This window comes from Engystomops pustulosus, chromosome 2 (assembly GCF_040894005.1).
Source record: "Engystomops pustulosus chromosome 2, aEngPut4.maternal, whole genome shotgun sequence".
NCBI classification, from domain to species: domain Eukaryota; kingdom Metazoa; phylum Chordata; class Amphibia; order Anura; family Leptodactylidae; genus Engystomops; species Engystomops pustulosus.
The window spans coordinates 199,974,062-200,046,150 of record NC_092412.1 but is presented as its reverse complement, the minus strand read 5'-3'; the positions used below and the strand labels follow the sequence as shown (position 1 = coordinate 200,046,150).

Here is a 72,089-nt window from a genome sequence, read left to right as displayed (position 1 = left end):
AGACCCCTATGTCCTCCTCCTGGCTATCCTCTTCCAGTACTTACCTTTGGCAGCGTTCCTTTTCCTCTGCAGCTGGGCCAGGCACCCTAGGTCAAAGTGGGATGTGCACCTCCCCGCCACAGCACACTGTCATTGTCAATCTCAGAGATTCCGATGCCATTGATTGTTTTGCTTCACCAATAGTACTGGAGAAGCTGGTGCCGACCGCATCCAGTACTGTTACTATAACTGGCAGGGACCTTCTATGGGAACAGAGGCCCTTGCCACAGAGCCAGGTGTCAAGGTCCACCGGTGGATTCATGAGTCAACCGGTGGGCAAGTCCAACCCTGTGCACATCACCTTACATATATGTCTTTTTAATGATGGCTAGCCCTCCCTACCCACCTACAGTGTCTGCACTCTCAGCTAAGAATGTATGTATTCTCAATGAGGGGAATGAGTCAGCCACTGAAAGTCACCACCAACATGGTCTTCCCATCATCTGTTGTTGGTGAACAGTCTTGATACCCCTATACACACCAAACCGTTTGCTGCATTATGTATGCCTACAGTGCTATTAGTTTGGGGCTGTGTTCACTAAATTAACACAATTCAAGCACAACGGGTAAAGGCTTCTCCTGAAACATTTGCCGTCGCTATTGAGTAATTCATGTTTTACCAGTATGTGAAGTTCAATCGCGTAACGTGTGAACCCGGCCTGTCATGAGGGGAGCACTGCAGCCATTGGAGCCGTGCCTCGACTTTCTGCTTTATCCTTTAATATCATATACATAGTCCATTGAGCTTCTAGCTAGAGAAGAGTACCATTATCTACACCTATGAACACAATCATGTTAAGTCATAAGCTGGTTATAGACATTAGATAGCTGTTGACCAAACCGTCATTACTTCGACAGCTGTCAGCCTTGATTTCCGCAACAGCGTGCCTGTTTCGGCTCGATCGAACATGTATGTTATTTTAGTAGGGCGAGGGAGATGAGCGGCTGCCAGATGCCTCAGGCACAGCTTGTCTCCCTGGGGAAACTGTGGGACTGGACAGGTAAGATCCATACAATACAATAGCTGTCCCTGAGCAAGGTTTATGCATTGGCTTCACCATAAAAGGCTACAAAATATCAATATAATAAACTAAACAAACACACATATATTATATTTATATATATTATATATATATATACACACACACACACACACATATATATAGCCATCTCGTCAGTAGCAGACTCCAGTGAGGAAACTCCCCCTGTTGTGTTGCGGAGAGACGCGTTCTCTCACAGGCAGTGTGTGTGTCTAATTCCGTGCATGTGTTTGTGTGTGGGTTTTTCCTTTTAACTTCAAGTTTCCTGTCGGCTGAAATGAGAAGGGAGACGAAGGAGCGTGTGGGGGAGGGAGCAGTATGAATTCAAGGCTTCGCAGCAGACAAGTGCCGGGAAGCGCCGCGTCTTGCTCAGGCGCAGTCTCCCACGTTCTCCTCTCGTCAGTGTCAGGAGGACGCCGCACACATGGCGCGCTACCCCACGCTCAGCCCCGTCCTCCGCTCGCTGTCTACACTTTGTCTTTAACAGGGATTTTACTTTGTTTAGAAAGGGAAAGACGTGGGATGCGGTTAGATTAAACGTATATGGATTTTATAATAGTGTGTGAGCAATTGTGTAATAAAGCATGGCGTTTCATATAACTGAAGCGATAAAGTCACATTCACACTGCCAGTATTTGGCTCAGTATTTGTGAGCAAAACCAAGAATATTCTATATTTGAAAACATCTACTTTCATCCTTTGCACTTCTTTTGTATTCTGGAGCCACTCATGGTTCTTATATTAGGTACCACTGTGTGAAACTGGTCTAATATAGCCGATATGTAACGTCCTTATTCTCGTCACTACAGACCTACATGGATGAGATACGCGGGACACGTCCATAACGCTGCCTGAGCGAATGAGTGGCATGTAAATAAATAACCTCCTCCCTCCCCCTGCAGCTGCGCTCGCAGAGACAGAATTTTAACACTACATGTGCTCGTTTTTTCCAGTTCTACTCATATCGAAGTATAGAGCCACAGCATTACTAAGGGCTTATGTCCCACCCCGCATATGTATGAGCCACTTACTCATTTATCGGATAGGAATCACTGGAATGTGGGCCGCAAATCTGCCACATGTGAATTCACCCTAAGGGTATGGTCACACAGCATAAAATACCTAGATTGGAAAAATGAATTTTTGCTGTTGAGCCCCTGTCAGAAACCAGAGGCTGAGCCCCCGGTTTCTACCGTAGTTAGCATTGTGCATTGAATGCCGTTGTGCTCATGAGTTTCATCCAGTAAGGTCTGGATATTTGGACCTGACCTACAAGGTTGATGAAGGTTTTCATGGACCCCATTTCTTTGAAAGCCTAATCACTCAGGGTGTGTTCACACGTTCAATTTTACAGATGCAGCTTTTGGCATGGATCATAATGGTGGAGAACATATCATGAGTGAGAAGCTGCACCTCTTTTTTCACTCCATTGCTGATTTGGACATCAAAAACTGCATCTGAAAAGCTGAACGTGTGAACGCAACCTAACAGTAAAGGTTCAGTGAATTTTCAGATGTTAGCCCTTGCTTTTATTGGGTAAAGGGACTCTGGGATACTTCATTCCTCCAGTTAACCACTTCGAAAATTATACTTATAAACATTTACTAACATTGGATATTTCCAGTGGATTCTATTTGGAAGCATAAAGTTGGAAAGGGAACACATCTCACAGAAATAGGACGACTTTTAGCTAAAGCTGTCCTCAGAAATGGGGGAATTGCAAGCTGAAACATATGATTGGGACTGTTTATCCCAACTGACAATTAACTGGTCACATTCTTGTGTATAACACACTTAGAGCAATCGCGCCAAAACATGGTGTGCTTTATTTCACTCACCCTTTTAGTATTTTATCTTATTTCATAAAAATTGGGCTATGTGCATTTAAACCTAATTGATTTTGTTCAGAAATTAGCAACAAGGCAAAACTTGGAGATCAGAATCATCAAGGTAAATATTCTCTAGGTATGGAGAGAGTTAATCATGAGCCTCCTTATCTGCCTGAGGTGAACAGACCACAGAAAGAATTCAGATACACTGCTCACTACAAGAGAATGAAGCAGAAAAAAGGCAAAGCATACTACAAAATGTACTATTATCTGACTGAAGTTGTCAGATAATTTTAACCAAAAGGATCTTCCCAGCAGTAAACTATAACAACCAAGGATAGTTTAGTAAGATGTAAGGTGATCATGATCATCTGACTAGTAATAGGCTTTGTTTTAGGTTATAAGCACACAACGTCTGCATAAACGGGCTGCAAACAGGGTTGCGGGCTATTTCGGCCAGGAGGAGATGTAAGGGGTGAGCGGCTCCCCAGCTCAGTCACGGTGCAGTTAGACATGGTGTGCTCACCACACTATGACTGTGCACCATAGACCTTGGTGGGGGCTGTGAGCTAGCCACAATTTGTGCATCCAGCTGACCTATACATGGTCATGTGCACATAGCCTTAAAAATGATATTCCAAAACAATCATCCATGCCCAATGCTGTCGAAACTTGGTCAACATTGGCTGAATTGTCAATGGCTGCATTAGTAAAACAGCAGTATATCTATTAACCTACTTCTGTATATGATGGTTCTAAATGTCCTTGGTCCCAACATTGATAATTGGGCAGTAGCTTTCCACCAGTACCATGTTATGTAACTGGGATTGTATTATAGATGAAGACATATGACAGGTTCTGACATATCATTTGGATCATGTTTACTATCACGTATCTGCACTGGCATGATTTCCATGTTCGGTTCTTTGTGTGGGAGAACTTTATGTACAGATTTGCACACAGCTATAATTCAAATCTTTACACACATAAAATAATTAGATATTTTCATTTATTTTTGTACAATGCAAACTCCTTTTTTTCCCGCACCCCTGATTTATATTCCCCCAATTCATCCTGCGTCTGGTGATTCATGTATTGCAGGCTTCCACACACCATGTACGGTATATTACATCTCTGCATCCCTCTTACTCTGTGTAATTATATGTCAATGAGACTGATGTATCGGCACTGCTGGTTTCTGTCACAGTTGCAACAGACTGACATACCCAGATGCTGCATGTACAGCACATACCTCTATATATCATTAAAATCACATCATTACTGCTGTCTCCTTTCTCTTTGTCTCCTCCTTCAAGTGCAGAAGTCTCAAGCAGCGGCTGGCTAATATAGCCTAGGACAGAAAGTGTTAAACCTAGTTAATGCAACTCTTTAGAGACTTTGCTCCAGGCCTGAATTGCTTGCATAATTACCTGAAATGCACATTACTGCCAGACCTGCCCCCCACTGCATATAATTCTTCTCCTAGCTGTCTCCAGCAGCTGAAATCCCTCCACCCCCATTCTCCAACACTCTCTTTAAAATGGCGCAGATGCTTAAGAACTGGGAGCATTTACAGACATTAATCCGTCAATAATAAAGGGGGTGTGGGGGATTCCTTTCCAAGCCACAAGAAGAGAGAGAAAGTTCACTATGAGCCATGCCGTGATTACATTGGCCTATATGTTCTCCGGCCCAGACTCATATCTACTTTTTATTGTAGAGGATCAAAGTTTGCAGGTTATTGACCCTGTGGAGCTGCACTCGGCCTTATTAGGTCCTGGAATTCTTTGGATTTTGTAAACAATTTGTGAGAATTATTCCATGACACAAGACATAATACAATCATAATGTGACCCATAATCACAGTAAAAATGTTCTGCATTGAACATTGAATGAATGGGATACATCATAATATTGAAGCATTCCTTGATTTGCCAAACCTAGCAGAATATTGTACCTTATTGGAAATGTAAGAGAATTTTAGACCAAGCCTCAGTTAACGCATGCGTTGGGGATTTCTTTCACGCTCTCCACTTCAGGACTCCATCCACCTTCCATTCCCCCATTGGCTTCCATATACAGAAGGTTGCTTTCTGGTTGCTGTGCTATTTCATATTGTAACGGGGAATGGAACCTGACGAAGGCAGTTGTGAATTCAGCCTTAGTTGTATGGAGGCAAAACTTTAGCAGAATAAACACTTAAAGAATAATAGTACTCCAGAGAGAACCATCCTTTAGCAAGGCCTAGTGGAGATCTTAGAGAGGGTGACAGAGATCAGCATTGGGCCACAGTCACATGTTCCGGTAGCGCTGCATTCATAACGCGACAATAGCGCACAGGGGTGGGCCTCTTCCCGATTGCATATGCGTTCCCGGTGTCTGGCATTTAAACAATATAAGACACCAGGGCCTGGTTACTGATGCGAGCGTCGAGAGCCAGCTCCGGTAGTGTTGCATTATGAACGCAACACTACCGGAACGTGTAACCACGGCCTTAATGTTATGGCTCATGTACAGCCAAATGGATAAATCTGACACTTTTCATGAACTGTAATCTGTGAACCTAGAAGAAGAGGATTTTACCCAAACTCTAATGTATCATGGAGCATTGGTGCACACGAGGCGTGACGGGAATTAGGAAACACGAGGGCATTATGCCACTTACACACTGATCTGGCAAGAACGGCATAACAATAAGACCTGACATCTTAGGACTGACGGGTGTTTTTCACTACCTAGATTTGGTCTAATACACCAAAAGTTACGTGTCCACCGATCCTCCGTCCCTGATGACTGACCACACTAGTTAGTTGCTGCAGCTGGCTAGCCTGGATTTAACCCTCCGCATTTCCTGTGCAGAGAATGGAAAGAGCTGCTCAGCTTCCTGCTTGTGGTGCTCGGGATTAGCGTCACAGATAAGTAAAGTAGCAGCCTGCATGTGGTAACACCTGCAGTGCTCGATAAGATCCCTAGAAGACTGCGTCCAAGTACTTGCCGTCTTCCCTGATGTAATGGCATGTGCCGGCTCAGACTGTACAGTCACAGCTATACCCTGGCATCAGCTCCCTGGACACTTGAGGTCACTGCGTGTAAATGGCCCTCCAGACCTCCCAGCCGGAGGCTCTTAGAGGGAAGAAGTGCTCTTATATAGAGCAGGGGTTATGCCTCAGCTGCCTGCCATGGCGTCTCCTCAGCACAACGTGTTCTCTCTGCCTCGGAACAAACACCCAACATACTGCCCCTCCCCCACAAACCTATTTTATATGGTATCCTTAAATAGGGGATGACCTTCTATATAATATGTAATGCATAGAGCGCATAACACCGACAGTGTGAAGTAAATAATGCATTCTAGTTTTACTAGCAGTATTACAGACTTGGGCTCCATGCACACGAATGGAAATTGTGTGGCTATATACCCGTCCCCATAGATGCTTATAGCGCCCAGCCACGGTACGGTGAGCACACACGTGTGTCGCTGTACCATACCATCCACGGGAAAAAGATAGAGCATGATCTATCTTTTCCCATACATATGGCAGGGCTGCACGCATCTCTACGGAGCGGGGAGGGGTAAGCAGCGCTCACCTCTCCAGCCAAGCTTATGCTACACCCAGGTATCAGCCTGGGGATAGCAAACATTCTGTGCATGAACCTTGAGGGCGCAGTCACACGTTCCGGTACATAATGCGATGCTAGTGCACAGGGGGTGGGCCTAAGCCCAATCTCATATATTTGTTTCCAGAAAAACATTATCGATCGCATGCCTTTCCTGGGAAAAGAAAATCGGTTATCGATCGCATGCCTTTCTGGGGAAACCCATATGCGATCGGGCCGAGGCCTGCCCCCTGTAACTAGCGTTGTGTTATGAACGCAACACTAGGGGAACGTGTGACTGCACCCTTAGGTTGCGTTCACACGTTGCGTTTTGTTTCCGTTAACACCTGCTGGGAAGAGGAGATTTTCCCAACCACATTGCTCTCCGTAGCTGTTCTGATGCTACCTACACAAAAAACGTGTGCTGTTCTCAGGCCCCAAAGAATAATAATTATAATCTTTATTTATATAGCGCCATCATATTCTGTAGCGCTTTACAAATCATAGGGGACATATACAAATATAATATTACATTACAGAGTACAGACAATAGGAGCGAGGACCCTGCACACAAGAGCTTATGAGGAGCAGGGGGATCTATGGTCTGATTTTGTGCTCTGTATGGCATCAGTATGTAGTCCATTGCAGAGCCATATGTCCACAAAAATGGTCAGCATGTCATCAGTTTTCCGGATCCGCAAAAAATGAAAGGCTGGCAGATGATGTTACAACCACTTGAAAGGTCATATGATTTGGTTACCTATAAATTGATCTGCAAATATGAACCGCAAACTGATGACACCTTTCATGATCTCAAAGAAGGTCCGTTTTTTCCAGCAGCTTGTACACATTCCCACTTACTTCTATGGGCTCGTGCACACGGCCATTTCCACCAATAACAGTTGAGCCCCAAACAATAGTCCAAAGGACCGTTGTCTGTAGCCTGTGGAACTGCACATGTCGTGTGCAGGAAGCCTCAGGGCGGGGTCACACTTACCTTGGCCCGATTACATATGCGTTGTGTTTTTGAATCGCACCCTAAAATCCATAAGTAGGGTAAATAGCAGGTTTAAAAATCCACAGCATTTCCTACAATTGAAGGATGTATGAGTACAGTACGCAGGACAAAAAAGCGTAATGGATTTAGTAGACTTGTATCTACTATCTCACACAGCTAAATGCAATTTACCCAGGTTGACGTTATACAGTGGATATATATACACTCACAGGCCACTTTATGAGGTACACCTGTCCAACTGCTCGTTAACACTTAATTTCTAATCAGCCAATCACATGGCGGCAACTCAGTGCATTTAGGCATGTAGACATGGTCAAGACAATCTCCTGCCGTTCAAACCGAGCATCAGTATGGGGAAGAAAGGTGATTTGAGTGACTTTGAACGTGGCATGGTTGTTGGTGCCAGAAGGGCTGGTCTGCGTATTTCAGAAACTGATGATCTACTGGGATTTTCACGCACAACCATCTCTAGGGTTTACAGAGAATGGTTTGAAAAAGAAAAAACATCCAGTGAGCGGCAGTTCTGTGGGCGGAAATGCCTTGTTGATGCCAGAGGTCAGAGGAGCATGGGCAGACTGGTTCAAGCTGATAGAAAGGCAACAGTGACTCAAATCGCCACCCGATACAACCAAGGTAGGCAGAAGAGCATCTCTGAACGCACAGTACGTCGAACTTTGAGGCAGATGGGCTACAGCAGCAGAAGACCACACCGGGTGCCACTCCTTTCAGCCAAGAACAGGAAACTGAAGCTACAATTTGCAAAAGCTCATCGAAATTGGACAGTAGAAGATTGGAAAAACGTTGCCGGTCTGATGAGTCTCGATTTCTGCTGCGACATTCGGATGGTAGGGTCAGAATTTGGCGTCAACAACATGAAAGCATGGATCCATCCTGCCGTGTATCAACGGTTCAGGCTGGTGGTGGTGGTGTCATGGTGTGGGGAATATTTTCTTGGCACTCTTTGGGCCCCTTGGTACCAATTGAGCATCGTTGCAACGCCACAGCCTACCTGAGTATTGTTGCTGACCATGTCCATCCCTTTATGACCACAATGTACCCAACATCTGATGGCTACTTTCAGCAGGATAATGCGCCATGTCATAAAGCTGGAATCATCTCAGACTGGTTTCTTGAACATGACAATGAGTTCACTGTACTCAAATGGCCTCCACAGTCACCAGATCTCAATCCAATAGAGCATCTTTGGGATGTGGTGGAACGGGAGATTCGCATCATGGATGTGCAGCCGACAAATCTGCGGCAACTGTGTGATGCCATCATGTCAATATGGACCAAAATCTCTGAGGAATGCTTCCAGCACCTTGTTGAATCTATGCCACAAAGAATTGAGGCAGTTCTGAAGGCAAAAGGGGGTCCAACCCGTTACTAGCATGGTGTACCTAATAAAGTGGCCGGTGAGTATATATATATATATATATATCTACACAGTGCTGCTACAATGATGGGTTTTTGTCATGGACAAAAAAGGCAAATTTATAAAATGTGACCCATAGTCTGTAGAATTCCATTGAAAAACAAACTGAATTCATTATGGGAAGCAAGGGGGGGGGGGGAACAAAACTAAAATTATGGTTACAAAGGGGGGGGACACCCTTATAATTGGGGATGTGGTAATGTTCAGAATCAGCCAATCACGTTAAATCACATAAATAGTAGTAAGTGTACAGCTGCCATCAGTTAGTGATTCTGGTTAACCCTATATATAGTTCAGCTGTTCTAGTAGCATTTTCGTGACTTCTCACTGAAAAGTCATGGTCTGTAAACAACTTACAAAACATTTTCATGGAGTGAAGACTAATGATTTCAGTCTTAGGGCTCTTCCACGTTTGCGTTGTTTTTCACATCTGTGATTCAGTGATTTCCACGGATGCCTCACAAAGCCTTGGTTTCTATGGGTGTTTTCACATTGGCTTGTATTTTCATTAATCCATAGTCCGTTGGAAAAAAAATTTAAAACATATCCTATTTTTTTCATTGATGCGGCTGGCAGAAGGCAATAGAAGTCCATAGGTCCACAAAAAAAACAGATGCAACATCCGTTTTTTTTCACTGATGAGGCTGAAAAACCAGGTGTGATGTTTTCAAAGAAAGACTGAGACACAAGGCAGACAAAAAACTAAACGGATGCGCAACTGAAGCTGAACATAAACGCCAATGTGAAGAGAAGGAGAGTGGAATAAAACAGGCTGTTAGCACAATCCTTGTCTTCTATTTTAGAATATGCATTCTCCACTTTATGGCTGGCTGGAGTTGGTGCCAGGCCACCCTCCCATGTTTGACCTATGGCTTTCCAGTCTTTCTTATAAGATACTCGCATTCCAGGGCTGATCTATTAAGGAAGCAATAAGTGAATTGGAATGTAAGAGAATAGAGAAATTTTAATTACTGTATGTTTCTATTCCAGAAATTATATGACAATGTAAAAACTGCCCATAAAAATCTCTGATTTTAAGTTCTTTTTCAATGTGCAATGTGTCTTTCCAATCGCAATTCCAGCTCAAAACTTTGCTTCTTAGAAATGGAGTGGTGATAGCGAATCTCTACAGCCCTTATTGTGGGATCTCAGCCTTTTCCCGCACACGTCTCGGAACTCATCCAAGCTTTTAACAACGCGCATTCCCCCGGCTGGGAACAGCTTTGCAACAACAAGCTACGAAAACGCCTCTTTCAGGACAGATGGCAGACTATTTCCGTTCAATCATAGCCTGTTACGCTGCATCTACTCAGCTAGAATGCTGAATATTCCCCGTGATTGTTCATCTGTCCTACAACCCTTTTTTCTGCCAGAGAGGCCTGCAGTGTATCGTAGGGTAATGTTCTCAAACTCCCTCTGACAATGCTGGCTTAACCCTAGAGCTGCTGTCTGGCTCACTCTTCACAGGTCACATTATGGATATAGGAAACAAAAAAAAAAATCAGCAAAACTTAGGTGCCGTGTTGAAATCTGCCCAGAGTGCTCAGGGTCAAGTGATTCTCTAGGCTACTGATTCCAATGACCTGTTTTTCAGATAGCTAAACAATATCTGATCAGTGGTCTGACACAATTCAAGGGAATACAAGCTGAGCTGTAGCTCCAAGTCCAGGGCTTTACACAGAAAACTTAACTGGACCTCTGGTTCTGTTTTCTGTCTGGATTCCAGAGGCAGGCAAAATCTTCTGATCGGTTGGGTCACAATTATGAGTGTGCTGTGTGTGGAGTGTGTGCAGTGAATGAGCAGAGGGTGTACTGTGCGCGTGTGTTCGGTGACCGTACTGTGCGCAGTGAGTGTGTAGAGTGCGTGCGGGGTGTGCGTGTTGTGGGTAGTGAGTGTGCTGTGTGTAGTGAGTGCGTTGAAGATTATTTTCATGTATAAATAGCGTCTGTTACCATTATATAAAGCTAAGCGTTAAATATTTCTATGAGGGCGCGTTCACCCGTTCTGCTAGCGTTGCGTTCATAACCAGAGAAACACATGCGGTTATCAATCAATCAAGTTCACGGGAAACGCATATGCGATCGGCTCAAGCCCCGCCCCCTGTGCGCTAGCGTCGCTTTATGAACGCAACGCTAGCAGAACGTGTGAAAAAGCCCTTACAGAAAATTTAATACTCCATCTCGGCTAAAAATACTCCCCAAAAACAGTACGAGGATTGTTGTTACCCTTCTGTAAAAATGTTAGTGTGACCTCTGCTGTTATTTATTACCTATCAATAGGAAAGAGCACAATATCACTAGCAAAAGCAAACGCAGACCAAACCGCACCCATCGGGGCGGGCCACGGCCCGATTGCATCGGCGTTTCTATGAAAATGCCTGCGATCGTGACCGAGCCGCCAGTGTTTTGCATTAAAGTGTTTTGCATAGAAACGCCAATGTGATCGGCCCGCCCGATGGGTACAGCTTGGTCTGCGTTTGCAAATGCAAACGCAGCCATAAACGTCCCGTGTGACATTGCCCTTAATCTTTTGTATTCCATGAAATGTCAGAGCCATTTCATACCATAGAGGTCATTGCAGAAGGACTCTTGTACATCCACTGGTGGGCACTGACACCCCCTGCCACACGCTGTCATGGTACTCCGGACGCAGATAGATTTGAATAAGAGGATGATGTAGAGCCGTCAGCACCCTGCATCATCCCTGCTGCATGCAGCAAGCGCAATGCAATGATGTCTTCACATCAACTAGCATCACTGCACAATGTAGCAGCAGAGAGAGGAGAGCTGCTCTACAATGGGGAGAGGTGAGTACTTGGAGTTTATTATATTTTAATTATGCTGAAACTAGAGAAGCAGAAGGATAGGAGGTCCACAGGATGGCGGGAGGACCATATGAAAGGGAGATGATCAGATCCCACAGGATGAGGGACCACAATATGAGGGAGAGATGAGAGGGGGCCCAATATGACAGGGAGCCAAGGGACCACAATATGGCAGGGGGTTGGGACCACAGTATGAGGAAGAAGTGATGTGGTCACAATATAAGCTGGTGGAGACACTGATTGCTTTTAATAAGAGGCCCTTCCTAATGCTGGACCCTAAGTCCATACACTTTTGTTACAGGAAAAGTTATTACAGATGCGCCTGAAATGCATTTCAAAACCCTATTCAAGCACCTCATGTGAAAATTTAACGCGAAACACCGGCGGCTCGTTCCCGATCGCAGGCGTTTCCATAGAAACGCCGATGCGATCGGGCCGAGGCCCGCCCCGGTGGGCGCGACTTTGTCTGCGTTTGCAAGCGCAGACAAAGCGCCCTGTGTGGCGCCGGCCTCAGGACGCGGTCACACAGTGCGTTTTGAAAAGCATTACAACAGCTGAGGAGAGGTGATTTGCCCAATTACATTACTATAACATTTGAGTTTACAAAACGATGTAAACACTATGTTAACAGTGCATCCACATTAGCGTTTACACATGTGTTAACATCGTGTTTACATTGTGTTTTGTAAATGCTAATCTTAATAGTAATGTAATGAGGCAAATCACCTTTCCGCAGTTGTTGTAATGCCTCTCTACACAACCAAAACGCACCGTGTGACCGTGCCCTAAAAAAAATATATATATATTGTAGAGGTGATCCAGAAGTCCTAGTGTCCATGAGAACTTATATTATAGCCCATGTACAAACAGCCGTTATTAGGATCCCCCCATATAATATTATTATACAGCTATCAATCGCCTTTCCTGTATGACACACGGGGGAGGTAATCGTCCTCCTCGTAGCGCTGTACGCGGCGCTCCCGCCGGTGATTCATGAGGTGAGGCGCGGGCTGTGTGTGCGCTGAGCACGTCTCGGCTCCTGCCCTCTCTGTGGACGCAGCCGGCGCTCCGTGTCCCACGATTGATTGACCTGATAAGGAGCGGTGCGGGCGGAGGCGGCTGCAGCTGCTGTGGCTGGCACTTGTTTTCCCAGCTTTAACCTGTGCAGTGCTGGACGGGAGGCGAGTTCCTGGAATAAACGTGTCCAGGGAGCGCACCTGGAAATACCTCTCGCTGCCTCAGCCTCGTGTTTAGGAAATATCAAGTCACATGCGAAATCATTTCTGTGCACAGAAAAGGCTGCGACCTGTTCAGTCTGAACTACGAGGCCTTTGTCTATGGCAAAGTTGAGACGCTCTCCTGGGCAGCCAGTCATATGATAGCAGCCCCAGGATCATACGTATACGTGCTCCCCAGTCATCTATGGAGAATAGGGATTGCCAAAATAAGGCAAACCGCAATATTGGTAGGACAATCTGACTAGAAAGCCTCCTCACTCCTACATATATAGATATGTGGCGGGGGAGCAGCTTTCTTCATTTAATCATTCATGTGTAGCGTTGTGTTTTGAAGAACTGGTTTAAGGCGCGTTCACACATGCGATGCCGTGCTTTTTTTGATGCATTTTGACATATTCCTGAGGGCGCATTCACACGTACCGCTAGCGTCGCACAGGGGGCGTGGCGATCGCATATGAGTTTCCAGAGAAATGCATGCGATCGGGTTATCAATCGCATGCGTTTCCCAGGAAACGCATATGCGATCGGCCGGAGCCCCGCCCCGTTGTGAATTTGACTTTAGCGGAACGCGTGAACGTGCCCTCAGGGCGCGTTCACACGTTGCGTTTTGACCTGCGTTTTCATTGCGTTTGAAACGCATATACAACAGCTGAGGAGAGGTGATTTGCCTAATTTCATCACTGTTAACGCATGCGTTAACAAAACGCATCGTAAACGCGATGTTAACGCATGCGTTAACAAAGCGTTAACGCATGCGTTTTGTTAACGCATGCATTAACATTGCGTTTACAAACGTAAACGGTAATGTAATTAGGCAAATTACCTCACATCAGCTGTTGTATATGCGTTCCAAACGCAATGAAAACGCAACCAAAACGCAACGTGTGAACGCGCCCTCAGGGTGATGGCATGTGGCGTTTTGAATGCGTTGTTGGGCCGTTTTTAAGCAGTCCATCAAAAACCGCCTGGGTTTCAAAAATGAATGCGTTTTTTAAAAACGCATCAGTTTTTGACAGGTTTGACCAATTATTTTGATTCAAACTGGTCAAAAACGCATGGGTTTTCTAAACGCATGCATTTTTTGACTGACTGCTTAAAAACGGCCCAAAAATGCATTCAAAACGCCACGTGTGCCATTACCCAAAGTCTTTAGCCTTGATCACTTGCTAAGGGTGATGTCAGACGTGCTGCTTTGTCTGCGTTTGCAAACGTAAACGGAGACAAAGCCGCACCCACCGGGGTGGCCCGCGGCCCGACCGCATCGGCGTTTCTGTGGCGTTACCAGAGAAACGCATGCGACCGCCTTAACAATCACATGCGTTTCCCTGGAAACGCATGTGCGTTCGGGCCGAGGACCTCCCCCTGTGCGCTAGCGCCGCGTTATGAACGGACGCCTAGTGGTACGTGTGACCGCGGCCAGACAGAGTTCACACACAGCAATAGTGTTGCATTTTGAAACACAAGACAAATTCTGTGAGTAAGGGGCTCGCCCAATCACAGATCTGTTTCTACGGTTTCCCACATGTTGTTTTCTTCGCGTTTTTAAACGCATCCAAAATGCAAGTTCCCACTTGCGTTTTGGATGAGTTTAAAAATGCAACGAAAACGACATGTGGGAATCCGTGGAAACAGATCTGTGATTGGGCAAGCCCCCCCCTTGCAGCATTTGCGTTGGGTATGAGGGCGCATACACACATGACGTCCTGACAGCACATGTGAATGCACCCTCAAAACCCAACACAAACGTTGCTTGTTCTGACCTCTTTAATTGGAAACGTATATGCATTTTGGCCAAACCCCCTTCCACTTGCGTTTTGGAAACGCAACAAAAATGCCATGTGGAAACGCGCCCTCAGAAGCTGAAGGGATCATTCAGCCAGCAGAGAACTGGGCCCTGCAATTTCCAGCACTCCCATATTATTGAAGGGAGTGACAGGACCCTTGCTCGAACCTGTGATTTCATTCATTAGCGAGTACATGACCCCCATTCCTGTGACCCTCTGGATAGGGGATAACAATTGAACTTGGAACAACCGCCTGTCGTCTGCAGATAATACAGTGGAAAATTGCAAGAGGGATCAACTGTTTTCAGTCTGCAGCAACACAACCTGCTCATGGCACCGAAGGAAGTTGAGGTCACTTTAACATCGCTTCACTGCACATGCCCTGCACTTACACCGCATTCACTGTGGAGCAAGATGGGCTGACCTTGACCAGGTGCCATTTTCATATTCTTTTCACTGGATTATGTGTAAATCTAAGAAACAGGCAAAAGTAGCCGATTCTGGTCAGGTACCATAAACCATTGCCGAATAATGCTGGAGGTTAATTGGTCCCTAATTAGCTGACAGGTCCTCTCTGCGTTAAACGCAACGCGTGACCGCGCCCTGAGACCATGTTCACACAATTCAATTGTGTTTTTAAATGCATTTGAAAAGCTAAACCCCTGCTCACACATTTCCGGAAATTTACATAAACGTGCAGGAAACGCAATCTTAACGCAATGTGTGATCGGGGTGGAGCCTTTTAGTCGAAACACCACGTGTGAATGCGGCCTGAGGCTATCTGCACAGGTAGTTGAATGGCTGCAGAATTTACGTCAGCATAACTCTGCTTGCCATTGTATACTATGATTTTGCTGTTGCAGGGGAGCATAGCTCAACCTTTGAACTCTGCACTGGGATCCAAAGGATCACATAGCCACAGGGGAAAGTAGTTTTCGTTGTGTATATTTTCCCGCAAGGTGGATATGAGCTTTTCAAAAGTTCCATGCAATGCACTGTGATGCAGATTGTCTGCACAGAAATTCAACGTGAACCAGTGTTTGGGCCGTTTTTTTAAGCAGTCCGTTAACAAATGCATGCGTTATTGAAGAACGCATGCATTTTTTGACCAGTTTTAATTAAGATACTTGGTAGAACCTGTCAAAAACGGATGCATTTTTTAACGCTCGTGTTTTTTAACGCACTGCTTAAAAACGCCCCCAAAACGGGTTCGAACCGCCACGTGTGCCGCCAGCCTAACACGTTAACTGTGCAGGAGCTGGACCAAGGGTGCTGACACACATGGCGTTTTTAGTCCGTTTTTAAGCATGCGTTTTCAGTCAGTTTTAAAAAACTCCCTCAAGCTTACAGAAACACTACATGGGTTAGCAATTAGGGACATACATGTCGCTGAGGATATTATCCTCTGCCTTCAGCCAGTTCATTATTTTAAAATACAAGCCAGGGTGGGTAGACAAGCTAACCAAATTTAGGATTCTCCCAGATGCACGATTGAGACTAAACCGGTAGAGGATTCATACCTGATTTATTGAAAGAAATGAAATATTTATATGGCTTTCAAGTGCAGTCAGTCATCGTATCCGGGAGCAGTGGCGTGTGCTCATAATCCCACATCCTCTGGAAGCTGCAGCTTACAGATTCAGAAGACTGCGCTGCCGGGTGGGCCTTGTGCCCACTATGCATCTCACATGAAAACCTCGGCTTTCACCAACAGAAAGGATATTAGATGGGACTGATAGAGAAGAAAACATACGTTTCATGTCTGGTTTATTGGCTGTGTAAAACCAATAAAAGGTATAGATTCTATGCCTCTGATTTCATCCTTTCCACGCTCTATCAGATACCGCACTGAGAAAATCTCCACAATACCCCTGCGTGGAAAATCATTCCCGTTGTTGCAGATATCCGAGAAGATAAATAATATCGTAACCCTTGTCGGTTTAGGGTTAAATCCTTATGCCTATGACTAACAAACAATTTAGCTGATGGGAGGACACAGCATATGTCACTCAAATTTTGATTCTAAGGTTGTTTGAGGGGTCAGTACATGTAGGGATTATTCGCACAATGTAGTCAAATAGCGCAGTTTTTTTAATGTAGCATGTCGATAAGATATAATCTTCACACATGGTTGCTGGATTCATTCCACATCCTCTGCAGATAGTCTAATTAGGCTAAATACATATGGGTCAGATCTACTACCAAATCTTCACTGGACCAGAACACAGCAAAGCAGCCAAAAAAAGCTGCAGTACCAAAGCTTTCAGCAGCGATTCTTGTGTACCTGGTCAGAATATGCATCAGTAATTGACATGTTGAAAATGTATAACCCACAGCGCAAGACTGTGTTGCAGATTTTTTTTCTTTTACGTAGCATCTGGATACAATGCTTCTACTGTACATGACTGTGGGTAAGTCGCCAGCTGTGTCACAAAGGCTAACCCTCAGTGATACCAACACATCCCGCCCATGCCTTAGGGTGTAGTCAGACGTTAAAAAATTGTAAAAAAAAGTAGGTTGCTTTTCAGTGCCCCCAATTGCAACATGTGAATTAACCCTATTCTGGCAAGTAAATGGTCCAAGCTTTCTCCCCAGTAACTCCAATCATGTTGGTCCAGACTGATTGCAGGTAGTTCACCAATCACCTACACTTCGTCCTGCAATCACTGAGAAAGAGCAATGATTGGCACCATTAGTGTATGTGGCATAGCAGCCAAAGACATATCTCTGCTTCTACTCCAGAGCTCCTGTCAGTCACTGCACTCGTCGTTTATCCAGGAAGCCAAGTATTCATCACGTTTTACTCCATTCTATTTTCTTTGTATACAGTGGGGGAGATTTATCATACGCCAGCGCTCTTCGCTGTGCCCTCCCATGTCCCACCGGATGCTTAGTCCGCCAAGCAAAACTACTCCAGGTCTGACCTGGTGTAGTTTTGCGTAAAAACCTGTGATTGAAAATTATGCAGGCACATAGCAGGATTGCCCTATGCGATGCGTAGAAACGCATATGGGATCACGAGGGTGGGTGGCCCACCCTCGTGTGCTTTGATTCAGTTTCAAAAGGGAGTCAAAGCCCGGTCATGTGACGGCACCCTTAAAGCTCACATACAGATAGATAGCTACCTGGAAACAAGAGTAACTACTAGGTGCTTGAACAATAAACCAGATAGTCCTGTCCCAGGTTAGTTAAACACTGTCCGAGGACAGCAACTTCACCCTTCTCTGCATTATGTGCTGCCTGCTCATGAGACAGATATTTTTTTTTCGCTCTGTAATTAGAGCATGACGTCCTATATAGCGTGGAAACAACTATCCCATGTGTATGAGGGGATTATGGCCGGGGACACACACCAATTTACAGTCACGGCAGGAAGGATAAGATTTCTACAAATTTCATCCCCCACAAAAAGAAAAAAACCCTGCATCTACAGCATGTTAATTGCTGCTGTGGAATCTGTACTGTGTTCCCGGGTTTACTGGCTCATATCTCATAACTACTTGATCCCACAACTTCTTTGAGGATCTTGGTCCTCTGAACTACGTCTTGTCATTTATGTAACAAGGAATATGCGCACAAACATTTTGGTGTAACATATGGTAGCCTTTGTTGTTTTTGCAGACATGGGCATGGTTTCTACAGCCCCATGTATGAACTGACTGCCAGAGCCGCAAATTCCTGCTTGAGTTTGCAGTATGCGGTCATCAGTGTGCAAGTGGAGCTCACACGCCAGTGACACATGGGCCACGAAAAAGAGACTTTTGGGTCTGTTCGTGTGCCATAGGCAAAATAAACTGCATCTCCCTAGAACCACTAATTTTTTTTATACCTGAGCAACATGCTGTCACAGAATCTCCAGGTGGAATTATGAAGAGAGAAAAAACAACACAGTGCAATTTAACTTTTTAAAGAGCACAAAAAGAAATCTGAGCTGTGATTGGTTGGTATAGATGGCGAATACAAAGTTTTCTTTGCAATGCAAAGGCTGAGCTCCTCCCCTTGGCGGTAGAAGACTTGTGGTATTATCTGCGCAAGTAACAAGCTGATTGCGGAATGGCTGCAAAATTACCACTACCGGAAATCTCACAGCCATACGGATAACATGTGCAGGAACCAAAGGCTATAATATCGGGCCATGTGTCATCGCATGCGAGGTCCGCTCCTGCACAAACGCCAGTAGAAAAGGACTGCAGGCCGTGAAAACATGGAACATAGAAATACACAGAGACTAGCTTCATACCCAAACTATGTTGGTGCACACAACACCTAAATCTGGCCATTCAACAAAGATTTTGGATGCTCAGATGTAATCTGGCCATACCTCACGTTGATGCTCCTAGGCATCATTGTAAATGTAGTTATTAGAGCGACTGCCTCCAAACACTAACCTCTTCTATCACAATGGTATAGTAGCTTCATGGTGGTAATGGAGAAAACATGAAGAACAATGTTGTGGACAACACTTGGGCGTTGTGGTCATCATTTTATCCATCTGCAGTCCCCCATTATATTTTCTCTTGGTCTATCTTGGGTCTTTGACTGGGATTTCTCCTTTAACATATCCTATTTGATTTCATTGTGTTTTTTTCCCAAACTACAGCTGGCCATACAAATTCACATTGGGTAAACCTGCCGATTTTGCCAGGACCAGTTCTCCTTCTAAGGTCAGCTGTACATGAATGTGCTCGGTCTGTAGGGAGCATGTGCTGGTCTTATCCCATGGACCTGGAACAGTGCAGAGCACATGATTCTCTGCCACCCAGCCGAACAGAAGTATGGCACTATAACAACTGTCCTCAGTGCTCTGCTGCACTGTGCTAGGTCTGTGGGAACCAACCAGCGCACAGTCCCATTTCCAAGGACCAAGCACGTTAGTGTGGAAGTACCCCAAGGTCTATGGGGGCCTTCTGACCCTCCACTTTTGGCAGATGTTGGGACACATGAGCATTATCAGTTTGACTACAACATGCCCAATTCTTTTGTTCTAAGGATAAAGGCTGCCTAGAAGCCAAGTTAAGCATGCCTGTGCATAGGGAAGGTTGGTAGGGATAGCTGTCAAAGTCTTCTGTCAAATGCTAACCCGTGAACTGCAAAAGTTAACACAGGACAGTTGTATCTGAAATAACAGTGAGCCAAGTCCACCTTATATAAAAGTCAAGGTTTGGAAAAGGTTTTCAACCATTCAGAAACAAAGCTAATGCTTGTTGCAAAACTAGGATTTGTCACCTCTGACTAAAAGGAATAGCTAGGCAACATGGAACCTTGAAACCTCCTCCTCCTGTTCTCCAAACAGGCGGCAGCATAAAGCAGGTCAACAGCCATCTACACAGACGTTTCTAAAAACAGCCCCACCCCTCACTCCCCCCCCCCCATCATCCAACAAGTGCAGCTCTAGATGTCAATATCCACGCGAGCAATTCGAGGTCATTCAAGGAACAAACTTACTACATGTCACTGGAATTACTCTCTGAATTGTCCAATTTATAACAAGGGATTTTTACCACCTCATAAGACAGGCTACTCGGTGCAATAACATTGTATATTATGTATATTTGGTCAGCTCCATGTACACAAGTGCATTAATTTCTGCCTAGATTTCGTGCCATAGCACGTAAGATTCATTACAGCTGCAACGATAGTCTACTCAAGGAGATGTATTCTAACAGAAATCCAAAGAAGCAGTCAGTGGGGTCACATAGGTCCCTTGGATGACCATCATGTGGTGGAAGCGGCACTGCCATTATTTTTTTAGAATAGAGAAATTGGAAATGCAGGTGCAGATGTAAATCTAGCTTCATGTGACGTAGCCTTGAACATAGGTTGACTAACCCTAATAAAAGGATTGGACATGTTAGATTATAATATCTATTTATTTGCTCTGCCAGTGAGTTTGCTACCCTACATTACGTATATGGAATATATCAAGGAGATGGCCCAAAACCTTTTGGGCTCTGTTCACAGCTTTATAGTATTTTTGACAACAGATAAAGTAGGATACTTTTTGCCATCAGATCTGCCAGAACCTTATCAGACTACTTCGAGTTAATTGAGAACAATGATCCCACAGAAGCCATCCCGATGAGACGGGCCATCATGAATATAATAGAAATAGTTACATGGCTGAATAGTAAAGTTAGGGGTACTTCATTAGGTTTTGACAGAACAATGGTTGTCTAAAGACCGATAACCAACATACCAGACCGTTTACCAGGATTCAGATGGATTCTCGCTCATGATTATGTTTAGCGTTTGGAAATTCTTTTTGGGGCATGTATTGCTCTGATAAACATTGTAGACGGAGATAAAGATTACATTTCCAACATATGGGCTCATTTGTAAGACTGGCAGGGCAAGCACCCCTGGTAAGTCTGGATGTAGCGGATGCCAGTCCTATGCTGTGAGGACCTGGTTCCCCTCGTATACGCTAATAGTAGAGCAGCGCAATCCCAGGAGCTCGATTCTGCTTTGTGGAAGGGAGCAGCCACTTAATGGTGTCGGAGCCGGGTTTCGAGGTGGTTATGAGCCCCAGGCTGCGAGCTCAGTGTGAGAGGGTTAACGGGAGTGAAGCGCTCATGTACAGAACAGGGAGAGGTGTTGGAAGCTTAGCTGCCTGCAGCTCTTGTGAGGACTCTGAGGCCATAGACAGTGGAAACTGGCGACCTGCCAAGCTGGAGAAGGAGGAGGGAAGCAAAGGAGGGCGCAGGCAGCCGAGACAGAGAGAGGCGTCTGCCGGAACACACAAAGACAGCGCACAGCCATGGCCAGGACAATGTGCCCAGGCTAATGTCACACGTCACACGCCTGCACAGGGACACTGCTGGGAGAGACCCAAGTACAAAGTGCATGGCCTGAATTATTATTATGGGCTGCTTCATCTATTAGAGGCAGAACAGTGACTGACATCAGCTGCTGCTGGCATATTGTTCAGAGGTACAATAAAGGGACATTCCGAAACTGTGTGCTGCGGGGCATGGTACCAACGTCGGCAGATGGGATCGGGCGACAGTATAGAGAGATGGGTGAAAACTCGTATGTAAGCCATGTTGCAAGCCCAATAAGTTATAGAGTTCCATTCGCAGAAATGGAAAATATGGCCCCATCCCCATAAGATGGAAGCCATCGCCATGTATGTATCACACTCAGGAGGTCTCATTACTAGATAAGGAAGACGTGACAGTAATAAGAGCTGGCACCAGACCCCTCTTCCTGGCAGCACTGATACATGATAATCCCTGTTACACTTTAAATGTCTTGCCCGTTTATATTTTACATTATTTTGTGAATATTTTGAAATGCCGTAAGATTTTCTTTTTTAATTGCTATAGAAGATTTCAGAAATTTGCCTTTTTCCTCGTTGAAAAGCATAGATTTCTAGATTGCAATGCCTCGTAAGACAGCGCAGCCTGAGCAGGATTTTCCTTTCTTCTGAGACGTCTCCAGAGGTGACCTTATACTCGGCTATATACGGTATTCTCCGCGTTCACATTCAAACGAATGTCGGAGCCAAGCGAGGAAGTTCAAGGCTCGTGTGAATGCAAATTCTTTTGGTAAGAAATCACCGTGGATCGCGGCAGACTATAACAAATACTTGAAGGTCTAGTGTGGACACGAGAGCAGGTCCAGGATGGGCTGGCGGAATTAAGGATAAGAATGGAATTTCTCATCTTGCCTTAAGATATTCTCTAGAAATGTAGGATCTGCCCCCCCGCCCCCCCACACACGTATTAGAAGACCTAGAAGGGGCAATTATTGGCATCTACCATTGCCAAATCAAATAGGAATAAGCCTTTAGCACATACCCCATCATATTTTGCTGTCAAAATAGAAGCCATTGAACTCCACAGTAACTATGTGGGGTCCGTTGGCCCACTGTGTTTTCCGGGTACGATTGCCCCCACTAGTAATTGGGAGCTCAGCTGCAGTTCCCAGTCCAGAAACTACCTCAAAGGGAAAGGGGTCCTAGATTATAGCATCACTCTGTGGGATAGGGGGTCCCCATTAAAGGGGTTGTCACAAGCAAGATGGAAAGATATCACTTTTTCCATGGGGTAGGTCATAAATAAAAGCTGAGGTGGACCCTACACAGTCCATTCCTGCCCTTCAGCCTGTGGTTGGGTGACGAGTATCATCCTAGGGACCACTTCTATAAGTAATAGTAGTCCTTATCTGCCATGAAGGCACGGCACCCCGGTAGGGGGCTATACTCTAGGGGTGATGGTCATCCAGGGTGTGAGCAGCAGATAAGGAGATAGCGGCGGGTGTGCGGGGGATATGGAGGAAGAGACCGTTACACAGGAAGAGAGATTACACGGAGGAAGAGATGGAAAGAATTAGCGCAGCCTCCGCGCCGTGCGTGTAATGAGGACATGATGGGGAGACAGGCAGGAAGACTGAGGGGGATGGGTGGGAGGTAATTGCCGCCTGTCTGGGGAGTGTCCGCGGGACATCGCGGCCCGGAGGTTGTCAGCGCCGGTGTCACCTTCCCGTCAGCACGTGGGGAGCATTAGCCGCGGACATTACACGCCGCGCTCCCGGGCTTCCCTCAGCCACCGCCACAGCTAACACCGGGGGAGGGAGAGGGAGGAAGCGAGGGGGGAGGGGGCTGGCGCGGCTCCTGCTGCCGCCTCCCACCGCTCATCTTTCTTCTTTCCTGGGGGCTTCGGAGATTGACCTCGCTAACCCACCCCCACCCACCCAGCCAGCGCCTCCTCCTCCTGCTGCCGGGGAGGGACGGATCATTCTCGTCGGCTCCGCTGTGCGCACCAGCCTGCAAATAACAATAATAAACTTTAGTACGTCCGCTGCGCGTCTGGAGAGAGCAGCGCGGAGACGGGCTCCGGCTCTATGTGACTGGGATACACTGGGATTATACTCTCCTATGGGATAATGCAGCGGCGGGACACCGGGAATTACAAGGAGGATCAGTGCGGGACACGGACCTCTGCTGCCTGAAGCTGCACCGAGGACCCAGCGACCCAGCAGGTAGGACGAGCGATAAGTAGCGCTGTGTGACTGTGCGGCCATTGTATCGGAGTGTCCGGGGAGCGGTGCCCCGATCTCCTGCCTGGAAGTTGTGTGGATGATGATGGATAATGTGCCGTGTGTCACTTATCACCCGGAGACGGGGAAAGTCCCGGGGTGGCGCATCCTGTGCCCATTGCGTGCGATGTGTTCCCTTACAAGTAGTTGTGTGGTGGCCGGTGACACCATTGCTTCCCCCTGTGACAGTTTCGGTCAGGATGATGTGTGAGGACACGGTGCACATAATACATAAGGCACCCGCCGCGCCGCTGATTGCAGCAGTACATCATTAATCTTGTGTGCGGGCAGGATACGAGCGAGAACATCCGCCGAGCTGAATTATTAACGAGCAGTAATGGAGGAGTTTCTGGTGTCCCGGCTCTGAGGGGTTAAGTGTCTGCTCCCGGGGAGCGCACGCGTTATTAATCGCCTGTGGTGGGGAGCAGCCGGGGGAGCAGGATGTGTCGGGGATTAGAAGGAGTTAAGTCTCGCTCTCCCGCGATCACCTCAGGACTCCTGGCAGCCGCTTGTTTGCTCAGCCGCCTCCTCTTCCGTCACCAAGCTCTCGGGGCACGGGCAGGTTATCGGGGGGTTAACGAGCGCCGGGTCCCGCGCCGCGGTGCGGTGTTCCCCCCCTGGCCGCAGTATCGGCCGCTGCTGGTGTAACTTGCACTTTTGAACTCCTCAAGTCAAAGGAGAGACTGGACCGGGGAGCACATGACGGGGCCGCGATTGTGTTTGGAAAGTAAATAAAATGTGGCTGTAGCCAGGCGTCAGCAGACTACAGACGTGCAGCGCCAGACTCCGGCTTATGTCATGTAATTATAGCTGCCGCACGGAGCCGCGGCGATTGTAAAACACTAATTGCTGCGTTTTATGGCCGCCTCTTAAGATGGGCTTGATGTGACCTTCTTTATGCCGGCGCTCATTAGCCTGTACGGTGACATGACAGTGCCCGTAGCGCCCACAGCCCCCTGTCATTTCCCGGAACAGTGAGTGCAGCGCAGGCTACAGCGCGTCCCTGGAGCAGGACGCCGCGTCTCGCTCTGGACATGTATATGAAAGCAATTAGGCGAGATGGGCCATTTCATAAGCGCAATAAAGCACTGCGGGCTGCGAAGTGACAGCTATAATGCGCAGCTAGAGGGCTCCAGCCGTGCGCTACGCGTCTCACTGCGCACTTAACCCCTTCCTGGCAGCATTAGCGCCCGTGCCCCGGGACTACACTGCGGGCGCCGTGCCACTCGTACATCTGCCTGGCAATGGCTTTTGTGCCTCCATTCAGATGCAGGAAGCGGCCCGGCACTAAACAAACACTGATCAGTCGGATGGGGATTGATGATAATTAGTCAGCCCGAGGAGGAGGAGGAAGGGGGGCTCATACAGGCACTTGTCACTTACCGGGGGCCAGGGTGTATGACTCCTGTAGCCCATGTGTAACCTGTGAGGTGACACCTACTTATCTATAGTCCGTGACCTGACTACAGGTCCGATAGCACGGGGCTCCGTGTACAGTCACCTCCGTGTGTGGCCGGGGTCAGAAAGTGCGCTAAACCTCCGTGCGCCGATCGTAGAGGCCAGTTCACACACTGCGGAGCATCAGTGTAATATATCCCCACTGTTTCCACAGTATCGCGGTGTCCCCGGGACTATCACGATTATAAATCTCCCCCTCCCCCAGTGTTCTGAACGTATTTCATCAGATCTGGTGACAGCACCACTGGGACCCGATCCAAATCCCTGTCCTCGGTTTACCAGAATCCAAGGCGAAATTAAAAACAATAATGAATCTTTTATACTCCGACCCAAAACCGCGCTGTGTGACCAGGGGAGTTCGCGTTGTGCGGTCCCAAACTTTACTAGTATAAGCCCTGACCCGCAGTTTTATGGGGGTGCTCGTGTTTCCTGTGTGCTAATGATGACCTCTAGGTGGGGGATCACGGTCATCTCCACTCGCAATCCGCCTCCGGAGGTAATTAGCCGCAGCGGTACCGGAGACGTGTTGCCGTGCGCCCGATGTGCCGCGCTGTGAAATGTTGCGTTTCTGGCAGAGATGATCGCTCCGTGTCCTATCGGCCTGTGTGATGTAGTGAGACACATAAACACTAAACCTGCTGGAGCAAGTCACCGCATAGTTTGGCTCAAGTGCGCGGCGCTCGTAAGAAATGCGATCATTGTGTGGAAGCAGCTGTTTCCCCCTACGCTGCGCCTAGCACTGGAGAGATCTGTCTCCTGTCATGTGTCCTCCAGCCATTAACTCCTCACTGCCCGTGCTGCGGGGGGGGGGGGGCTACAAGTCCCACGTCCTGGCTGAACTGTAACGATAAGGATCTTACCCCTCGGGCTTTTGTGTAGATCTTATCGGCCCCAGTGACATCGCATTGTATTGTCTTTTAAATGTAAACCCATTTCTGTATCACCTCTTGTAAAGATGACAATCGATGGCATAGTAACCTATTATTGCTAGTAAATACTGACTGGCTCATGTATAGATCAAATCGGTCTATGGTATAAGATCGGCCGTGGTATTATAGCGATGTAAATGGCGTGTAAATGCTGCATTGCCACTCGGTTGGCTTCCTGAACAGATCAAATCGGTTGTAGTTTATTTATTGGACAACCAGCATCGGTATTAGATTTCATATTTGGCTCTAATTGTGTAGATGACATCGGTTGCAGATCGTGTGTAGCACATAAGGCATCGTCTTTACTATTGCTTTCTAAATACCTTGTCCATTATGATTCTATAATGGTTCTTATTGTATGGATTAGATTGGTTGCAAATGTTGTAGGCATCGGCCGTGTCATTGTGACACCGTGTAATAAAGAATTCTGATATTTTAGATGTCATAGTATTTATTGTATAGATCAGATCAGCTGTAGATCATGTATATGACCATAAGGCACCGTCTGTGCCATTGTGATATAGAATTGTGTTAAATTAGACAGTGTTTATTGTATAGATCAAATCGGCTGCAGATAATGTAGGGAGCACAAGGCATCGGCCGTGTTGTACCATTGCTTGTATGCGCAGCCTGTAGCTGAACTCAGTTCCGGGACATAAAGGGTAAATCGGGCGCTCGCCTACAGCTGCGAGGAAAGTCACAGGAGGCGTCTGCATCGGAGACTGTAAAATAATAATAGGAGCCTGTTTAATTCTCGCATCGCGTCTCCGCGCAGCAGGGGGGAAGCAGGAGGCTGTGCCCCGCCATGTGTGTGCCCCGGGCCTGGCATCCAGGCTCATCACACAGCTCCCATTATGTCTCACTGCTTATAGGCCTCCTTCACACTGGCCCGTGTCGGACCCAGACTACATGCGTATAAATACAAGATGCCGTGTTACACTAGTTATGGGGATCGGGACTAGACACACATGGAAAGATTCAGAGGAGATTACGGCAGAAAGTTCCGGCCCGACTGCACAGCGCCATAGCGATCTCCAGAAGCGCATGGATCTGGTGTGAGTGAATAAAAACAACCCTCCTCGGGGTTAGTTTCTCCCCTATGGTCTGATGGCGCATACATGTGAACATCGCCCTGTACACCAGCGGTATCTGAGCTGTGTGTGAATAGCTGGGGTACAATAACGCAGGATGAAGCGCAGCAGTGCGCTCCCTACAGCACATGGTTAGGAGGATTATAAAAGCTGATTGTTTCCCAGGCCGGGCACGTCCTGTGTGTATATGACGCCCGTGCTAGTAGCGTGTTGCCCCCTATGGCGCCCCCGGGCTGTGTGCTCATACACAGGAAGCGCTGGATGCTGCGCTATTGATCGGCGCGGGGTGAAGCCTCCGGGGAGCAGCTGCTATAAAGAGGCCGAGCGCCACGTCCGCCATCAGCGATCCTGGAGAGCTCCGCCGCCCCCTCCTCTCTCTTATTAACCCGGCATTTAGCGGCGCGCCCTCCCCCCGGAGCAATTACACTCCAGCCCTGGAATAAATCATGCGCCGCGCGCGATAATCCTGTTAATAAAACGCAGCTTGTTCCTGACACTTCCCTCCCGCGACTCCCCGCACGTCACCCCCGGGCTCACACCTCTGCTCGCTAGTCACGGCTCATGTTCCCAGATATTACCCGCACATGTGTATGCACGACAGAGCGCACTGCCATACAGTCCCGACATCCGCACCACACATCGTTATATACATCGTCGTGCGTGTGTAATTGCTTTACTAGGGCACAATAGTCACGTTTATGATCCCGATCTGTATATTATGGTCATGTCCAGAGTGTACCTATAGTTGGGAGATCGACAGCTGTCTTATCCCGATCTGTATATTACAGTCATGTCTAAGAGTGCACGTATAGTGGGGAGATCTACAGCAGTATTATCCCGATCTTTATATTACGATCGTGTCTATGGCAGTCTGCGTATAGTGTGGAGATCGTCAGCAGTGTGATCACGATCTGTATATTACAGACCTGTCAATAAGAGTGTATGTATAGTGGGGAGCAGTATGATCCCGATCTGTATATTATGGTCATGTCCAGAGTGTACCTATAGTTGGGAGATCGGCAGCTGTGTTATCCCGATCTGTATATTACAGACATGACTGTGGCATTGTATGTATAGCGTGGAGATCAGCTCGTATCTGTGCGATCCCGATCTGTATATTACGGTCACGACTATGGTAGTGTACGTATAGTGAGTGAGGAGATCTGCAGCAGTGTGATCACGATCTGTATATTACAGTCATGTCGATGGAAGTCTGTGTATAGTGGGGATATCAGCACTGGTCGGTGCGATCCCGATCTGTATATTACGTTCACGACTATGGTAGTGTACGTATAGTGAGTGAGGAGATCTGCAGTAGTGTGATCACGATCTGTATACTACAGTCGTGTCTATGGAAGTCTGTCTATAGTGGGGAGATCAGCACGGATCGGTGCGGTCCCGAGCTGAATATTACGGTCATGTCTATGACATTGTGCGGATAGTTGGGGGAGAAGCACCATAGATCGGGGTGATCACGGTCTGTATATTAGAGTCATGGCTATGGCAGTCTGCGTATTAGTGGGGAGATCAGCAGGGATCGGCGCGGTCCCGATCTGTATTGGGTCATGTCTATGGCAGTGTGCGGATAGTGGGGGGCAGCAGCACAGATCGGTCTGTATATTACGGTCATGTCTATGGCAGTGTGCGGATAGTTGGGGGAATAGACCGCGGCCACTAATCTGCTCCCCGATGGTACAGAACAATGATATGGGCGCTGTGTTGTCTATCGCCCCTCTCCCACACTTGTGTATTCTCCCCTAGGAGTCCGTGTCACTGCTGCCCGGGGTGGGGGCAGGTGGCCGCTGCTTGTCACCTCTCACCCGCTGCTCCGGATCAGTAATGATTTATCTCCTCTCCTCCTTCTCACGCAGCTCCATACAGACACATGTAAGGGGACATCGCTCCGTGCAGCGTATACAGCGATGTATGACTTATAATACACAGTACATATATGGCTCCGATAGAGACGTGTAGTGGTGCTGTATATAGCGATGTATAACTTCTAGTATACACACGACTCCAGTACAGATAGAGCTGTGCTGTATATAGCGATGTATAACTTCTAGTATACACACGGCTCCAGTACAGATAGAGCTGTGCTGTATATAGCGATGTATAACTTCTAGTATACACACGGCTCCAGTACAGATAGAGCTGTGCTGTATATAGCGATGTATAACTTCTAGTATACACACGACTCCAGTACAGATAGAGCTGTGCTGTATATAGCGATGTATAACTTCTAGTATACACACGGCTCCAGTACAGATAGAGCTGTGCTGTATATAGCGATGTATAACTTCTAGTATACACACGACTCCAGTACAGATAGAGCTGTTCTGTATATAGCGATGTATGACATAAAATACAGTATACACGGCTCCGGTACAGATAGAGCTGTGCTGTATATAGCGATGTATGACATAAAATACAGTATACACGACTCCAGTACAGATAGAGCTGTGCTGTATATAGCGATGTATAACTTCTAGTATACACACGACTCCAGTACAGATAGAGCTGTGCTGTATATAGCGATGTATAACTTCTAGTATACACACGACTCCAGTACCGATAGAGCTGTTCTGTATATAGCGATGTATGACATAAAATACAGTATACACGGCTCCGGTACAGATAGAGCTGTGCTGTATATAGCGATGTATGACATATAATATACACAGTATACAGGGCCCAAATAGAGTTCTACTGTATATAGCGATGTATGACATTATACACAGTATACACGGCTCCAGTACAGAGATGTGCTGTATATAGCGATGTATGACATATTATACACAGTATACACGGCTCCAGTACAGAGATGTGCTGTATAAAAGCGATGTATGACATATAATATACACAGTATACACGGCTCCAGTATAGAGATGTGCTGTATATAGCGATGTATGACATATAATATACACAGTATACACGGCTCCAGTATAGAGATGTGCTGTATATAGCGATATATGACATATAATATACACAGTATGCACGGCCCAAATAGAGTTCTACTGTATATAGCGATGTATGACATATTATACACAGTATACACGGCTCCAGTACAGAGATGTGCTGTATTTAGCAATGTATGACATATTATACACAGTATACACGGCCCAAATAGAGTTCTACTGTATATAGTGCTGTATGACATATAATATCTACTGTGTATACGGCTCCGTTAGGGACGTGTAGTGAGCGAAGCTGTTTATAGCGATGTATAATATATACTTTGTTTATCCCTTCGTAAGATACGTATAGTGATGGGATCTGTGTGCAGTATATAGCGATGTATAACATATAGTATATACTGTGTATACAGCTCCGTTAGAGACGTGTAGTGATCGGGGCTGTATATAGCGATGCATGACATATAATATATACTGTGTATATGGCTCCGTTAGAGACGTGTAGTGATCGAGGCTGTGCTGTTTATAGCGATGTATAATATATACTGTGTATACACCTCGGATAGAGACGTGTAGTGATCGGGGCTGGATACTGTTTATAGCGATGTATGACATGTAATATACACTGTGTATATGGCTCCGTTAGAGACGTGTGGTGATCGGGGCTGTGCTGTATATAGCGATGTATAACATATAACACTGTGTATACAGCTCGGTTAGAGACGTGTGGTGATCGGGGCTGTGCTGTATATAGCGATGTATAACATATAACACTGTGTATACAGCTCGGTTGGAGACGTGTAGTGATCGGGGCTGTGCTGTATATAGCGATGTATAAGATATACTGTGTATACACCTCGGATAGAGACGTGTAGTGATCGGGACTGTGCTGTATATAGCGATGTATAACATATAACATTGTGTATACAGCTCGGTTGGAGACGTGTAGTGATCGGGGCTGTGCTGTATATAGCGATGTATAAGATATAATATATACTGTGTATACTGCTCGGATAGAGACGTGTAGTGATCGGGGCTGTGCTGTATATAGCGATGTATAATATATACTGTATATACACCTCGGATAGAGACGTGTAGTGATCAGGGCTGTGCTGTACATAGCAATGTATAAAATAATATATACTGTGTATAGAGACGTGTAGTGATGGGGTGTGCGCTGTATATAGCGATGTTTGATATATAATATATACTGTGTATAGAGACGTGTAGTGATAGGGTGTGTGCGATTTATAAAATAATATATACAGTGTATAGAGACGTGTAGTGATGGGGTGTGCGCTGTATATAGCGATGTATGACATATAATACACGGCGCAGATAGAGACGTGTAGTTGCGGGGCCTCTCGGTAGCGCCGCCGCTAATCCCCGGTGATGCGCCTGTCTTGATCTGGAAGAACAAGTGCTTTTGGGATTAGGCAGACAGCGGCGCTCTCTCTCCCTCCCCCGCTCGGGCTCAGGACGTGCTTGGCAGCGCGGCGATGTCTTCTCTGGGGCTGCGGAGATCCGTGTCATCCCCCCTCCCCTCCCGCCAGCCGCGCCGGAGCCGCACCATCACCGCCGCGCTGACATGTCATCTATCAGGAGCCGCGGCGGCAGCCTGTGATTTATCTCCGCACTGGGCTCGTATATAAAGACAGGCTGCTGGCGCGCTGCTCATCAGGGCTATGGCTCCGCTAGCAAGGGGTTAATGTCCTTGCCTGCTTATTGTGCCGCCGTCCGTGTGGTCCCGAGGCATCCGGCACCGCGAGGGTTAAGGCCGCCCAGCAGCCGCCTGATAATGACAGCAATTAACTGCTAGAGGCCGCGGAGTGATCGCCGCCTGGAGTCTGCTGGAAGCCCATTCTCTAATGTGATTGCGTGTGACAAATGGCTCCAGCGTGGAGCGGGTTAATGAGATCAGCTAGTAAGTTGCTTTTCCCTTGACCTATAAACGACCTCGATTTGCATCTCCCCCGTCACCCTGTGTATTGCCGGGAATGTCCCGGTGCTGTGCCGCGTCTCACCCGCTCTCTGCCTCTTCTCTCTCCGCACAGGGGGACACACTGACTGCAAGGGCAAGACTGCACGTGTAAGGGGGCGACATGCTGTCCGCTACCCCCCTCTATGGGAACGTACATAGCTGGATGAGCAATGAGCGGGTCCGCATGTGCGGCATCAATGAGGACAGGTAATGGCCCTAATTCATCTACATTACAGCGTCTGCCGAGCCCGAGCATCCATCAGCGGCTCCCGGGGACACTGGCAGACCTCTAAGATTCCTGCAGCCCCCACAAGTAGCGATAGACACCGGGGAAGCGACCGATCCCTGCAGCCCCCACAAGTAGCGATAGACACCGGGGAAGCGACCGATCCCTGCAGCCCCCAAAAGTAGTGATAGACACCGGGGAAGCGACCGATCCCTGCAGCCCCAACAAGTAGTAATAGTCGCCGGGGAAGCGACCGATCCCTGCAGCCCCCACAAGAAGTGATAGACATCGGGGAAGCGACCGATCCCTGCAGCCCCCACAAGTAGCGATCCCTGCAGCCCCCACAAGTAGTGATAGTCACCGCGGAAGCGACCGATCCTTGCAGCCCCCACAAGTAGTGATAGACACCGGGAAAAACACCGATCCCTGCAGCCCCCACAAGTAGTGATAGACGCCGGGGAAGCGACCGATCCATGCAGCCCCCACAAGTAGTGATAGACACCGGGGAAGCGACCGATCCCTGCAGCCCCCACAAGTAGTGATAGTCACCGCGGAAGCGACCGATCCTTGCAGCCCCCACAAGTAGTGATAGACACCGGGAAAAACACCGATCCCTGCAGCCCCCACAAGTAGTGATAGACGCCGGGGAAGCGACCGATCCATGCAGCCCCCACAAGTAGTGATAGACAACGGGGAAGCGACCGATCCCTGCAGCCCCCACAAGTAGTGATAGACAACGGGGAAGCGACCGATCCCTGCGGCCCCGGTGTCATCAACACCATCTAGTAATAGACAATGCACGGTCCATAATAACCAGTGTAATCCAAGATCCCCAGTATTAGACTATGAGGAAGCGACCGATTACTACAACACGATCTGCTGATATTAAGTAATCCAATCTCCTAGGCTCGATGTTAAAAGTAGGGTCCACTGCTAAATAAAAAGCAGAAAGTGTAATCCAGGATCCCTGCAGCCCACACGTTAAGGGCAAATCCTCTAATCTGTCATTCCCAATGTCCAGAGCAGAGTAGAGTCTCCTACGACAAATTCCGGAATCTCTCCAATAAGAGGACGTATCGGACAATACGTAAACAAATCTTCAAGCCTCGAATAATAGACATGACCGATCCCTCCAGACCAGATGTCAAGGCCACGATCTACTAAAAGCAAAATCTACTTATAGCCAATAATTAATCGATCCCTACAATCCCAATGTCATGTGTACGATCTACATATAGCCAATACATTATCCACCGATCCCTGTTGCTGTCCCGATGTACAGGGCACTAATAGCCTACTCTCCGAGGTTAAACACACGAAGAACACGATCTAACTGATCTCCCGATGTGTACTGCACGATCCAACATAATTGCCAACAAATACTTTTCCAGAACTCCCAGTCCTGATGTAACCTTCACGATTTGATCGCAGTGAGATTCTAGCGATCCTTCCAGCCCCCGATGTATAGAGTACACAGTATGGCACGATCTTATGGCTAATAAGTAATGTACCCTGGTGTTAGGGCTATAGTGCGGTGACAATGCAGGGGCTGCTTTATTAATTTATGATGGGTGATGTCCGCCCCGGGCCCCAGGCAGAGCATCCATCACAGCGGAGACAGCTCCTCCATATAATCCCGTGTCCCCCAGCGCTAGCACTAATCACACAGTCCTGCTGCCTGGCAACAGCGACATCTACAGGCAGAATGTGCTACTACACCATTCACAGAGATCGAGAGAACACGCTAAACAGCCAGTGGTGAGGAATAGTGGAAATCTTCTAATACATAACCCCGATCCTTAGCATAAAGAGTCTCAAAAGACACATACAATAAATAATACAGTATAATAGTGAGTTCCACAAAATTGTATACATACATCCCCAATGATCAGATATTATAATACATGAATATGTAAATTGCTTCTAACACTTTAATTTTCTTAATCTATTCTCAGGAAAATTCTTATTAATGATGGTGACATTCAGAAAGCCAGACTTGAGCTGAGAGAGGATCATCTGGGTCACACTTTGGTAAGATTTGTTCAGCCAGGTTTACACTTGATGTATATTTGGATATTTATCTTCTGTTTAAGCATATTTTTTTTCCCCTGAACACTTATACTGTCCAATCACCAAGAATGTTTAGGACTTTAGGGACACACCCAGTTAGTAATTTCTTATTTTTTTTTTAATAAGAAAAAAAAGTCCCAGAATTGTTATAGAATGGGGAATTCAAGTATTTACTTTGATGGACATGTCAGGAAATGGCTGCATCCTCCTGTACAGCTATAATTATCAAGTAAATATAGCATTGAAGGTACTCTGTCCATCTCAGTGTAGAAATGACAGGGAGGCTGTATAATAATCAGTGTTTTATTATCTTCCATATATTTGAGACTCATTAGTGGAAAAGCCATGATGCTGTAGGTCACCGTTCTCTGTACATTAGTTACTTCACGAACGAAGAACAGTAACAATGTATTCACAATCACAACAAATTCAGTTGAAACTATTAGTATGTTTTAGCACTTTGAGGGTTTCCTGTGACATACTTTGTTGCATGAGATCAGTTTCAGTACTGTATATTCAAAATTTTCCCCTTTATTCATAATTTTAAAGACTTTTCACATTTCTTTTGGTCTGACAGGTGGATGCAGCAGCAGTGCATCGAATGGACAGCCTAACTGCTCTTGGCATGGACCGAGCTGGTCTAATGCAGGAAGGGTTAAGAGTCCCTGGCGGTATGGTCTACTCTAGTCTATGTGGCCTTGGCACAGAGAAAGTTCGAGAACCAACCAGTTCAATACCAGGACTTGGATATGCACCTGACCGAAATCCGGAACTTCAGTTCAAGCCAAATGCTGCTGAAACAATGGAGACTGCCCAGATGACTGGAAAACAGCCCAATGGTTTTAATTCTTTATTCAAAACCCCTCCAGGACTGCAAAAGACACCTGTCCCTACAAGTGAAGCTCTGGTTTTGGAAAGAACAGTAAATGACAAACAGAGTCCACTTGGTGTTAATGGTGCTAATTATTTGAGGATTCCTTGGATGCACTCCTATATGGACAGTGCCTCAACCGCCATGTATCCATTCATTGATTCCACAAATAAGTATTCTTTGAACATGTACAAGGCTTTCCTACCTCAGCAGTCTACTTACACTTTGCCGCAGCATTTGACCTACTCACCCGTTTGCCCAAATGGTGAACGCTTTGTATATCTTCCACCTTCACCTTATGTAACATCCCATATTCCATCACCCCTGGCACCACCTATGAGGATCCCAGCACCATCGGCAGCTCCTGCCATACCCACTACTGTTCATTGCTTAGAAAAGAGCTTACCATGGAAAATGGGGATTAATCCAGGGTCTGTTGATCCCCACGCATATTCTCACCTGCAAGCGAGTAAGCAGCCGAGGGTCCCATGTACAAAGTCTATGGCAAGCGGTATGTCACCCGAAGCCTCTCTGTTGCTGGCACCTTCTCAAAGACCATCTCCTCGACTTCACCTCCCAACTCAGCCGGTTGGAGACAGCTATTCTGATTATCAGTCATTTGTAAAAATCTCAACACCACCTACATCAGTTGTTCACACTAAACCACACACTAGTATAAACAGTGACCTTACCCCTTTAAGGCCATGTAGCACCAAAACTAGCAAAATCATTGATGGGGAAAATATACACATGCAAGCACCTTCAAAAAGGTATGCAAAAGACAGGAAGGACGACAAGTCTCCCAGCTTGTTAGATAAGCAAACGCCTCACAAAGAAGGGACTGAAAAACCACTTGATTTGTCGTCAAAACTTAGCGATGCTGAAATGTCGGCCATGTTGCTTTCAGGTCGAACTGGAAATGCCATAGGCATGTGCACCAGAGACATTCAGAAAGAAGCCATATCTCCTTCTGCTGGTGTCAGTGCTATCTATAGACCTGAAATCATCAGCACTGCTCCTTCCTCATGGGTAGTACCTGGCATGAGCAGCAGCGAAGACATGAATGGTATCATCATGCCACTTAAAAACAAAGCTTTGGAGAGGGTTATGCCACAGCAGAGGAGTTCTTCATGCCCCCGCATGGGAAGCTCTGAAGTAGTCATTACAAGCAGTACTGGATGCATCTCAAGTGCAGGGCGGCCGGCATCTGCTTCACCTGCCCCAAATGCAAATGGGGAAATTAAAGCTGAAGACAGCAGTAAGTCTTCTATGCAACAGATTCCACCGACCAGCTCACTTAATAAGAGCAGTAAAGTAGCAAAGCCTTCCATAATGGAATCATCCATAAAAGTTAGCGAGAGCGGGTTGCCCCCTGCACCTATGTTCTTGCCTCAGAGTGAACCCTTCTGCTCCACACCTTTGGCTTATCCAAGCAGTTTTATTCCATATCAAGTGTCTGAGAGCCTTGCGTTGTCTCATTTACATTTACACGGAAAAGCTCCCGTGTATCCTCATCCAGTTTTATTGCCCAATGGAAGCCTCTTTCCTGCTCCAATGGCACCAAAACCTGGGATTTCTTACAGTTTACCAACCAACAGAGATTACATGGCCTATCAAGAGACACTGGGAATGGTGCATCCAATCCTGCTACCGCCTTCTGCAATGGAAATAAGCAAAGATGACAAGGCTGAGCGAAGGTCTAGGTCACATGAAAGGCCAAGGTATGAGGAACCTGTTGGGAGGAGACTATTGGATATATCTGATTCCACGCCTAAGCTCAATTTGGAAACTGCTTCAGATAAGAGCTTAAAGCCCCAGCAGTCATCGATAGTAACCAACAAGCATCCATCCAAGGTAGACATGCTATCTTCCAATGGAGAAAGGGAACCCAAATGTGAATCTAACTTTGCCATTAATGGTTTTGTACCAGAAAAGCACGTTATGAATGATCTGCAGAAACCAGAGCAGGGAATTCCAAGCAGAGACTTTATTATATCCAGAGATGAGACTCCAAGGAAGAATGATTTTCATGATACGTTTCATGTTCCCAAACAGTCTCAGAATTCACCCATTTACCAATGCAGAGAGGAAAAAGTATCTGGAAACCAAACCATGGAAGTCCCTGGCCCCGAGATGGGGGCTCAATTTATGATCCCTACTCAAAACCAAGATGGCGCAGCTGGGTTTTATGGCCAAATGCAGGAGAAATCGCAGGCCTTTGTCATGGCCAATGGACACTCTGACTCGGAAACTGCTGAAGCGGCAATGAGGGACGGTTCTGATGAACTTGTGAAAGCCAAATCTTCTTCAAAGCTAACTAAAAGGATAGCAAACTCTGCTGGCTATGTGGGCGACCGGTTTAAGTGCATGACTACCGAGTTATATGCTGATTCGAGCCAACTAAGTCGGGAGCAGAGGGCTTTACAGGTGAGTGTCTCAAATATGTCTCTGTTTTTATAGTAATTTAAGCAGTGGACATACATGAAATAGATAACCACATAGCATGGTGCATGCACAACCCCCAACCCTGATAACTTCTTATGTGCTCTGTATATTGTACCGTTTGTAATAATGTTCTTATAGTCAAATGAATAGTAAGGTCAAAGCAAAATTGTATATAAATATAGTGTTATGCTATGTTATTGTGGCCAATGTGAGCCAATAGTGTTACTATGTTCATGTCGTAATGTATTGGATAATTCTCCAGATAATGTATTAAGTGCCCATTTTAATTACTTAGATGGAAGGCATACAAGAGGACAGTATTTTAAGTCCACCCGCTGCTTACTGTGAGGTTAGTCCTTAAAGTTTTTATTATTAGACTCTACTGCATTATTTTCTTCTTTTTCCAAGTATGTCACAGGCCATGGTTTTGTGTCTGCCATCCCGCTGTAAATGTACGTTTGCTGATTTGATGTTTTACCTTGCATGTAGCCAAGCATTCGAAATGTGTTCCTTATTTTTTTTCCCCTGTTTTACTGAAATTTCCACATCCTTAACCTTTTGAACAATATGCGTTTGCTCATTATTAGAATGAAGAACGACAGACGCATTTGTTTAATTCACCGTTCTGTGGTACGATCGATGTGGCTTGTGTATTTAGGCATGCTTCCGCATTTTAAGGAGCCGCTCTGTTAAGTAGTGTCTTGTGCAAAACAAGTCAGCGTGTCACGAAGGTTTACGCAGTCCACATTTACGGAGGCCTTCCGCAGAAGTGACGCCAAAGGCTTCTTGAGCTTGCGGGGCGTGTTAATAGCGCTCTGATAAACTTGCCATGCTCCACTGTAATGGAGATTTACCGTACCATACCCACTTCCTCAACCAATGCAATGTATATGCCATTGTATGTAGGAATATATGGAGTAAGGTGACATTCCCCCAGGGGATAAAATTACACTTTATAATATAACGTATGACACGTGCATATTTTTCCTTTTTTAAATTTAAAAAAAATTATTGTATTAACCAAGTTGCTAACGGAGGGAAACAAAAAACGCACACATATGAATGTATCGGATTACGTAGATGAAATAGAGCTTGAATGTGCATTGATAATGGAAAAGCCATAATCCACATATACACATTCTCCATTTTTAGACCTGCACGTTCCTCCATTTGTACCCCTGGGGCCTCCTGACCTTGGGGTTAGTCTCTGTGATAGCGAGATAAATGGGTTATTTCCAGAGGAACATTGTCATAGTGCCACAATCCGGATAAAATATATCCAACAAAGTCTGACCGAAATCCCTTCTAATGAGTAATGGAGAACATCTGCACATGTTGGAACTGGTTTCTCGGACAATAATGTCTGCGATGGCTTGCGTTTTCTGCTTCCTCGCTCCTTTGTGCCTGTGAACAGTTAAAGTTGAGCCCCTCCTTTTTTGCGGAGCGGCTGGCAGCGTGAAGTGAGAAGGGCAGAAGTGTGCTTTTCATGAATAATTTCCAGAGAATGACCGGGCAGAGCATTAGAACTGACTGCAGTATTAATTCTCCAATGTCAGGAGTCACATCACAAATTCATAACCACAGACCTTTCTTTTTTTTCTTTTTTTTTATCTTTAAAGGAGATTCTACCTTAGACCCAATTCATTAATAAAGTGTTTTGTATAATAGAAGATAATCTTTCATATGTGATTGAGATGTTTGATATAGGATGGAGATTTCATGTATGTACATGTCTATTTCTGGAAAAGATTGGTGACTGCCGTTATGACCTCTATCCTATAACTAGCATGGTTTGTCACCCAGCTTTCCCAGATTCCTGTTAATGGTACAAAGCATGCCGAACCAGTATCCATGAAGATCAGTCTTTATTTTAACCCTTCACCGTTTTGTTTTTGTAAAACCATGAAAGTGACCGTACCATAATTCTTGCTGTTCATTTGTGGTATTCTTTTCGTTCTTAAACAAGTATGCATGTATCCACCTTTCTTTTTAGCGTGCCATGATGCGCTTCTCGGAACTTGAAATGAAGGAACGGGAAGACCCCACACCTACCAAAGACTCGGAGACTTGCAAACTTGTCATGTCCGACGTAAAGCTTTCCATTGAAAATTTTAAATCGGCAACCTCAGTCATGGGGGACTCTATCATCAACCAAAGTGAAGGTAAGAAAATCTGAGTGGACGTGGGCAGTAAAATGACTCCTAGGTCCTATACTGTAAAGGGACCTATTGAGGTATTAGCCGCTAGTCTGAAGTACAGCGCATGTTTCATTGGCTTCGACATTTTCCAGGCACTGGAACAATAAAGATACTACAGCAAAAGGATTAGGTGATATTGAGAGTATGGGCATCATGCCAGCAGCCAGACGTCAGTGTCTTGTGGTTTTTCTTTAAGACCTTTAGTAGTGTTCACCAAAGCCTCATATAATCCACTCTGGTTAGCTTTGTCCTGCTGTTTGTGAGCTTACAGTAAACGCTGGAAGGTGGTTTATAGATGGATCTCCAGCGTTTATGGCGGTATAATGTGGATTTGGAATATAAATCTATCCTGTGAAGAGACAATGCTTGGCTCGAGTCCGCAGTTACCCTTAGTGATCAGCTCATGGGCCGCAGCTTGATACACGCCATTATAATGCTTTACATTGTGAGAGCTGTAACAGTGGCATATTTTCCAGAAGACCACAAAAACCCTACAGAAAATAAGAACTAGATCCAGATGTTATTACTTGTGCTGGCAGACCGCCTGAGATCGCAGGAGGGTGTGTGGCCCCATCATGACCACAGTGAGCGATAATGATACCGAAGAAATAAATGTGGTCAGAGGGTGGTAGCCCGTGTGCTAGCCTGTAGCACATTACCAAGTAGAACAATCCAAGAATTTCACTGAGCGTAGTGGTTCAGAACCGTGACCCAAAATACATGAATACTATCTAGATAGATTGTGTGTGTGTATATTGCAGGTTCAGTCTATGAGGGAGACTTGAGCGACAATTAACACAAATGCGTACAATAACCAGGCATTGTAGACACATATATATTCACTCACATTGGCAAGAAAAGTCTCTCTATAACAACTATTATGTCCATAAACCTAGATTTAAATCCAATCACAATACTCATTGAGGCACCATTTCTGCTGCACATCCCATTAATGACGCAGTAGGGGTCAGGGTTGCTGTACAATGCCTAGTTAAAGGGGTATGGGAACTCTTATCTGTGTTAATTGCTGCTGGAGTCTGTATAGCAGGGTTCGGTACATCCCCTCTGCGTTCCCTGCTCAGAAGTCAGCGTGTTATGTTGCTGAAATCATCGCAACCTGTGCTGGTGGCTACAGCGAGACGAGAATATTTTCTGTTCCATTACAGCCTCACAGCTCCGCGGTGCGAAACATCTGTTTCCAAGTAGTTTCCTTTTTACTGGCTCTTTAACCCTTTTCTCACACGGTCTACAATTTTCTTCTAAGTGTAAGAAAGATTACAGCTTAATTATGATCTAAATATTAATGATGATTAATATTTTATAGAGATCTATTAGTTCTGCTGTGCAGTTTACGTAATGTACAAAAGACAGAAAACTAGAATGAAGACCCTGCCCGTGATGCCTCACAATCTTACTAAGGGGGTTAGGTGGAAAGACTAGGAACAAAGTTACCTGCTGGAGATTTCTAGTGGAGATCTCTTTTGAGTAGTTTCCGCAGCAGATATTTAGTAGGTTATTTGTGTAGTGTTGTGGTCTTTCTTTCTGCTATCACTGCTGTGAATCTTGTTGCAGATTATTCTAATTACATTGCGTTATTATTGTACCTCTGTCCTAATAATGGCACAAGTCCTCCAGCTGACCAATCCGAAGGGAGGGGGAATCAAAATATATTCTGCTAGTTGTCCTTAAGTGGTTTCACATTCTTTCATCCGGTTTGGGAATTGGGGGCACTGGTATGATTGGCAATGAAGCTGTCCTGGTTGTCCCGGAGACTAGTAAATGTTGCCATGGTGATTCATCTCTCTGCCAGGGATGCATGTGCTGCGTGAGTCATATGATTGTTCTCAGATCAAATGATCGAATGATCTAAGCTACTGGCTTGCAGGCATCACATCTGCGCGAGTCACATGAACGCCGGCTACGTGATGATAATATAGCAACAGGCAAATATAAAATCCGGAGATGCCAGGGAATGACGTAGACTCGTAGAGGAGCTTATGATCTCACTTCTGCATTCTTCACGGGGTTACTGAATGCAGTATGTGGGCTCTCTGTGCCTCTTATTTGGACTGACTTGGTCAAAGTATTTCTAAAGTTTTGCAGATATTGTTAGAGCTGAGGTGGAATTTATTTTACATTCTATACTTTTGGTATTTCATGCATTACTGCAAGTGGAAAATATCATTCGACGAGCTCAATGTAATGTTGGTGTAAATCCTTCTACTTCTAGTTGTTCACATTTTAATCTCTGGTGATGGACGCAATCCTTTCTTTTGATTCTTTGAATTGTAAAGCATTTGTGTCCCCGCAATATCCCTTCAATAGCTGTTGGTCAACAGCTATTCCCTCAACTTTCCCAGGCACATGCAGCCCACGGGGAAAGGGAGTAAATCTCCCCCAGACACGGAATGTTGTCTTTTGAATATAGAACTGAAGGAAATCCTTGTTTCTATGTCTTCCAGGTGCTCTTAAGACCACTACTGAAAATGTGACAGACTCAACACACCATATAGTAAAATCAGCCTCTAGTGAAGATGGTTATACAGAGAATCTAATTTCCTGTGATCCAGCCGTTCCACCCCCAGAGCTGACAGCAGATGTAAACCTGCAAGGACAGTGTGTGGGCTTGAAGCGGAAACAACCTTCTGAGCCATTGTCTAATGATCTTGACCAACTCTCAACCTGTGAAGAAGCAGCACAGGAAGATGCAAGGGTGAAAAGACGAAAGACTGGTGAGTAAATTCCTTGGGTCTATGGTATACCACTTCCACATCCTCTTCCCATGATCTTGAGCTGGAATGATGGAGGCTTTTGTATCGAACATGTCCATCTATGCATTATAGCCATTTAAAATAGGAAACTAATGAATGTTTTCCTTTGTTTTGTTTTTTTGTTTTTCTAGATGACTGGTCAGAAAGGGATTTTCCAGAACTTTCTAAAAAGTCCATTGAAGAACCCCACTGCAATGAAGTCACAAACCTTAAAGTGTGTATTGAACTCACGGGGCTGCACCCCAAAAAACAAAGGCACCTGCAGCACCTAAGGGAGCTGGGCCAACTTGGTAGAAAGGAGGCTCCCGAAAGCCGGGATATCACAGAAGGCGAAAACAAGCACAGAAGCCTAGAGGAGAAGCCATTCAAAGCTAAACCCGAAATCAAAAGCACCAGTGACTTGGAGGATTTTAATGGAGGTACGGTTATGTCTATTGGGACTGCAGTCTAATCTGATATATATTTATTTATGCCTTAGATGGGAGATAATTGCTGTTTAATTATTAATGTGATGGGAATTGCAGGGTTAAGAAAGCTTATTCCGTAAGAATCCATATTCATCTCCGCGCTCCAGCTGTGCTGCGCTTAACATCTTGAATTCTCTCCCTTCTTTTCCCATCTTCAGACATCCCTGTGTCTGCGCATACGAAAGGCTTTCCACTCGGCTGCCCAAGCAGCAAACGGCAGAGTCAGACAAACCCTACCCCAGCCCCTAGGTTAGCAGTCAAGCAGCAAAAGATTAGAGAAGGCCGCAAGGCTTACGTGCCATGTACAGATGAAGAGGGGAGTCTCCAAGTCGCGTCATTGCCTGAGGATTACACAGAGTACGAGAAGCCCCCTGGAAAACGGCAATTCAAGACAAAGCACATGACTCCACATGAGAGAAAGAGGAAAAGACTGCTTGTCGGCGATGACGGCCTGGATAATGGAAGCGCAGACGAAAAGGTGCTCATGCTTCTTTGTTCTTGTATGTGCCAGCATTAGGTTAGGTGTGTAGTGTGTGACCTAAATAGCAACCATTAGGCTTGTGTTGCACTGCTGCTTTACATTCTGGGGCTAAGAGTAGGCGTCTTAAAGGAACCAATCATATTGTGTGAATTAAGTTGCAATTCTCAATCATAAACATATAAGCACTTCAGTTCTTATTTAAGAGGTCTTCCTACACATCCAGACACTGGAGTGCATGCTGGGAAATATGCATTATATTTTTATTTTCTCTCTTTAATTGCTTGAAATGGCACGCCTGGAGAATTATTCGTGAGAGAGGTCCGCAGCATATTATTTTTGCGACAGGCAGCATTTCACAACTGAAAGGATTAATAGCGGGCTCTGTGCTAACTACATTGCAGTGCAGCTGAAAGGTCACCCACTTATAGATTTCTAATATTTCCTGCTTCTCCATAGACATCTAGGAGTCATTCATTTTGTTGCATTATATTAGGTCTACTGGGCTTGTGCATTCATTTTCTTTCCCCGCTTATTACGTGCCTTTGTATTTGTGATGGTTTATTGTACATGGTGTTTATATACGGACAGGGCCTTGGGCGAGAATAAGATTCTGCAGGTAACATCATCATCAGCGTGTGTGTGTATTAGCATTACTAGAGTGATGTAACTATTGCAATTAATAAGTCATATACTATGTGTAATATACAGATCCCACTCTCTCGTTTCTTAAGTGTGTGGCCTCTTGACTTCCTACAACTGCTCAGCAATAAATTTCATGGTCTCTGCCTCTCTATAATGGTGTGTGATCGCCATGATAAGTAGATAATTCTCCTCTCCCATCTAAAATGTAGTGCACCAGTTAATGACAAAAGCCTGTGTCGCCAAGGAATAGATGTAACATAATACTGAGGACTCTAAGGTTCACCACACCGGAGCTTCCGCTAATGTCCGTTTTAACTTTTGTTTTACAGGTTATCATAAAGGGGTTCAGGAAACAGATTGAGTTTTCACCGGAGAACTCCCCAATGAAAGTGCCAGATCAGATGTCTTTATTGCACCCTCCATCCCAGATGTCGCCACTGCTGAACCATATTCAAGACATTACACCCAGTCGCCCGATGCCCCCCGAAGCGCGTCGTCTGATTGTTAATAAAAACGCTGGGGAAACCCTCTTACAAAGAGCAGCACGGCTGGGATATGAAGTAAGTGCTAGATGTTATAGATCTTGTACACCTTTATGTCTCCCATCCCTCTCAGGCACCATATCTATCACCCAGTGTTACAATATCGGTATGTAGGATATTTTTCTCCTTTCATGTATGTAATATTCCCTTATTCAGCATACTGTGGATGTTGGTCATGGTTGCTTTCATGCATTGCTTTCTTTGAAGCAAATAGATTAACATTTTGTACAATAAGGAATAGTACAAAGAAGTTTAAACCCCCCCTAATCCAATCCTTCTGTCACACATTTCTTGATAACCCTACACACCTCAGAGAGCTTAGTATGGGCAACTCATGCCAACGTTACCCAGTCTTTCAAAATCTGAACAACTTGTGATGATTTCTTAGACTCTGTTCACATTTCCATTCGTGCCTTCTGTCATATTTGATGGGAAGCACAGCACAGTCATTGAGGCCTGGCAGGCGCTGCTGGGGTCCAACATTTAAAAAAAATAAGCACTTGTGGGTTTTTTTTTTTGTCTATTTTTATTAAGATTTTCTGGTGGCTTGTTTCATCCGTTAGAAAATAAAACAATTACTGCATTTTGGTCTAATCTGAAAGTTTGGAAGGAGTTAATCTGCAATCCTTCTACTCTTCTCCTTTTTTTCCTGGGGAAGGGTCAGGGGCAGAACCTAGCTGGTAGAGGCAGTAGAAGACAATCAGTAACTTAGTGGGCAGACGTGGTGGCCGCCATCTGTGCCATGTACATAACCCTTGTTTTCTGATTATTTTAGCCCCATTTTGCGAAATATAACCAGAAATATCTGACGGTTTTCTGAAGTCTCTTACATTTTGTTGTTGTAACAGATTCTGCACTTTCCCATCCTGAAACCTAATTGTGAAACCCTGTAGTGGTTTCCATTTTCAGAGAAATGTGTCACTTATCTACATTGTCTTCATTACCAAGAATACTCTAAAGGTGCTTTCCAGACAGCACTGACACTGTCGCCATTCAGCTTTATTCACGTTCTCTTGTTTGCAGGGTAGAAGAAGGTAAAACTAGGTTCACGTACTTGGCCTGATATTATCTTGCTGTTTGATAGCATTTACTGCCTAGCTGTACATGTTTCTATAGAGAAGCTCCTGATGCCTTAAGAGCACAATATTAATAGGACAGTAGTGCTATAAATGTTGCAAAATATCTGCATCGCCCTTATGTATTTATCATCCGACTTTTAACCAGATTCATATGAATACTAGAGATGAGCGGACCTCAACTTTAGAATTGGCATTTCTCCGTTTGGCATCTCCTCCTTACCCAGACATGTTGCTTGATGGGCTGCAAAGTAGCCACTCAGGCAGCTTTACGCCTCTAGCAACTAGGCATGGCTGTGATTGGCCAGATGTTTCCACCAGGTGTCCACCTGGCCAATCACAACCATGCCTAGTTGCTAAAGCTGCCTCTTGGCTGCTCTGTAGCCCCTAAAGCAACATGTCCGGTTTAGGAGGAGCTGGCGGACGCTGAACCTAAAGTTTGGTTCAGCTCGTCTCTACTAGATATACTGCCCCCTCTGCAAAATCTCATGCCACCATTGTTGTTGGAGCACATCTATAGCATTGACAGACTCTATGTAGAATGTTTATATTTCTCTCTCCATCTACATGTGTTTTATGATGGTCTTGACAGCTTCAGCCACACTGTTTGGGAACCGCCTAAGGGGCGACATTAACTAGCTATGCTCCCATATCTTAGATTAGGGTAAAAAATGCTGAAAATGTCAGCTATTCCCGGTTACTGCCGTTATCTGGTACGCCTGTATTTTCAGCCAGACTGAAACCTTATACAGTAGCTGATGCCAGGTTGTTGGGTTACTGAAGCATGCTTGCTTGGCCTCCTGCGTGTCAGGAAACTGATCTCTGAGCTGGTAGCACGCAGTTGCCTGTACCTGATCCTGACACGTGACACGGAGGTATCTTTCCCACACTTGGATGAGAGTCTCATTAGCTTTGCCGCTTTTCCCTTTAGTCTAATATGTACGGCCCCAACGAAACGAAAAGGCTTCATGCTGTATCCTAGCGACCGTCTCCTCGGGTCAGGCGCGCCCAGAGCACAGATTAGCGTGCTCTCTCCCTGCTTGGCTTGAATCAGAATGAATAAAACCCTCTTGAGCTATTCTTTACCCCTCCCTCTGCCTGCTGACTAATAACAAGCTTGAACGCCAGGCAGTGAATCAACATGCGCGGCGTCTCTGAGCAGTCTCCTTAACCTTTATAGATCGGCAGAGCAGGTTTCCTGGATCCTACGTCTTCTGAGAAATGGCAATATGCTTTACGTGCAGCTCGGATGCTGCTTTGCCTTGCATGCAAATCATGCAGCTGCTGCTATTTTTCCCTTTTCTCGCTTTCTCAGTTGCTGTGAAGAATTCCTTTTTTTTTTTTTTTTTTTAATTGTCTGAAAAGCAATGATCTCTCGCTAGGATTTTGCGTGACATCTATTGCTATAGTGGGGATCACATATTAGAAAAATGAGCGCTGTGTATATAATAATAATAATTCCTGCAGAAGGAGCCATTTCCATAGGGTACTGTACATCCACAAGGGACTTGCTTGAATGGAACATCTTAATAGGACCTGAAAAATAGAGAAAAACACTCAACACAGTGTTTCTATATGTAAAAAGCCTTGTTTTGATATTTAGGTGTTTGCCTAATTATATAGAGTATTCCTTACTAGTGGTTTCTTAATGTATACTATTTGATTAATTTGGCAACTAGGGCTTAATAATGACTACAGCGAAAATGTAGCCCTACCTGCCCTATTCATCTATAGGACATAGTGTAGGTTCAGGCAAAGGTCACACTTCTGCAAGCCTATTCCATCCTACTGCTTCATTATTGCTAGATGGCCACCAATGAAACAAAAACACATTGGGGACATTTTTCTGTGACTTTTTTTCTTTCTTTTCTTTACTTTCCTCTTTGGGAGTTTTAGAGCATTTTATTTTTGCTTGTAAACTAGGGTGTTAAGCAGTTAGCCAGTGTGCGTCTGTTGTCCCCAATGTATCTTTGTAAGATATTTGTTTGCTTTGTTTTGCACTGTCTTCACCCCTATTTTTGAGCAGATTGGGAACTTTTTAGGCACACATCAAAGTACAGCTGACCCATACTTCCATGTTTTAAAATGTGCAAACTCGGATACTGAGATACATGACAATACACAAGAAATAGAATGATACATGTGCCCCATTGACTAGAATAGGCTTCATCGCTCCTATCCATGGGCTATCCATAATTTAACCATCATTACCAGCCTTTGAAGGTAACGGCAGATGTGAATGTCCAGGCAATATGTACAGAGTTGTATTAGCAAACCCGTGTCCCCAAGATCTCAACCCAGGAACATCAGTTTTTATGCTCTGCTGAAAGCTGTAGGTCCTCTTTAATATACAGGCACAGCATAGCCAGGAATCCCTTAACTTTCATTTTTGCCTTTTTACTCATCTTTCAATTATCCGAGGACATTAAGAATTATTGCATTGATTAAACTTGACATGGTGCTGTAACCTTTCATATCGATACAAATTGCTATAATTTGCAGTAATTCAGGTCCTTCCTAGTGCTTATAGCTTTGCATTAATTATGGATATATTAGCATTGTGTGAACTTAAGACAATGTCAACTGAATCTGAAACCGCTTCAGGTAGCAAGCAGGGCCTAGTGGTTACTATGTCGTCTGTACGGTCCTGCAGATCACTTCACTCTTTCTGATATTATGTCTTTTGGATTGAATAGGTTTACGGTATTTTAATGTCTATGTTAAAGGAAGTCTGTGCTTTTGAAGGCCATTTAATCATGGAAACTGTCTCCAATTTTTGTCTCCCGCAGGAAGTGGTTCTTTATTGCCTGGAAAGCAAATCTTGTGATGTTAACCACCGAGACAATGCAGGCTATTGTGCGCTACACGAGGCTTGTGCGAGAGGCTGGCTGACTATTGTTCGACATCTTCTGGAGCACGGGGCAGATGTCAATTGCAGCGCGCAGGATGGTACAAGGTGGGTAGCTGTTTGCAAGAATGCAGAGAGATAATTATTCTTACATTCCTGTATCCTGTTACTATAATGTGGACAGAAATCAAAGAAGACAATGTTTGTGCTGGATGTTACAACACTGTCCCATTTACTCAACAAGACCCCGCCAGCAGCCCTATTTCTGGAAGGAGGCACCTTATTTTATATAAGCAGCCTAGAATTATGATAATAATAAAGTTTATGATGTTTTGTCTCCCCCTTAGGCCCATCCATGATGCAGTGGAGAACGATCACTTAGAAATTGTGCGTTTATTACTTTCCTATGGAGCTGACCCCACATTAGCAACATATTCTGGGAGAACTATTGCCAAAATGACGCATAGCGAGATGATGGAAACCTTTCTGACTGGTAAGTTTCATTACTAGTATTCTTGTTTAATAAGGTATCCAGATTGGAGTCCAATGTATCTGCAATAGTCATATACTTTGTGTAAAGTTGCAGAATGACATAGAATTTTGTGCATGTCTGGGTTTTCTTCATTGTGGCAAAAAATGCTTTTTGCAGGTTGTAATTTCTTACATTGTTTATTCTATTAACTATTTATTTAGCCTTATTGTTTGTTATTTAGAGTGAACGTAGAAACGGCCTTTTCATATCAAGGGTATTTTACCATCATATGACAGCAGGGTACGCTTACTGATGTGATGGCTGTTTCCTTCCCCCCTCCTCCTTCTGTAGGAGGAAAGCTAAATTAGGCAGCGAGCATATGATCTTAGCTGTCACCTAATGAGAAATCCCAGTGACTAGATTGAAACCTGGTTTAACCTGCAGGTTTAATAGCTCCCGTGCTGCCTTATGATGTCTACACCGTCCCTGCTGTCACAATTGCTAATGTTTGAACTGAATGCTTTCAGATACTGGCTTCTTGAAACCTTATTTGATACAGAAAATGCTACAAAACAAATTGAAACCAGATTCATTTTCCGATTATTAGTGGCAGGGAGAACATTGTCTATTATGGTGTATTTGCTCCTATAATTTAAAGCAAGACTTGTAGGTTACAATGCCACCATTATACAGTACACAGTACTCCATGCACTTAAAGAAGAGATTTGGTGTAGAATCTCAAAATTGACATGTCATATACATCCTATACATGACCAAAGACTGCAGGTTAGGCAAGGTTGTAGTTTAGGTGAAGTTCACACTTGTGTACGGCAGGTCCTTGTGTTATTAAGTAGCGGAAATATAGCACAGCAGACTACATACTTTTTTTCTGCTATTGATAACAGACGCTAATGTACATTGAAGTCAATTGGGAATGGAAGGTGAATTAAAGACCTTTCATTTACCTTGCGCTTTCAGTTTCTACTACGCTTTTTTAAAGCAGAGAGTGTAACAGAAAGCCCCAACGCAGGGGCGCCTAATGCTTTTTGACTTATTCAGATGGACCACATGGAATTGTGTGGTGCTGTTTCGGAATGAAAGCTAACCTATTTCTATGACCTTGGTTCGCAAAATATAATAATAATAATAATTGTAGATTTAAAAAAAAAAAAAACATTTCATGAGGCTAGAATCGCTCATGCTAATTCTGGTGCTGCTTTGTGAGCAAAAGTCTGCAGTTTTCAAGGGAAAATGAGACTATGGAAGAAAGGAGACTTTGCCGTCCTCCTCCTGGATCAGCTCTGCTTGGGCTTAAAAAAAACTGCATCAAAACTTCACTTGTATTTCCAGCATACAATTATTGTCATATCATGTGGTATTTGGACCAGCGTTATGTGTATCTAAAGCCTTTTCCCTTCCCCCTTCCTCTAGAGTACCTGACAGATCTACAAGGTCGGAATGGAGAGGACCCTGGGCTCTCTTGGGATTTCTATGGCAGCTCCGTCTGTGGTGAGAATCCATTATTATGTCTTGTTAATTAAAAGACAAAAATGTCCTTACTAGCGGATCAGGAGACCTTAAAAAAGGAAAAGTAACTGATGGAAAGAACTCTGTCTCAGGGAATAGGCGGCACATCAGCTGCCAGGACTTGTTAATATGTCAGTATTTCCTGCAAAAAGTATATCCCAGGAGTGTGAACACATAGCTTATGTACTTGTGCATCACTCACATTAACAGAATAGAAAGGAACACGAATCAATGCAACATAAATATTTTAATACACTAATCTCTGTATGTTTGGAGATGCCCTGACACACAGAACCATAGCTCTATCCAAGTATTCGCTCTAGTTTAAAACGTGACAAGTGACCTGCGGTGCCGGTGTAACCCATCATTTGCACTGCTTGACAATAGCTTTCAGTTTAAAACATGAGGAAAAGAGTATTAAAAGAGGTATTTGATTATTCTTAAACCTTTCATCTCTGCAGATTCAAAGGATGAAAGTGGATTTGACATTTTGGCAAATCCGCCTGGTCCCGATGATAATGACGATGAAGAAGATGGTTGTGTGGACGCGTTTGAGTTTGAATTCTCAGAAAACCCCCTACTACCTTGCTACAATGTGCAGGTGTCTCTCTCACAGGGGTAAGTTGTCCCGAGAATATCTTCTAATCTGTCTGATTTTAATTTTTTTGTTTGTTTGTTTGTTTGTTTTTTTGTTTCTGTATATTCCATTCCTGGTACTTTTTCTACAAATGCAATTGTTGGAATTTAAAGGGAGGACAGACTTCTTTTAATTTTTGATAACGTGCCCAGGAGCCACTAAACTAGATGGTGCTATTGCACCAAGCACCACTTATTCCTCTATCTACTGTGATCCTTCTCAGACATTAGCAGAAACAAGAAGGGCCCCTGAGCATCTTAGAAACCAGAGATCACAATCTAGTCCAACAATGGCCATTTAAATTGCCTACATAACATGTTTTTTGTCAGAGCCCGCAACCTACAGTTTTCTATATTATTAAATGGGTTTTCCCACGAACTTAAGATAGGCCCTATCCACAGTGCAGAGACCCCCACAGATCACGAAAATGAGAAGTCCAATTGGATTCCCAAGTATCTCTGCCGGACCCCTCGTCGCTCCGTCAGACTAATGGAGCAGACGGCCGCGCGTCACCGTTCTGCTCTATTAATCACTGTGGAGGTGACGGAAATTGCTGAGCACTGCGTTCACCGATCTCCGCCAGCTCCATAGAGATTAATGGAGCAGAGCTGTCATGCGCGGCCGTCTGCTCCATTAGTCTGACGGAGCGACGAGGGGTCCTCGTTTACGCGAACTGTGGGGATCTCAGCACGGAGACCCCCACTGATCGGCAAGTTAGGCCCTATCCACTGGATTTTTTTTCCTTTTTATTCCATTTACCCATTGCTTATTTACTTGGCTATCCATTTCTGAGTTTCTAGTTTTAGTGGATAGGGCAAGGCTGTGGGCATGCAGCATGATATATTGATATATATATATTGCTACACGGGAAGTACAGTCATTTTATAGAGTTCTGTTCTTTTTCAATTCTAGGCCCAGGAACTGGTTGCTTCTGACAGATGTTGCTACGGAGCTGAAGATTTCTTCCCAGTCTTTCAGCAGCGAGTATCCTCACCTTGAAATAGTCAGTATTACAGAAGCAGAATTTTTGAAGCAAGTATCACTAAGCCAGCTCTTTTCTTCACCCGAAGATCTTGAACGCTTCAGTCCGGACAGCAAAGAAATGCTTGAGCTTGTGGAATTTTCAAGTGAACTGCAAACTTTACTTGGATCCTCCGTTGAGTGGTTGGATCCGGAAGGAAACACGTCTTATGCCAGTTAAAAAAAAAAAAAAAAAGCCAAGTCCTTTTCCAATTCTGTACAATAATTTCTATTTTGTGAATATGTGATATAGAGAGAACACTATTCTATAAATACTGATGTAAAATTATATATATATACAAAAGAAAATCTATAAATATACATATATATATATATATCTCTCCATATATGGGATTGGTTTTCTTTTCTTCTTTTTTTTTTTTTTTTAGTGTTCTCCCCCTATAGAAAATCGAAATAGATTTCTATTGTTCTGGACAGTTCAGTGCGCACTTGCTTTGGGAGATATAATTTTGTTCCTAATTGACATACTTTATTTTATTATCTATTTTTCTTAATTGAGACATTTTTTTGCAAAGCACTGAAGGCACGAGAAATACTTTATTGTTTGTATTTAAAAAGTCATGTGGACAAAAAGAAGCAGCACTTCATGACCTTTTTATGTTTACAAAAAAAATTTACCTTTGGTAAATATTGTTGGATATGATCCAGATTTTGTAATATAAGTGAAAATTATGCACATATATATAAATATCCATAGAAAGTTGTTTTGAAGTTTTGTAATCTAATTTAAAATATCTTAAATTTTACTTTACGCACTTAAATTGAGTGTGTGCCTAAGCGCGTGTGTATGTGTACACACACAGTCATTTATATATGTGTGAGCACACGCCTATGAACTTGTATAAATCTATACATACATTAAGACGTTTTATGCTCTAATTTAAAGATAAAGACTTTGAGCTATTTTTTTTGCTTGTAAATAATTAAAGCTGTAAAATAAAAGTGTTGCAGTTCAGATAAATTGTATATAAACTCAACTTTTCCTGAGATGTGTGTGCAATGTTTTCAAATCTGTGTTTAAACTTTGTAAGTAAACCACCTGCCTTTGTATTTATATTTTACAAGATTTTTTCTTAAAAAGGCAATAAAACTGTTCAGTAAATACATATTGTGAACTTGTATTTCAAACTTTCTTTTTAGGCAGTTGACCCTAAATGATGATATCAGGTGTGCTTGCCAAATTTGACCAAAGCAAGGGCCACATTGTGAGCATATTGGTGTACAGTGGCAGTACAGTCGGATTGCAACCGCGACCAGTTCAGTTTACAAGAACAGGTAGATGAAAATTTTATAGGTTCTGCGGACCCCTCTGATGCAGCACACAGCTGGGTACAGGACAATGTCAGTGCTCCTGTCAGAGGAGCCTGCAGCTCTAAATGTTTAAAAGAAGTTCCCAGTGCCGTGCTGGTAGCAAGAAGCAGCGTGGGGAAGCTTGAAGTGGAGCCAGGACAGAGAGAGTGAGAGAGAAAGGGGGGTAGGGGTATGCAGTAACCCGGAAGATCCAGAGGCTGCTTTGTGCCTTCCTCATCGATAACTGTAAGTGGACTGTGTCTAAAAGTTGTCTATACGGTTCACATACGTATATACCTGTGCATATACAGTATGTGTGTGTATATGTGACATATACACACATATGCATAAAAGGTATAAACATACATATACATGCATAACACAGATATGTAATATATAATATGTCCATGTTTTGCAGATGTGTGTGTTTGTGTTATATGTGTGTATGTATATATATTATATATACAGGCGGTCCCCTACTTAAGGACACCCAACTTACCGATGACCCCTCTGCCCACTGTAACCTCTGGTAAACCTCTCTGGATGCTTTATTATAGTCCCAGGCAGCAATGGTCAGCTGTAAAGTGTCTGTAATGAAGCTCCCTGTTTCAATTACAGAAAAAAAATTTGAAACTCCATTTGTCACTGAGGAAAAAAAAATACAATGATAAAATATACAGTTTCAACTTACATACAAATTCAACCTATGGAACCTGTCTTGTATGTATCCCGGGGACTGCCGGTATGTATGTGTATATATATTTAGCTCAAAAGATTGGCATAAATATAGGGCGGGGTATTGTAAAAAAGGGGCACTTGGCAAAAAAGAAGGGCGGACACTCAGCAACAAAAAGGGGGCACTTGATTTAAATAGTGGACTGTTCACATAACAATCTCCCTTGGGACATCCAGGAGTTCCTTGTTAAAAGGAAGAGGTATTATTATTATATTGATTATGAAAGGGGAGCCCCATAAGGAATTTTGCTCTGGGGTCCAGAGGGCTCGTCACGCCACTGTTGGTGTAGCTATATTTTGAGGGAAATTTTACAAAAGTTTAAGAAAACGCTGTTTAAAAAAGTAAAGCGTGGCTGCATGAGGAATAAGGCCTCATGCACATGGAAATCTGCTTTAGTTGTGAGCTAGACACAGATGCAACAGTTAACTCACGGTCCCATTGCTGACCCGCCAATGAAAGAAAGACTGCAAGCAGGGGATAATGTTCCCCCGCTTGTGACCTGCAAAATGAACACAAAGATGTGCATGAGGCTTAACACTGTAGCCATAATGACCAGCATTTTGCAGAATCCTTTCTCTATTCCGACTCGATCAGTATAGACCTGCTGCCATGTCCTAGAGATCCCCATTTCTCCTGGTGGGTAATCTCACAGCAAGCAAGATGGAATTCAGCAGAGATTACATAGTGAACACAAAGAATAACAATATATCATTCATTCCTTAAGAAATAAAATATTCCATTCATTACATTTCCACAGAAAACTGTCAACATGGAAACAAATCCACCAGTGACTACAGTTTGTGCTGCAGATTCAGTGTTGAATTGCAAAAAAAGCTGCAACGACCATTTCTGCTGAATTTGCATTTAATTAAAGTGAATTTTATAAAAATAACTTTTCCCATTTAAACCCATAGCAGTGAAATAAGCAAGTAGTATCATAAGAGCCTTACCTGTGCTAAAAGTCTCATAGAAACAGAGCGTTGTCCAATCAGGGACAGCAGTGTTCCATTTATAAGTGGTACTGTAGGGGATCTCCATTACTGTGATCACTGGGGGTAGGATACACCCTTTTAATTGTCACCTGCATGGAACAAGGTCAGGAGTAGAGACCTGTTGAAAGGGGTCTGTAAAAGAAATCCTCAACGTCTAACCCCTTAGATACCGTTATCAATATCTGATACATTCCACACTACACTCCAAGCCCAAATGGAGAGGGTAACTTGTCGAGCCCTTTCAATACAGAGTGGGTGTCTGCTGTATTATACAGAAGGCATCCACAGTTCGGTACTGGCAAAAATTGCAGCTGTTAAACTTGAGAGCATTCTCTGCCACATTTGTCCACATTTATCAAAACTAGAGTCTGTGCTTTGTGCAGTTTGCGGAGTGTGCAGAATGCGCCAGATTTATCAAAACTGGTGCACAGTCTTTATTAATGTGACGCCCCTGCACTGCTCTGGAGGTGGGCACTATAATGTTTCTGTTTATGCTGTGGAATTGTGGCACAGACTGTGACTAAGCAGTAACACGTCCCTTTAGGTGCACATTTTTTCTATCTTGTCAGACACTGCAGCGATACAAAACTGGCGCAGACACTTTATAAATACATGTGCAAGCAATTTGCACGTTCTTTTCATTGATAAGTCAGGTTGAAAACTGACTCAAACACTTTAATAATTGTGGGCCACTCACTATCCCCACATGAATGCCACAAAATGCTTGATCTACTTAACAAAAAATACTGTCATAGATGTAACTAAATACAAAACAATTTTTTTGGTAGCCAAATAAACAAATATCGGCTAGGTTCTCCCCCAAAGAGTCTTAAATGGTTCTGCACAGCAAAGTAGAAAAAGTTATGTGTGATACAGCAATATTTTCCAAAGGTTTTGGGGGGGCATTTATCATAGCATCCATGTGCACAGTGCAAAAGCCCTGCCCACCTGCTGCGGATGAGGGGGGGGGGGTTACATAATGAAGTATCAACTGCGGCGGATACCCTGCCGGGGAATTGGGGATACGGCCAGCAAGCATTTACGGAATAATGTAAGCATTGATAAATTCCCCTCTTCACTTTTCGAAGCTATTCAAACATTACAAAGCATTATACATAGGTATATTTATGGTTTCACTGATTCACAGAAGAAAGGCCGTGTCATTTAAACTTCATAGTGAAAGCAGTAAGGAAATGGAGCCAAGTACTTTATTTTTTATCGTTAACTTCACCACCTTTTTTCTATATTACATTTTTGTTGTTGATGCAATATCTCTGTGTATACTCACTGTATACACTCTATGATGCCTTCAGTCAACAATACATATCTGCAGTTATTTGCCATTTCCAATCTTAATTATGTAGCTGTGATAGATGCCTTAAATACTGACAAATGGTGGCTGAACCATTACAAGCAACAGAATGTTCTGGAACCATTTTCCTATATATTATATCTGTTTAGTTCTACTATGTAGCCCTGACCAGAAGAATACAGTACCTTCTGGGGCATACATTACAAACATATGTTTTATTATCCATTTTAAATCCAGCCCAGCCTGTAGGCAGCATATAGAGCAGGAGGAGCTAAGATTAATTTAGAATTTTCTACAACCACATAAGTACTGCACTTGTAATAAAATGACAAAATATACAGATACATTTTTGTAGAAAAGTATATGTCACTTTTCTAAGATCTTCCTGCTCTATAACATGCTGCTGACATTCATATAATTGTCAAAATATATTACACAAGGGGTAAAGAGGGCTTTATATAAAATACCCATGAGTGGGTGTTTGGTATGATAAACTAGGCAATATTTTAGGGATCAGAAGACTGTTGAAGTTTCTAGTTTTTAATGCCTCCATGTGAGTTCACTGCAAAAGGGGCCTACTGAACCTTGTAGCTAGCCCTGCCAATAAAGGTCCCAGGGAAGGGACTCCAACACATTGAGCAATACTGTTTGTGTACAATGCAGTTGTCCTGAGGGGATGTAGGGGCTCTTTTCACATGTAACAAAGGCTCTTGGAGTCCAATCCCTGGGGAAGTGTTCAGTCTGTGAAGTGCGGGTACCATATGCTGGTATGGCAGACTATCAGTGGAAAACATTGTTGAACTTGGTGAAGCAGGATGGTAGTCTCATCTAACTGTGCATATAGCAAACAAGATCAGATAGGCCAGCAAATGAGAAAAAAATTACGAGCTTAAACCTTATATAATATGATATATTGTTTCCAGAGCAAATATATGATCCAGCTTGAGTTTTTGAATTGCAGTGAAGGACTATAAAGCTCAGCTCTAGTTGCTGGGCAGGTTATCTGGTAGGGCTCATGGGCGCAGCTGCATTTGCAAGTTGCTGTTATGAGACTTCCATAAATAATTAAATCTTGGAACATTTTATGGAACCATGCATTTGTTGCAGAGGCTAAACGTGCGCCATATTTGCATGTCTACAAGTGTACTATCTATGCCTAGAAGGAGCCACCCAAGTGATCTCAACAACATGTGTAGGGCACTTCATAGGCTACCCATCTTGTTATTTTAAAACAATTCAATGGCAGGACCACATCTGCAGGTGCACCTGTTATCTTCCTTCTACAATGCCTTTCCTCAATGTGCAAACAGCCATGTCTGTGGCAGGCCAAGAAGCGTATCTGTTTAAATATACAAACTGCATGGATTGTAGAAAGACTAGAAGGGTATGTCTGGAAAAGTCCCTTTAGGAAATTCTGGATACCACTTGTTGTTACACCATTGTTTTAACGGCTGTCACATGTCGCCATGAGCCTATGCACATGACCATGGATTCCACGTCTGTCCGAGCCGCAAAAGGCAATGTATTGTCATTGTCATTGGTTCATGGATTTTGATGTGATTTCACTGTGTACACGCATCAGAATTCACAGCAGATTATTTTTGTCTCCTGTGCAAACATACATTCTTTTTCATCCCAGCAAGAAGTGGGTGGAATGCTTTTCCATTTTCATATGCACGCCAACTATGCATATATACATTTGCAACATCCCCCACCGGGGCCTAGCCTATTCTTGCTGGCCTGGAGGCATCCAGGGCCCAGTATACCGGAGTGGCAGGCTTATGCGGCCTTGTGCTTGGTATTGGGACCAGAAGGCTGACCTACAGCCTGGCAGGTCTCCAGAGGGTGGTGTGTGCAAGAAATAGTGAGGGAGAGGCAGATGCAATGGTTTAGGATGAATCCTTGGGTGATGGATGGTAAGCAGCCTTATCCAGGGATTAGACGAAGGCAACGTTGTACAATTGAATTTACAGCTTTAAACTGCAGGCAACGGCCAAACAGAAGCAGTAGATTCAGCAAGCTGGTGAGCTGGTGGGAGATAGCTGGTCCGCAGGAAGGTTGTTCACAGCCTGGTAGTAGCTTCAGGCTGGGCTGATAAAGATGGAGCTGAGTCCAGATACTGGATCTCAGCTCTGGGGCTTAAGGTACCTCTTCTTCACTAAATTTTATCTTCACTAAATTTTAAGGTCCTAAACAGGCTAACCCCGACTTAAAGACGACCCCTCGTTATAGACGGACCTCTCTGTCCATTTTGGGGAATAAGAATTGTTGCAGGGACAAAAAAGAAATTTGTCTGGAGTTACGATTAAATAAACCTGTTCCGACTTACATACAAATTCAACTTAAGAACAAGCCTAAAGAACTGCTTCTATATTCTTTCAAAACAAAGCAACTATGGCCATGTAAACTTTAATAAGTGACATTAACAGGTTTTTCAAAGACAGATGCACATGAAACATTTAATCCTCTCCCTGTCATAGAGAAGAAATCTGAAAGAACCCAGACACGCAGTTAATCCCTTCTAAAGACGCGCTCATACAACAGTGTTCTACCTTTTCCTGCCGAGAAAGGTCTATATCACATTGATTCTGCAATGTACACTGCAACCGATAAAGGGACGACATAGAGGTACCTCGTGAGAGGAAGATGAAATTATCATATAGACAAAGAGAGAACTAAAGCTGCAGTTCTACAGCTGTCTGGCATCAATTTTATTTTTCAGCATTCAATACATAATTGGTTTGTAATTTAGCTGCCGAGAGAATAAACTTTTGAGGAGTGTAATGTTTTCCTTATTCTATAGAAAAGTCTGCAATAGTATCCAGTCATGGTTGAATTGATCCATGCAGATTGTGTATGTACAGTGACAAATGACTATTTACCTGTTTACTCGCTATGTGTAATGAGCAACAGGAAGAGCCACAAGGACAGATTTACAGTTTGGTGAACAGTCATTTTTTTTTGTTGGAAAATTATAGAAGTCTACATGTGTTGCCTATAACATTCAGTAAATGTGTATTGTAAATATCCTGATCCTCAATGCAAAATCTGAAGAAATCCTCTGAATGCCTTTATATGGACACAAGGGCACCAGACAAGGGGTTTCCCCACATTTAGAACTCCATCTATGAAGCAGAAGGCAAAGATACTGGCGGCTTAGGACAGTTTCCCGAGAACCGAGTGTCTATGAGTTTATGGTGAGTATCTTTTTGGTTCTGATTGCAGCATGCATTACTCTCATTGGAATCATGGCGGAAACTCACTGAATCAATTGAAGTCAATGAATGAGTTAAAAAAAACTGGTAAGCACTTGAATTCATTCAGTTTACACATACTAGTCTCAAGGTAGTACGGTTGTGTAAAACATAAAAAAAATCTGAAAATCTAGCACAACTGGGATGACAGTAAGTGTACAAAAACTGATGATTAGATTGCACTGGGATTGAAATCGACTCAGATCAAAATCGGATGATTTTTCTGACCAATATCATATGGTTTGACACTTGATTTGAGGGGAACTGCCCTTAATCTCAGCACTATGAGTTCAGCCAGGTAACACCAGTTAGCAGTACAGTATATATAACTGGTCTGTAGAGGCGGAGTTTTGGAATACTAGATTCTGGCAAGGTAGCCCGCTGAGAGAAGATGAAATAAGGAACAAGTAGTTCCCCAAACTATACATTTTGTGCAAGCCATCAAAACTAAGGGAACTTATTTCTCAGGAACTTTAACATTGGTAAAAATGTCTGTAAATTTCCTGAAAAAAATATAAGGCCTGAAACCAACAAGCTAGTCTGGTGCGAATGCTGGAATGTCTGGCCCGAACGCACAGAGACCATATCTGAACTCAGCACATCAATTCTGTTCTGGTTCTGAGCATTCAGGCCAGACATTCTGGCAAGCACAATGCGAGTTTGATGCGAGTCAGTAGCAACAGACTCGCTCTTGGTGTTTTCGGCCTAAGATTACAAGTACAAGTACAAGTCCTGTAAGAGTACAAGTACAAGCATGCCAGCTAGAATAGCGCTTGTGGCAAGGAAACACTAAGCATCGGCTCAGATGGGCAGCACTTGAAGACAGTAGCAGTAGCCATATACAGAAAAGCAATGAGTGTGACATTTTTTCAAATGTTTCAAATACTTACTTTTTCAAGAGAAGTTTATAGAAGTTTATTATCCTTTTTTTCCACAATAATATTTTTAAAGCTACTATGATAATAATGAAAAATTACAAATTTTAATGAAAGTGAAGATATAAAGTACTATACAATAAGCAGTCTTAGATTAAAAGTTTTAACTATGCATCAGCTCATTTACAGCCCCAGGGATATTTTCTAAAACAGTTGGTGAGAAATATCCGTCACTAGATGTGGAGAACATCATAATAAACACAATGAGCCTAAGGCACATCTGGGTCTCTACTGGCAGAAATACAAAGTATGATTATGCCCAGCTCAGGGCAAGATCAAAAAATAAAATTATATTATATAGGGGAACATTCTGCCACACACAGTGAATCACTGCCAAGCATCAATTTCTAGCCAAAGTGGAGGCTGGCTCTTTACGCTTTTATTGTATCATTTCAGTATATGCTGAAAATTTGTTATACAATTTTTGCAGTTTAAATGGAATCTGCCACCAAGACAGACTTCCAGGGCTGTTTTGGCACTAGGCACTGGAGGAGAGACATACAGTAATTTTTTCCCGCTTTGTTTCATTGCAGCCAATTGGTAAGATAATAAATGTTATTTTTTTGCTCATTTATGTACACTCTGCTCCCACCTTGACAGAGAAAACTGAATATAGATATTTTTGCAAATTTTTTAAACAAGAAAAAATGAAATATCACATGATCATAAGTATTCAGACCCTTTGCTGTGACATTCATATTTAACTCACATCCTGTCCATTTCCTTCTGATCCTTTTTTTTATGGAAAAGCCCAAAGAGCTCAAGACAAAATTGTGGCAAGGCAGAGATCTGGCCATGGTTACAAAAGAATTTCTGCAGCTATCAAGAACACAATGGCCTCTATAATCCTTCAATGAAAAACCTTTGGGACGACCACAACTCTTCCTCGACCTGGCCATCCAGTCAAACTAAGCAATCGTGGGAGGAGAGACGTAAAGAAGAACCCCAAGATCACTGTTAGAGATGAGCGAGCACTAAAATGCTCGGGTACTCGTTTTTCGAGACAAACTTTTCCCGATGCTCGAGTGCTCGTCTCGAATAATGAGCCCCATTGAAGTCAATGGGAGACTCGAGCATTTTTCAAGGGGACCAAGGCTCTGCACAGGGAAGCTTGGCCAAACACCTGGGAACCTCAGAAAAGGATGGAAACACCACGGAAATGGACAGGAAACAGCAGGGGCAGCATGCATGGATGCCTCTGAGGCTGCTTAATCACACCATTATGCCAAAATTATGGGCAACAGCATGGCCATGACAGAGTGACCGAATGAGGCTAGATAGCATCTAAAACATCCAATAATTGACCCTGACACTATAGGGGACGGCATGCAGAGGCAGCGGCAGCAGTGGCAGGCTAGAGAGTCTCATGGCGACATACCCTAAATGGACTCAGATTTCACCAAAGGAGGTGAAATGATTTCCTATGTGAACAAAAGGTTGACGGTATATTTAGTCGATAACACAGCATGGTGGCGACATAGTGACCAAGTTCCATAACGTATCTGGTGAAACACCCGTAAAATGAGCCTGACACAGCTCTTTTGATAAGGGGACATGTGGAGGCAGCCATGGAGACGACATCCATGATTAAGAGCAACAGTATGGGGCATTCATGGGGCATTCAGGCAGGGTCGTTTGAATATTTCACCTAGGAATAATGGAATAGCATAGTGGTTCTAGTTTTAATTGTTTTTACGGAAATGCTTCCATGATTAAGAGCGACAGTATGGGGCATCCATATTGCGCTGCTATGATTGCAACTTCAGGTCTCCAGCATGGCGGCGACAGATGGGCCGAGTTCCACTATGTATCTGGTGAAACACCTGAAAATTCTGCCTGACACAGCTCGTTTGATAAGGGGACGATGTATGGAGGCAGTGAACTAGTAGTAGATTAAAGGTGCTGCAGTTAAAACTATGTTAGTTGGATCTTGAGATGGAGCTGGCGCTCAGCTGCCAGGCGAGCTTTCGCCAATCCAAGCCCCTGTCTCTAGGCTACTCCCCAAACAGCACTTCTAAGAACCTTTTGTATAAGATCAAGTGTAGTAGCGTTCTTATAAGTTTAGGATATGGCGGGTGAGGGGAATGTAAACAGATGCGCAAGAAGCGCTGAAATAATATTGGTAAATGATAAAAGTTTGCCAGTATATTTTGTGGATTACACAGCAGGGTGGCGACAAAGTTAACAAGTTTGATGTGGAAGCCATGAAAACAACCCAAAATTCTGCCCGACACAGCTCGTTTGATAAGGGGACGATGTATGGAGGCAGTGAACTAGTAGTAGATTAAAGGTGCTGCAGTTAAAACTATGTTAGTTGGATCTTGAGATGGAGCTGGCGCTCCGCTGCCAGGCGAGCTTTCGCCAATCCAAGCCCCTGTCTCTAGGCTACTCCCCAAACAGCACTTCTAAGAACCTTTTGTATAAGATCAAGTGTAGTAGCGTTCTTATAAGTTTGGGATATGGCGGGTGAGGGGAATGTAAACAGATGCGCAAGAAGCGCTGAAATAATATTGGTAAATGATAAAAGTTTGCCAGTATATTTTGTGGATTACACAGCAGGGTGGCGACAAAGTTAACAAGTTTGATGTGGAATCCATGAAAACAACCCATAATTCTGCCTGACACAGTTCGTTTGATAAGGAGACAATGTATGGAGGCAGCTATATGGACGACTTTTGGAGGCAGCTATGGCGATGACGTGTGGAGGTAGCAATGGAGACAACGTGTGGAGCCAGCTAAAAAGACGACATGTGGAGGCTGCTATGGAGACAATTTAATTTGGATAGTGCCTGTATGTGGCAGTCCAAAAAAGTTTTCAAACCAGAGGAGCAGGTAGGTGGTCCTCCAGAAAAATTAAATAAATTGAGTGCCTGTATGTGGCAGTCCAAAAAAGTTTTCAAACCAGAGGAGCAGGTAGGTGGTCCTCCAGAAAAATTAAATAGATTGAGTGCCTGTATGTGGCACTCCCAAAAATTGCTTAAAACAGAGGACCGGGTAGGTGGCCCTCCAGAAAAATTTAATAAATAGAGTACTATAGCTAGAGTCAGTTGGCCCTGGCAAAAAATAGCCAGTTTCCTATGCTTTAGTGTACAAAGAGGAGGAGAAGGAGGACAATGAGGAGGAGGAGTGCATACATTATTCAGGTTGAGCTTCTTTCACCTGGTGGAGAATGAAAATCCGGAGAAATCCAGGCTTTATTCATCTTGATAAGCGTCAGCCTGTCAGCGCTGTCAGTCGACAGGCGTGTACGCTTATCGGTGATGATGCCACCAGCTGCACTGAAAACCCGCTCGAACAACACGCTAGCGGCAGGGCAGGCAAGAACCTTCAAGGCGTACAGCGCCAGTTCGTGCCACATGTCCAACTTTGAAACCCAGTAGTTGTAGGGAGCTGTGTGATCATTTAGGACGATGGTATGGTCAGCTACGTTCTCCCTCACCATCTTTCTGTAAAGATCAGCCCTACTCTGCCGAGACTGGGGACAGGTGACAGTGTCTTGCTGGGGTGACATAAAACTGGCAAAGGCCTTGTAAAGCGTACCCCTGCCAGTGCTGGAAAAGCTGCCTGCTCGCCTACTCTCCCTCGCTACTTGTCCCGCAGAAGTACGCCCTCTGCCGCTAGCGCTGTCAGAAGGGAAATACTGTTTCAGCTTGTGCACCAGGGCCTGCTGGTATTCATGCATTCTCACACTCCTTTCCTCTCCAGGGATGAGAGTGGAAAGATTTTGCTTGTACCGTGGGTCCAGGAGAGTGAATACTCAGTAATCGGTGCTGGAATAAATTCTTTGAACGCGAGGGTCACGGGATAGGCAGCCTAGCATGAAATCTGCCATATGCGCCCCAACGCGCAAGAATTCACTCCCCTCACTGGCCTGACTGCCCATTTCCTCCTCCTCCAACTCCTCCCACTCCTCTTCTTCTGCCCATACACGCTGAACAGTGAAGGACTGAACAATGGTCCCCTCTTCTGTCTCGCCAACATTCTCCTCCTCTTCCTCCTCATCCTCCTCCACCTCCTCCGATATGCGCTGAGAAACAGACCTAAGGGTGCTTTGGCTATCAACAAGGGAATCTTCTTCCCCCGTCTCTTGTGATGAGCGCAAAGCTTCCGACTTCATGCTGACCAGAGAGTTTTTCAACAGGCCAAGCAGCGGGATGGTGAGGCTGATGATGGCGGCATCGCCACTGACCATCTGTGTTGACTCCTCAAAGTTACTCAGCACCTGACAGATATCAGACATCCACGTCCACTCCTCATTGTAGACTTGAGGAAGCTGACTGACCTGACTACCAGTTCTGGTGGAAGTTGACATCTGGCAGTCTACAATCGCTCTGCGCTGCTGGTAAACTCTGGATAACATGGTTAATGTTGAATTCCACCTTGTGGGCACATCGCACAACAGTCGGTGAGCGGGCAGTTGGAGGCGGCGCTGCGCTGCCCTGAGAGTGGCAGCATCTGTGCTGGACTTCCTGAAATGCGCACAGATGCGGCGCACCTTCGTGAGCAAATCAGACAGATTGGGGTATGTCTTGAGGAAATGCTGAACTATGAGATTTAACACATGGGCCAGGCATGGCACATGTGTCAGTCTGCCGAGTTGCAGAGCCGCCACCAGGTTACGGCCGTTGTCACACACAACCATGCCTGGCTTCAGGTTCAGCGGTGCCAGCCACAGATCAGTCTGCGCCGTGATGCCCTGTAATAGCTCTTGGGCGGTGTGCCTTTTATCGCCTAGGCTCAGCAGTTTCAGCACCGCCTGCTGTCGCTTAGCAATGGCACTGCTGCTGTGCCTAGAGCTACCGACTGATGGCGCCATGCCCACGGATGGTAATTCGGAGGAGGAAGAGGTGGAGGAGGGGTGGGAGGAGGAGGAGGCATAGTTGGCCTTTGAGACCTGGACCGAGGTAGGCCCCGCAATCCTCGGCGTCGGCAGTATATGAGCAGCCCCAGGGTCAGACTCGGTCCCAGCCTCCACCAAGTTAACCCAATGTGCCGTCAGCGATATATAGTGGCCCTGCCCGGCAGCACTCGTCCACGTGTCCGTGGTCAGGTGGACCTTGTCAGAAACGGCGTTGGTCAGGGCACGGATGATGCTCTCTGACACGTGCTTGTGCAGGGCAGGGATGGCACATCGGGAAAAGTAGTGGCGCTGGGGTCCGAATACCGAGGGGCGGCCACCGCCATGAGGTTTCGAAAGGCCTCGGTCTCTACCAGCCTATAGGGCAGCATCTCCAGGCTAAGCAACTTGGAGATGTGGACGTTGAGGACTTGGGCGTGTGGGTGGGTTGCGCTATACTTCCTTTTGCGTTCCAGCGTCTGGGGTGTGGAGAGCTGAACGCTGGTGGATGCTGTGGAGGATCGTGGAGGCGAAGATGGGGTTTTCGCACGGGAGGTGTTTGGGCCGTGGTCCTGGGCAGGGGGCTGACTAGCAGATGACACAGGGGAAGGAGCAGTGGTGTGCCCGGCCGGAGGTGAACGGGCTTGGTGCCATTGAGTGGGGTGTTTAGCATTCATATGCCTGCGCATACTGGTGGTAGTTAAGCTAGTAGTGGTGGAACCCCTGCTGATCCTGGTTTGGCAAAGGTTGCACACCACAGTCCGTCGGTCATCTGGTGTTTCTTTAAAGAACCTCCAGACTTCTGAAAATCTAGCCCTCGCCACGGGAGCTTGACTACGGGCAACATTTGGTGCTGATGCACCAGCTCTGGCCCTGCCTCTCCGTCTGGCCCCACCACTGCCTCTTCCAACCTGTTCTGGTATAGGACTCGCCTCCGTCTCAGAAGCACTGTGTTCACCCGGCCTATCAACCAAGCTTGGGTCTGTCACCTCATCATCCTCCGATCCCTCAGTCTGCTCCCCCCTCGGACTTCCTGCCCTGACAACAACTTCACCACTGTCTGACAACCGTGTCTCCTCATCGCCCGACACCTCTTTACACACTTCTTCCACTACGTCAATAATGTCATCATCACCCACAGACTGCGACTGGTGGAAAACCTGGGCATCGGAAAATTGCTCAGCAGCAACCGGACAAGTGGTTTGTGACTGTGGGAAGGGTCCAGAAAACAGTTCCTCAGAGTATGCCGGTTCAAATGCCAAATTTTGCTGGGAGGGGGCAGACTGGGGGGGAGGAGGCTGAGGTGGAGGAGCTGGAGGAGTGCTGATTTCGGTGACATGGGTGGACTGCGTGGAAGACTGACTGGTGGACAAATGGCTAGAAGCATTGTCCGCAATCCACGACATCACCTCTTCGCACTGTTCTGGCTTCAACAGTGCTCTACCACGAGTCCCAGTAACTTGAGACATGATGAACCTAGGGAGTGTAGCTCTGCGGCGTTCCCCTGCTCCCTCATCAGCAGGTGGTGTCTCACCCTGCCCAGGACCACGGCCTCTGATCCCTGCAGTAGTTGGACGCCCACGTCCACGCCCTCGTCCTCTACCCCTAGCCCTCGGGTTAAACATTTTCCAAATTAAAGTGTAAACTTTTAATTTTTTTTTTGTGTTTATTTTTTTATTTTTTTTATTTTTTTTTTAACAAAACGATGCTATCCTATTGCTATGGCTAGTTTCTAACCTACACTGACAGCACACAACTGGATTTTGTGCTGTGCCTGATGACTTTGAGCTATAAAATGAAATAAAGGTTAAAAAAAAATAAATCAGCAGACTCATTCTAATCAAACCCCTAATAAATTGTCCCACTTCGGTGTTTGAGGTGGATATGCGTGTCACTAAGAGCTAAACACAACGGTCGCAGGTCTCCCAGCAAATTCCTCACAATATGGTACTAGCTGCACTACTAATGCCAGCAAGCCCAGCCACAAGCAAACAAAAAAAAGGAAAATATAACGCTATTGTAGGCCTAAGTAAGCCGTTGGGGTTCTCCTATGGCTATTTTGTAGCCTACAATGAAAGCACACTGCTTTGCAAGATGAGTTTGAGCTATAAAATGAAATAAAGGTAAAAATATAATAAATCAGCAGACTCTGCCTAATTCTAATCAAACCCCTAATAAATTGTCCCATTTCGGTGTTTGAGGTGGATATGCGTGTCACTAAGAGCTAAACACAACGGTAGCAAGTCCCCCTGCAAATTCCTCACAATATGGTACTAGCTGCACTACTAGTGCCAGCAAGCCCAGCCACAAGCAAATAAAAAAAAAATGTATAACGTTATTGTAGCCCTAAGAAGGGCTGTTGGGTTCTTGTAGAATCACTCCTGCCTAACACTATTCTAATAGAACACCCTAACGCTTTCCCTGACCAGCAGCAGCTCTCTCCCTAGCGGCATCCAGACACAGAATGATCCGAGCAGCGCGGGCAGGGGCTAGTCTATTCCATGGTCACCTGATCTGGCCAGCCAACCACTGCTATCGACGTGTAAGGGTACCACGTCATGCTGGGTGGAGTGCAGAGTCTCCTGGCTTGTGATTGGCTCTGTTTCTGGCCGCCAAAAAGCAAAACGGCGGGAGATGCCATTTTCTCGAGCGGGCGAAGTATTCGTCCGAGCAACGAGCAGTTTCGAGTACGCTAATGCTCGAACGAGCATCAAGCTCGGACGAGTATGCTCGCTCATCTCTAATCACTGTGGATGACCTCCAGAGATGCAGTAGGGAGAAAGTTCCACAAAGTCAACTATCACTGCAGCCCTCCACCAGTGGGGGCTTTATGGCAGAGTGTGCCGACAGAATCCTCTCTGTGCAAGACATATGAAATCCTGCATATTGTTTGCAGAAACACATGAAGGACTCCCAGACTATGAGAAATAAGATTCTCTGGTCTGATGAGACAAGGATTGGGTGTTAATTTTTGGTGTTACATCTAAACGGTATGTGTAGACAAAATCCAGACATTGCTCATCACCTGCCAAATACAATCCCAACAATGAAACATGGTAGTGGCAGCATCAGGCTACGGGGGTGATTTTTAGCTGCAGGGACAGGGCGACTGGTTGCAATTGAAGGAAAGATTAATGTGGCCAATTATATACGGATGAAAACCTCTTCCAGAGTGCTCTGGACCTCAGAATGGGCTGAAGGTTCATCTTTTATCAAGACAATGACCCTAAACACACAGTTAAAATAACAAAGCAGTGGTTTCAGAACAACTCTGTGACCATTCTTGACTGGCCCAGCCAGAGCCCTGACCTAAACCCATTTGAGCATTTCTGGAGAGACTTGAAAATGGTGTCCACAAACATTCACCATCCAACCTGAGGGTACGGGAGAGGACCTGCAAGGAGGAATGGCAGAAAATCCCGAAATTCAGGTGTGAAAAACGTTTTCATTCGCAAGAAGATTCATGGCTGTACTAGCTCAAAATGTGCTCAATACTGAGCAAAGGGGCTGAATACCACGTGATATATCAGTTTTACTTATTTTATAAATAAGCAAAAATATCTACATTTCTGTTTTCTTTCTGTCAAGATGGGGGGCAGGGTGTATATTAATGAGCAAAAAATGTAACTATTTTTTTATCGGCTGCAATGAAACAAAGCGTGAAAAATTTAAAGGGTTCTGAATACTTTCATTAACCCCTTCCCGACGGGCGCAGTACTAGTACGGCGCGCGCCGGGTCCCGGTGCATGGAGAGGACTCGCGGGCCGAGCCCTCTCCATAGCCGGTAGGTCTTTGCTGCATATTGCAGCAAAGGCTTACCGGTAACACCCGCGATCTGTGCTAGCAACGGGCTCCAACTTGCCGTGGATTGCCGCTCCCCGATGACGTCACGGGGAGCGGTGATCCGTTGCCATGACAGCTTCGGGTCTCACGAAGGTCCGAAGCTGTCTCGTTTTAACCCATTCATTACAATGTGCTATCAACACATTGTAATGCATGAGGAGTAAAATCCCCATATACTGCCATATTGCAGCCATATTGCAGCCAACCTAGGGTTAAAGTACCCTAGGGAGTCTGAAAAATAGTATAAGTAAAAAAAAGTTAAAAAAAAATTATAATAAAAAAACCTAAAAATTCTAATCACCCCTCTTTTCCTAGAACTGATATCAATATTAATAAACAGTAAAAATCATAAACACATTAGGTATCACCGCGTCCGAAAATGTTCGATCTATCAAACTATATAATAACGGTTTTTCACTGCGTTTAACCCCGTAACGGAAAATAGCGTCCAAAGTAAAAAATTACATTTTTTTGCCATTTTGGAAAATATTAAAAAATTAATAAAAAGTGATCAAAAGGTCCCACAGTCCTTGAAAATGATAGCAATGAAAACACCATCAAAAGTCACAAAAAATGACACCACCCACAGCTCCCTACACCAAAGTATGAAAAAGTTATTGCCGCCAGAAGATGGCAAAATAAAAAAAAAAATTTTGTACAGGAGGTTTTAATTTTTTTTAAATGTATGAAAACATTATAAAACCTATACAAATTTGGTATCCATGTAATTGTAGCAACCCAAAGAATAAAGTAGACATGTAATTTGGGGCGCGCAGTGAAAGCTGTAAAATCCAAGACCACAAGAAAATGTTGCAAATGTGTTTTTTCACCATTTTCACTGCATTTGGATTTTTTTTCCTGCTTCCCAGTACGCCCTAGGAATATTAAATACCGTCACTATGAAGTGCAATTTGTTTCGCAGAAAATAAGCCATAACAGAGCTCTTTATGTGGAAAAATAAAAAAGTTATAGATTTTTGAAGGTGGGGAGTGAAAAATGGAAGTGAAAAAACTAAAAAAGACCAAGTCGTTAAGAGGTTAAGGAGTGGGAACACACAAACCATTAGTCTAAAGAAGTAGGGGAAAAGGGGGGCATTATATAAAAGAATTGCGAAACTGGATGTAATAATCTGTAAGAGTGTGGGTACAGAAGTTTTGAGAAATGGAGATGCAGACGGTTACACACATAGGACTTATATCTGCATCTTACATCCCCCTTAAATTCTATCTTTCGATGGGCATTATTTTCTTGGGGGGGGCTGTGGTGTGCATTATTTTCCTTGGGGGGCTGTGTTGGGCATTATTTTCCTGGGGGGGGGGGCTGTGTTGGGCATTATTTTTCCTGGAAGGGTGTGATGGGCATTATTTTCCTTGGAGGGGCCGTGCTGGACATTATTTTCCTGGGGGGGGGGGCTGTGATGGGAGTTATTTTCTTGGTGGGGCTGTGGTGAGCATTGTTTTCCTTAGGAGGGGCTGTGCTAGGCATTATTTTCCTTGGGGGCTGTGCTGGGCATTATTTTCCTGGGGGGAGGGGGGTAAGTGTTGGGCAGTATTTTCCTGTTGAGGGCTGTGATGGCCAACTTTTTTTTACTGAGGAGGACTGTGCTGGACATGTTATTGCTTGAGGGGGGCTGTGCTGGACATCTCATTACTGAGGGGGGCCGTGCTGCTGGACATCTTATTTCTGAGGGGGCTGTGCTGGAAATTTTATTAAATTGTTGTGGCTGCATTTTTCACCCCACGCTTCTAAGCGAGTCAATTTTTCCAAGTTTTTTTGTGGTGAACGTATATATACGGTACTAAAAAAAATAACCTAATATATATCTCTAGGATGGGGTAGAGGGTGCACCATTCCATAGTTTGCCTCAGGCAGCAGAGATTTTAGATTTATCCCTGTGGTAGGTTAGCAGTTGTATCATATGTCTGTCATTTACAGAAGATAGATGAAAAAGTATCCGTGAGAGCTTGTATCATTTGTAGAATGTTCATGGTGCCATTTGTTCACTTATATTCTCTAACAAATCACAAAACAGCTATAGATACTGAGTATACTGAGAATAAATTCCATACGAATGTACCATTTACTAATTATTTATTATTATTATTAATAGAGCACCATTATTTCCATGGCACTGTACAATCAGTAAGCGATTCACAAACTTTACGTTAAGACAAGAAAAAATGCAAGTACAAATACAAGACTACAGTGATCAGAAGACAAGCGTAAGGAGAACCTTGCCGTTAGGGCTCACAATCTATACAGGAAGGAAGATGGAGACATGAGGTGAGGGAGCAGTGCAGTTATTGTGTATTGTAGGCAATTCTGAACAGGTGGGTTTTTAGGTTATGTTTGAAGGTT

The 72,089-nt window shown here is 44.7% G+C and overlaps 1 protein-coding gene across 5 annotated transcripts; it reads left to right on the top strand.

Moving 5' to 3' along the window:
- Positions 1 to 23,487: 23,487 nt before the first annotated feature.
- Positions 23,488 to 53,638, top strand: BCOR (BCL6 corepressor). Of its 5 annotated transcripts, none has more exons than XM_072137821.1 (15): positions 23,488 to 23,787; positions 32,292 to 32,425; positions 34,400 to 34,475; positions 35,092 to 37,812; positions 38,126 to 38,179; positions 39,824 to 39,992; positions 42,491 to 42,760; positions 42,931 to 43,218; positions 43,425 to 43,744; positions 44,719 to 44,949; positions 48,797 to 48,963; positions 49,203 to 49,348; positions 50,759 to 50,836; positions 51,316 to 51,472; positions 52,404 to 53,638. In XM_072137821.1, exons 2-15 carry the CDS (start codon positions 32,340 to 32,342, stop codon positions 52,690 to 52,692), a joined length of 5,052 nt encoding a protein of 1,683 aa, XP_071993922.1. In that variant the 5' UTR covers positions 23,488 to 23,787; positions 32,292 to 32,339; the 3' UTR covers positions 52,693 to 53,638. The 5 variants fall into 5 exon arrangements, with proteins under 5 accessions (XP_071993922.1, XP_071993924.1, XP_071993923.1 ...); XM_072137822.1 differs by lacking the exon at positions 23,488 to 23,787 and adding an exon at positions 31,682 to 32,161; XM_072137823.1 differs by lacking the exon at positions 38,126 to 38,179.
- The last annotated feature ends 18,451 nt before the right edge of the window (positions 53,639 to 72,089 follow it).

Coding starts and splice junctions, on each gene's coding strand:
- BCOR (XM_072137821.1), top strand. CDS start 32,340: ATGCTGTCCGCTACCCCCCTCTATGGGAACGTACATAGCTGGATGAGC. Junction 42,761..42,930: donor GGTGAAAAGACGAAAGACTG/GTGAGTAAATTC, acceptor TTGTTTTTCTAG/ATGACTGGTCAGAAAGGGAT. Junction 50,837..51,315: donor CTATGGCAGCTCCGTCTGTG/GTGAGAATCCAT, acceptor TCATCTCTGCAG/ATTCAAAGGATGAAAGTGGA.